Source organism: Lonchura striata, chromosome 1, assembly GCF_046129695.1.
Source record: "Lonchura striata isolate bLonStr1 chromosome 1, bLonStr1.mat, whole genome shotgun sequence".
Classification (NCBI taxonomy): Eukaryota; Metazoa; Chordata; class Aves; order Passeriformes; family Estrildidae; genus Lonchura; species Lonchura striata.
In genome coordinates, this window is record NC_134603.1 from 92,711,595 (window position 1) to 92,783,683 (window position 72,089).

The 72,089-nt window shown below is 37.8% G+C and overlaps 1 protein-coding gene across 2 annotated transcripts; it reads left to right on the forward strand.

Moving 5' to 3' along the window:
- Positions 1-6,355: 6,355 nt before the first annotated feature.
- On the forward strand, positions 6,356-33,616 carry SLC35B3 (solute carrier family 35 member B3). 2 transcript variants are annotated; one of them, XM_021534521.3, is made up of 10 exons: positions 6,356-6,463; positions 9,748-10,026; positions 11,300-11,421; positions 13,207-13,361; positions 14,832-14,939; positions 16,985-17,082; positions 19,766-19,858; positions 20,261-20,372; positions 23,277-23,346; positions 24,401-33,616. In XM_021534521.3, exons 2-10 carry the CDS (start codon positions 9,826-9,828, stop codon positions 24,549-24,551), a joined length of 1,110 nt encoding a protein of 369 aa, XP_021390196.2. In that variant the 5' UTR covers positions 6,356-6,463; positions 9,748-9,825; the 3' UTR covers positions 24,552-33,616. The 2 variants fall into 2 exon arrangements, with proteins under 2 accessions (XP_021390196.2, XP_021390185.2); XM_021534510.3 differs by lacking the exon at positions 6,356-6,463 and adding an exon at positions 6,531-6,581.
- The last annotated feature ends 38,473 nt before the right edge of the window (positions 33,617-72,089 follow it).

A 72,089-nucleotide genomic window follows, 5' to 3' on the forward strand; every position in this document is an offset into this window, starting at 1 on the left:
ACGTGTGACCAGAAGGTCAAGGGAGGTGATTCTGCACCTCTACTCCAGTCTTATATAACCCCACCTGGAATTCTGTGTCCAGGGTCTGGGGTCCACAACATAAGCAGGACATGGATCTGTTGGAGCAACTCCAGAGGAGGATCATGAAAAATATCAGAGGGCTGGAGCACCTCTCCTATGAAGACAGGCTGAGAGTTGGGGTTGTTCAGCCTGGAGAAGAGAAGACTCTGGAGAGGCCTTAGAGCAGCCTTCCAGTACCTAAAAGGGGCCTGCAGGAGAGCTGAAGACAGAGTATTTACAAAGGCATGTAGTGGCAGAACAAGGGGGAATGGCTTTAAACTGAAGGAGGGTAAGTTTACATCAGATATTAGGAAAAAATTGTGATTACCATGAGGTACTGGAACACACTGCCCAGAGAAGTTGTGGACGCCCCATCCCTGGAAGCATTCAAGGCCAAACTGGATGGGGCTTTCAGCAGCCTGGTCAAGTGGAAGGGTGTTTCTGACATGACAGGGTGATTGGAACTAGATAATATTTAAAGTCTTTTCCAACCCAAACCATTAGATGGTAACTTCACTTATCAATTCCATGACCTTCACAGTACTGTTCAGTCCTAGATTCATCCAGACTGATAATCCGTTAAAGCTCCCTAAGTGAGCATTACAGAGGCCAAAATCTTAAATTACTTCAAAGCAATAGACAAAGTGTAGAAGGAAATGTCTACTGGAGACCATCAAACAATCTACATACAACCTCCACAAAAGTAACTAGCACAAGTCAGGGGCCTATGCTAAGAGGGGGACTACCTAACCTATCCTCAAGTCCCTATACTCCATCACAGAGAATGGCTAAACACCTTTGACTTGACCTAACACTTGTTCTCAGGTTACTTCTCACGCTTAGATATGCCTCAGCATTTATCAAAACACACACCACATATCTCCAGGACATATAAACAGATTCATCCTTACTCAGCAAACCTTCCAAACCTTACACTTCAAGAAAAAATACCCATCACACCTTCACTTCTCAGAAGCAGGGCCTGAATTCAAACCTTGCACATCCACAACATACTCTATTAATTACAGTCTTGAAGGACCAAAATTATTTCAAAAATAATGCAATAGGATGGTGAGAATTTTTTTTTACAGAAAACATTCTGTCAATTGACCTGCCTCACTAGTACTTATTCAGCCATTGTCCCCAGCATAACACAAGACCTGCAAGGCACAAGTGAGATCACTTTTACTCCCATGATCTGGAGTGTCATCAGTGTGATGCTGTCAATACCAAGTCATAAGCCTGTTCACAACTGTGTATTAATAAAAAGAAATTATTTCAAAGAAGGCTGCTTGTGACCTAAACTGACCAGTTAAAAAGAAGTGGTGGTTACTTCAACCACCTCCAATCACAAAGTACAAAACTATTTAAGCACAATTTTTCTGATATCAACCAGTTATGACTGCAAAATTCTCTACATTTTTATTCCAAGTAAGTCATAGAATATATATCTGGACATCCACTCTCTCTGAGCAAATTACTTACTGTTTGCATTTCTAAGTACTAGCATTTATATGCACCAGTGACGAGACAGAAATAATGAAGTTGTATCTAGACTGTTATCAACACTTGATAGATTATCTGTCTGGCCCTACATTCCATGTTTTAAGTGCAATTTAAAAATTTAAAAATCAGTATTACAGTACTTTGTAATGTCAGAAGGCAGAACTTTAATTTAACTTTATAATTCTAGATACAATAGCTTTCCCTTGAATATGAAGTGATGTATCACACATTCCAAGCTTTGTATTCTATAATCATAGAGCTTTTTGTTACTGTTAAAGCCACAATTTAGGTTCTGAGACAGTAAAATGCAGTAGTACAAGGAATACATTAGAAACGGTTTTTTAAATTAGGCTAAGAAAAATCACTGCACCTGGAATTTAAGCACTGAAAATTATAGGAAAGTGTTCAGAAAACATTTATTACAGAAGCCTAAACAACATACAGATTTTAATAACATATATATTAAAACATATGGATCTTTAATTAACTAGTCATCCTCTGATGGACACTTATTTCTAATTTTGAAAGTATTCTGAGAAGAAAGTCCATCAAGACTTTCTCATGTGTGTGTGTCTTTTGTTTGTTTGTATTCTACTGCATCTCAGAGTAACAGCAATCAAAACCTGTAGGGGGCTGGCTGAAAAATTTTACTGTATTAAATCACCAGAAATATGATTATGTCTGTCAACAGGAGAGAAGAATTATTGTTTTCCCCCTTTTCCCCATGCTACAGAGGTAAACAGCTGCTCTTTTTTTCTTTCAGTCAAGCTTCTAAGTTTACCTAACTCCCACTAAGTCAGCAGATGACCAGTTATGACAGCCAAAACACATTTTCATCTAACCAAAATACTTACTTTTGTGTAATACTTAATTGTCTCACATGTAAACCCTAAGACAAAATCAACAGAAAAAAATGACCACTTTGCATGTAATTCCCCACCATTTTTGATAAAGATGATAAAGCAGTAAATGATATGAGCTTTAGCTGCATCAAAACTCACAAACTGCATCCTCATTGACTTATGCTCTGATAGACTTATGTCAACATAGAAGATTCTAAAAATATTTACCCAACATACATCTCTGAGAGGTGGATTCAAGCATTTGAAAGTGGTATTAATTTGCCTTTCATACTGAAATATAGCAAGCCACCCTCATTGCTCTGCTTCATTAGCTTGATTTTATGTATAACCCTGGTTAAAATGTTCATGGATACTTGTGTATACTCATGGTATACCTGCACACGTTTCATGGGGAAACATACCCGTATTGGGTAATTTTGCCACACATAGGAAATATTTTTTACTCCTTTAAGTTCTTAATAGCAACACACATAATGCCACAAAGATATTACTGTCCAAAGCCCATTGACAAAATGCAAGATGTGCACCTATTATAAATACTCCATATTTGTGTTCTCTTCACAAATAAGAAGTGCCTAAAACCTTTGTTCTGGTTTATAGGAAGTGGGTACAGGGGTACCATTTCACTGCAGAAAAATTAGAGTTGCTCGTATTGAATGGGTATGAAAACAATCTAGACTTGACAACAAAGGCAACAAAGCCTATTATGGAGCTGACATTTCTAAATTAGACTGTAGTGAACAAAATCTTTTGTTAATAAAACTACAGCCAACAGCATTATTGTGTACCTTCACAGAAGAAAAAAAAATAGGATTAAGTTTGTGCACAGACTAAGCTTTCCTATTGGTACCTTGAGCAGGACAAAAAAGAAGTACAGACAGGGAGTGTGAGAACTTTGAGATCTTTAATACTTCCACTGTCTCTGCTTGTGATGTACAACATCTATTTCCTGGATAATCAGAGAAGTTAGGTCCCCAGAGCCTGAATCCAGTACCTTTCATAAGCCATAACTTCATTTTTACAAATGATAAAAGAAAATGTAATTTGCTTTCCAGCTTTACCAGTAATCCATACGTGTTCATATTGCAGACTGCAAAAGCATCTGTGAGATCAATAATAAACATCCTACTCATCATTTACTCTTCTGATTTATTTAAAGAGAACATTCTCCAGCATACCTGCCACTTTCCAGTTGGAATGATGGAATCCAGATAATAGAAATAGAAAAATACATTGCAAACAACAAAATATATGCTCTTTAACAACAGGCAGGAGACTCCCAGAACCAAGCAGCCTAATTTCTATATTTCTGAATTAAAAAAAAAAAAAATACAGTAGGGTATCAACAAGTCTCAGATGTGAGAAAATACCAGATCACATCTGCCAGTGTGTTTCTCCTCAATACTCTTCCTAATCAAGAGACTCAAATACTCAGGTTCCTTCCACCCAGCTACAGGTTATTTAGTCAGTCCAACTCAGTGGTGCAATTTGATTTTTCCTGCTATCTGCCTGCCTTCACTGAGTCAGTAAGACACACTCAGAGAAACAGAGAACAGGTAAGGTTAGAAGGGACCAAAGGAGGTCATCTAGTCCAACCACTCTGTTCAAGCAGGGTCCCCTTGAGCACATTAGTCAGGATGGTGTCCAGATGGAATATCTGGACACCATCCTGAAAATCTCCAGTGAAGGAGAATCCTGAATATCTCCAGTGAGGGAGAATCCACAGCCTCTCTGGGCAATCTGTTCCAATGCTCAGCCACACAGAGAGAAAATAACTTCTTCCTCATGTTCAGGTGGAACTTCCTGTGTAATCACTCCACTTAACATCTGTAACAGTAAAGTTTATTACAGCTGACATATCCAGAGAATTTATTTACACAAAACTAGAGAATGCCAGCTGATCACACACAAGCATGAATATATTTACTTGAGTTACTGGGGTAGTTACTTCTGTCACGGAGATCCATATTGCTGCAAAAAAAAAGCACAATTGCTTATGAAATGTGAAATCCTTCAATCAGGTAAAGGAAACTTGAACCAAGAAACACTGGAACTTCACAGTGTGGCTGCAAGTATTTTTCTCAACAAACACTAGTCCTGTTTTTCAGAAATAGCTAGTTGCTAAAAGGTTTTAGGGGGTTCAATTTTTTATTTGTTTATTTATTTTTAAGTAACCATTGCACATTTAAGTTTTGGTGTTTGCCACTAAATAAATATCCTCAAAAAATATGATGCTAAATATTGGAGCAGATGTTGCTAGTATCTATAATACACATTGATTTACTATACTAACATTGGATAAGGTAAAAAAAACTTAAAATATTGTAAACATAAAAGCTTGAATTTCCTAAATATAAATCCCTTGTCCTGTAGTGATTATGTATAATGTTAAATACCTCTGCACATAATTACAGAAAACCCCCACTGCCATTATATAGACAGATATGAATAATAACTGGGTTTTATGTATTTTCAAGCTACATCTAATTTGCATATTTTGCTCAAAATGCCTTTAGCTACCTTTCTTCTAAGTTCCTTACCTGATTCCTTTGGCCATTATGCTCTACGCATTCTGCTGTTATTGCTCTCATTTACCTTTTCGCCTGTCATTATTAAATACTTTTATTATTTCCTTTCTGCAGCCTCATGCGGAATGATCACAAGAATACCTCTCTCTAAATGCATTTTTCTCCTTTTTTTTTTTTTTTTTTTTTTTTTTTTTAATGAAAGCAACAGCTTTGTGTGGGTGATTCATTGCTCACATCAGAACAGCAGAGCATCAAACACACCTCGGGAAAAAAAAAAAAAAAAAAAAAACACAACTTTTTCAGGACTCCAAATAATCCTGATGTCACCGTGGTGTGAAATACGATCGCCTGCTGCGGGAGGCAGAGTGTTAAGGTAGTGCTAGTCGCTGCAGACCTACAGCAGCGCCTGACTGCAGCACACCTGGGAGGCGAGGTGACATCCCTGTCCCTCCTCCTGGCAGCTGCAGGGAGCCCGGGCAGGCAGGGAGCTCCGCAGCCCCTCCCGGTGCTCCCTGGGCTCCTTGCCCGCGTCCCGGCTGCTCGCTGGCGGGGCAGGGCGCAGCGGGGCTGTTGCTCTGCCGCAGCACCCTGGGGTGCAGCCGGTGGAGGAGGCGATTGCCCTCCTCCGCTTGGCCCTGCGAGGCCGCATCTGGAGCGCGGTGCCCCGTTCTGGGCTACTCAGTACGAGACAAGCAGCTCCTGGAGAGCTCCAGTGGTGGGACGCAAAGGTGTTTTGGGGTCTGGAGCACCTCTCTTAGGAGGAGAGACTGAGGGAACTGTGGATGTTTAGTCTGGAGGAGACTGAGAGGGAATCTCATTAATGCATGTCAATATCTCAGAGGCAGGTGCCATGAGGACAGTGCCCGGAGAGAGGGTGAGGAGCAATGGCCATAAACTGAATCAGAAGTTCCACCTCAGCACGAGGAAGAACTTCTTCACATTGAGGGTGGCAGAGCACTGCAAAAGGCCGCCCAGGGAGACTGTGGAGTCTCCCTCTCTGGAGACATTCCAAACCCTCCTGGACGTGTTCCTGTGCCACCTACTCTAGGTCACCCTGCCTTGTCAGGGGATTTGGACTGCACCCCCAGAGGTCTCTTCCAACCCTAAGGATTCTGTGATTCTGTGATCTGCCCGGTCTCCCGCAGAGGCACGTGGGGAAGCCCCTGGCAGTCGCCTCCGGGAGCCGGGAATGGTATCCGGGAGCCGGGAATGGTATCCGGGAGCCGGGAATGGTATCCGGGAGCCGGGAATGCTATCCGGGAGCCCGGAACGCTGCCCCGGGCCCGGCCCCGCCCCTCAGGCGCTGGAGGGCGCCGTCCCCGCCCGCCTCAGGCCGGGTAGCGGAGCGCCGAGCGAGCGAGCGAGCGGCGCCGTGCCGATGCGCTCGCTGCTCGCGCCGACCCCGGCGCCTCCCGGCCGGCACTTCCGTCCTGGCCGAGCCCGCGGGGCGGCGGTGCCGGCGGGCGGGCGGAGCCGGCGCCGCGCCGCTCCTCGTCCGCCGCACAGGTACGGGGCGGGCCGCTCCCCGCTCCTCTCCTCCCTCTGGGACGGGGGACGAGCGGGGAGGAGGCGGGGTCGCTTCCTGCCAAGCGTCGCCCGGCAGCGGGGGGCCATGGGCGCGGCGGTGAGGGCGCCGGGGCGGGATGGGGAGCGGGACGGGGCTGCCGCCGTGTCCGGAGGGTCTCGGCCGGCCCGAGCCGGCGGCTGCCGCAGGCTCCTTTGCCGCGGGAAGGGCGGGGAGTGGCGGCCTGTGGCGGCTGGAGAGCCGGTGGCAGCCCTGCCCGGGACAGCTGCCAGGCGCTCGGGAAGGGACGCGCCTGGAGCGGGCGAGTGGGCGGGAGGGAAGCCTCAGGGACCATGCTGGACCCTGTCTCCTTCTCTCTTTTGCCTCTGGAGCGGGACGCAGAGTCAAGCAAAGAATCTGCTCAGGTTTCCCGCAGATAGACTTTGGCTTCTCTGTCACCTGGCGTGTCCCTGCTGTGGTGCCAGCTGCTGTCCTGCCACCAAGCATTTCTGCCACAGTCTCCGGAGCGTCGTGGCCAAAGGCAACCTGGAGCTTGCCTTGTGTGTCTCGGGCGAGCAGTTTGTCTGAGCGGACTAAGACGCTGGTTTCTGCCAAAATGATGGGTTTAACAGATGTTCTTCAGTGTTAAAAAACCTTGGCCAGCCAAAGCTCGAGCTCCTTCCTGATGTTTTTTCCATGCTTAGTACAAGTCGTTAACTTTTTGGAGGCAAAAGAAATTTTGCTTTTCTACTCGTTCATTTGTTTCTCCTTCATGTTTATGTAATAATCACTGTTTTGTGTGCTAGGTTAAAGTACTGATCTGCAAGGAACTTTTTATTTAAAGGGGAAGAAACAGGAAGTCTTTGATCTAAAGAACCTTTTGTTTACACTGTTACAGACAGGAGGAGAAAGAAAAGAGGGAAATTGGAATCTTACACAAATCAGAACAGCTCTTAACTTTTCATAAAACCGATTCTTGCTGTATGTTTGTTCAAGATGAGAATTAGGTGCTTGAGGAATTTTGATGAGTAGGAATAACAGTTTTAATACTTAGAAAACTAGCAGTTTGAGAAGTTATTGTGAATTTCAAAAGAGTTCTGTCACTGTTGCTAATGAAATTACTTGGTGAAGACTGTTTCAAACGCATACATACATTTACAGTTTCCTCAGATGTTCGGTAATTTTCTTTGAAGGGTGTAGAGAAAAACAATTACCATGTATCATAGTTTTATGGATGGTCGTGGGTGTGTCTGGAGTGATCAGCGTTTCTTACCACTTTCATGACAGACTCAGTAATCTGCCAAAAATTAAGTGGAAACACTATGAAATCTGATGGTGTGAAATCTGAGGACATAGTTTTAATAGAAACAGTTAAAAATTGAAGATTATGTTAATTGTGTGATGTAATGCTGGTAGGCAGCTCAGCATTGCACAGCCACTTGCTTACTTTCCTGACTACCCCCAGAGAGATGGGGTGAGAGGAAAGGAAGAGTAAAAAAAAAAAACATTATGGGTTGAGATAAATATTTTTTAAGAAGTGTAGAAAAAAATGGGAAAAGAGAAGCAAACCAAAACAGGTGATGTAAAGATGATCACTCCACACCCAGGTAGATCAATGTCCAGCCAGTTGCTGAGCAAATGCTGGCTAACCAGATAGTCTGGAAAGCGTAAATTTGTTCATGATCACTTCATACCCACTTCTTCTCATTCTTCTGTCCTTCAAATTAATACTGATTTTTCTCCTTAGTGGTACTCCATACTTGTATTGAAAGCAGATCTATTTCCTTTTCATTGGGGTTTTGTTAGGCTAGACAAGTTATGCTTTTATCTTATTTCAGTTCCTAAGATGGGCAGCCTGTTCCTCCATCCTGATAACCCTTGTTTGCCACTTTATGTGAGGGTGATCAGAACTGTATTACATTGTATGTGAAGGCTCACTCATGACTTCTTGTCTGACATTAGTGCTTTTCTGGTTTTACTAAAATTAGTCTAAAACTTTTTTCTCTTTTGTTTTACGGCCACTTCATGTTGGGATTAGCTAAAAATCCACAGGGATAAACTTTCTACCTCTCACTTCTGCTCTTGAGGTGAAGAGCTATGAATTTAAGCACACATAATTATTATGGTCTCTAAACATCTGTTATACTCCTCAAGATGTTCTTTTAAAATTCTAATAGGAGTCTTGTTCCAACGTGATAGTAGCTCGTATGAAAAACATGAGCACAATGCAGGCTTCATAATAATACTTAATTTTTCAACTAACCTTAAAATTTATAGTATTATATAATATATTGTATTTACCAGTGTTCTTGCAGACTACTTTTATTGCATTATCCAGTTTTAATATACTGGGACATTTTCAATTTAAAAACAATAGAGAAAGCATTTTTTATGCATGTCTGATGAGGATAATTACTCTTGAGCTGAAAAAAATCACTAAACAGTTGGGACAAATGGCTGACCAGTGTGTTTTATCTTAAAAAAAACCATCAAATATCATGTTTACTGTCTGCTCAGCTGGAGAACAGAATTATTTGCATCTCAGTCTACTGAGCTGCTACATTCCTTCTATAGGCTTCAGTCATGCAGTTTTGTTTTCTGTTACTTGTGGGAATAGTTGCATGTGATAAATACTAAAGGGATTGCCATATCATAGACCTCATGAGATAAACAGTCTGGTTTTTGAGACTGGCATCTCAATCTGCTTGTTTCAATCTCCATGTTCTTTTCTGGAAAACTGTGCAAGAAATACTAAGTATACGTGAGGATGAGGGGATAACTTCTTTGGCTTCCATGCTTGTAACTGGTCATAGGCTCAAATCTGTAGGTTTTAGCAAATCTGTAGTTTTTAGCTTCCCATATTGTGAGCTAGTCTGGTGTGTTTTGCTGAGAAGATGAAGGTAGGCAGAACCACAGTGCTTAAATAGTAGTTCTTCAATAGCACTGTGAGCTGGTCATGGAGATCACTTCTCTCCCAAGCAGTCAAGAGAGTACATGATAGGACCAGTTAGAGCTGTTCAGAAACTCAAGCTGGATTTCTGTTTTGGGGTTGATTGGTGGGTTTGTTGGCCATGTTGAGTGTAGAAATGAAGCAAAACTGCTTTCATAAAGTCTTGATGGCCTCTGGTGTTAATTTTGGATATCAGAAAAGATAAGTAAAATTTGTGAATAAAAACAATTCAACAAAACTCCAAAACCTTTATTTTTTCCCTATAAATGTCACATTCATTTACTGTTGTTGGAAGGCTGTATGTTATGTCCCACCTGACTTTAGCATTTCTTTCAGCTTTCAGACAGAAAACATACAGAAGGAGAAAAGCAGGCAGAAGACAGCAGTAGCCCCGAATGCAGCGAACCAGGAACCATGGATCTGAAATTCACTTCATCAAGAAAATACATTTCCATCAGCGTACCTTCCAAATCTCAAGCTATGTCTCCCCATATCAAATCAGTAGATGATGTTGTAGTTCTTGGCATGAATCTCAGCAAATTTAGCAAACCTGCTCAATTTTTCATCTGTGTTTCTGGAGTTTTTATGTTTTATCTAATCTATGGATATTTACAGGTAAGTATTATGAACTTGTGTCTTAGGCCAATTCCTCCTACCCCTTGTCTTTTTCAATAGCATAATAATACAGTGTGTATTTTAATATGTATAGATGTTCAAACTAGATATTTATTGCTAGTCAGCCTTTCAGTATTCAAGAGCAGCAAGTAATATATAATCTAAGTTGCCATTATGGTTCGTGTGCCTTTAAAGTTTAGATCACTTGGACTTTCATAACTTGATCTTTTACTTCTGTGTGCAAGATACACCAAAGTCTTCATTAATGCTGAAACCTTTAGATCTCCCTAAGTTCCATGAGTACTGTACACTTACAGTCATCTTATTTTTCTCTCTGCTCTCAGAACAAAGCTGAAACATGTACTATGCTAATTTGTTAAATAGAGCATAATGTTTATGCCATTTTAGTTATACATTCACCATTCTGCTAATCTTTTCTCTCTTATCTTGAGCAGCTACATTTCTGTTCCCTTTTTAAAATTGTTTTTAAATTCATTGAGTATTCTCAATAAAGCAGTGATTAAAAAACTTGATCATTAAAAGTCATGTTTCTAATACAGTTTTCAAAAGCGCTGATAAGTTTGTTAACATTAAGTTACTTCAAAAGAGTTAGGAGAACACGATCAGTAATTAAAAGCAGAATCTCAAAAGGCAGCTACTAGGTAGTCTTTTGTTTCTATAACTGATACACCTACATAAGTCTTTATGCAGTGTATCTGGTTTTGCATAACAAATTGCTTTGGTTTGAAATATTCCAACAGCATGCAAATTTTTATGAATTCATAAGAGCTATTTTATGTCATCACTAAAAATATTAAGTGCACATTCCTAACAGTTGAAAATTATCAGTTAGCATGTTTGTTAGAGAAAAATTGCATTAAATTTATCCTGAGATATTTATAAAATCTGAATAAAAACGGTCTACTGAAGTAAATGAACAGAAGAACAGCAAAAAGGCAGGCAAGAAGCCATCTGTAATATGAGATAATTACTAATGCATCAAATGTATTGCCCTAATGAATTGATTCATTAATTTTAGTGTATTTACAATAACAGTAAATTTTCTTCTTTCATTTTGGAGAACCTAAATTATCTTTTTTTTTCAATATTTTTGCAAGTTACATGTGGCAGATAAATATACTTAATAACCAGCAACTGCAAAGGCTAGATTTGCATGTACATGAAGGAAAAAGGTCTGTTGATTTTTTTTTTTTTTTGTCCATTTAATATTTTGGTGTATGTACATGACTTTGGTGGGTTTTTGTTTTTATAGGAATTGATATTTTCAGTGGAAGGTTTTAAACCTTTTGGTTGGTACCTCACTTTAGTGCAATTTGGATTTTATTCCATTTTTGGACTAATAGAATTGCAGTTGATTCAGGACAAAAGAAGAAGGTATGTGTTTTTCCAAGCATTTTACCCACTGTCCATGAAATTAGAAGTCTTTGATGCTTGCTGTAAATTTAATTTCTGTTTTTTGAGTGTGAATACTATGAGGCATTGCTAGCAGTTCTGTAGATAAAAGGAAGTTAATTTGCTGGATGATGTTAGAGAGTATTTTAGAAGCACCCACTTGGATTTCAGACCTGTAAGTAGTTCTGTTGACTCTGTTGTCACTGTCCCGCTTACAGAACATATTGTATCCTTAAGGTGGCTGATAGAAGCTGACTCACATATGTGTTGTTTGGGATTATCACATCTAAAATAGAGCCAGTGCACTTCACAGAACTTGAAGCCATCTGTCAGTGAATATGTTTTCCTCAAATATTGGCGCCTCCTCAACCACAAGTTCCTCTAACTTGCTGTGCATCTTGGAGAATGTCATAGGTCTGCTCTCTGCTTACTCGGTGGAGCTGAGTGGGTTTGCTTCAAAGGATGTGCTGAAGTGTTGTGGTTGTCATTTAAGACACCACTCATAACACTCTGCCACAAAACTGTTCTGTATTTTCACTGCAGTTGACCAAGGAGATTTTTGTGTTGAATCCCATGGAAATGGGATATTTTCTGACTCAGTGTAGCCATTCTGTGGCCTGTCATGGTGTACATGAATTTTAAAGTTGCCTTATGTTCTAGTTGAACATATGTAGTTTTCCTTACCTGCAGTCAGCCTTGGATGATTACTAGTTTTAGATTATAAAATGATTTTTTAGCCAAACAATATAATTTTGATAAATTATTTCTTTTATTTTAAACACTGACAGCTTATATTTCAAGTTATCTGACTTCTTGAGATGAATCAGGTAATTGCACAGTTACCTTCTGGGTTACTTATATTTATAGGATTTTATTACCAGTTGGTAATGCTTGCAGAGAATTAACCTTCAAGTAAGTTGTGTTGGAAATGTAGATCTGAAATACATTTTATTTTCTATAACCTAGACATCTTCTTGTAGACATGCAGAAATCCATATTTCTTAAATTTAAATTTTTTCTTGCATGCCTCAGTATGTGTACATCACATAATGAGTTACAAATAAGACAGGATTGCAGCAAGGCAGCTCCTTATGTTCTTAGTGTGGTTCTGAGTATGCATGAAAAATAGCTGAACATATGCACAGCAATAACTGTAAAAAAATCACAAAGTGAGCACAAAAGTAACTGTTGGGTCATCTGTTGTTGGGTAGTAATTCCATCAGATTGTGAACATAACGTCTGAAAGTGTTCAACAGGCCTCTCTGTTCATAGTATCTGAATCACTGCTCTCTTAGTTTCATTGAGTTTCATTTAAAAATAGTACTTTTTTCAACTTTCTTAGTTTAAAAAATGTCAAGGTTTACACGAAAATTTCACCAAAGAAGTTGTCACACTGACTTGTGACAGAACTAAGATGCAGGTTATCTCAGTATACCAGTCTTCTGCATTTCCTTTGACCTGAAACCTTTGTCTTGATTCTTGTGTAAGTAACATGCCTTCTCAGAAGGAGGTTAAAGCATTACTTCTCGAATATTTCATGAGCCATGAAGTTTTTATTATCTTGTATTTGTGCTCTTTATTTGCAGTAATTGAAAGAAATTAAATATGAAGTCAGACATTTTTGTGCATTTTTAAGTTTCTATGAAGTGAAATTCAGTGAGAAAGATGTTGTTGCATTACAAAAGTATTTCTTTACCTGAATTTTCCAAGCTAAACCTCCTCTAGATGAGTCTGTAATGCCAAGATTTGTATCTTTATGTTTTGTAGAATTCCTGGCAAAACCTACATGATAATAGCATTTTTGACAGTGGGAACTATGGGTTTGTCTAATACCTCTTTAGGATATCTGAATTACCCTACTCAAGTCATCTTCAAGTGCTGTAAGCTGATTCCAGTTATGATAGGTGGTGTTTTTATACAAGGTAAGTGTTAGTCTTGCTATTAGATGATTTTTTAAAATTGTTTCTTTGGGAGGCAGTCATAGATGGAATCTTGTACTTTTTTTTAATTCTTCTGGTAGAATTTTTCCTATGGAGGAAAATTGAGAATGTCTGAAGCATTTTCTGAGAAAATGTACAAATATAATTAGATCAACAGAAAATATGGGGAAAAACATTCTACGGGTCACTTGCAAAACCTCATTTTTACACAAGCTTTCCTAATTTTTAAGTGTAAGTTTATTTTCTAAACAAAAACACTTCATAAATGAAACAATTTCAATATTGAAATGGACAACTTGAAATAGAAAAAAAAAAATCCAACCATGAGTTGTGAAGAAAATCGCTACTCTTCTTTGAAAAGATTAATTCCTAAATTTTGGTTAAATGTTTAATCAGAAATGCACCTGATTTAGCGTGTATCTGGCTAGTCCTAGAGTCATGGTTCATATTCCAATAAGAGAAAATATAATATGGAGAAAAACAGAAAAAGTTGTGGTTATGTGAATAAATATACTTCAGTGTTTCTGAATTTAGAAGGGTCAAGCATATTATAATAAGTTTTTGTTCAATACACAAAAATTTAATCAGTAAAGCTCCACATGGACAGGTATTATGAAACAAAATGTAGAATGCTGTATTTCTGTTTCTGTAGGTAATTCTGGCCTTCTGGTTGAAAAACAGCTGAATTTTCAGAGTAGATTCCAACTCTACATATGTACATGCCTACACAGTATTTACCTTTTATTAGGAGTAATTTTTTTTCATTTTAATGCAAAGTGACTGGTATTTCCCTAAAGCTTTGTGAAACTTTTTGTGTTGTAGTAGTTTGTAGTCTCAGAAGCTATTTTTTAAATATTATTGTTTAAAAAATTCAGTTCAACCAAGTCTCCTTGGAAGCTTATGTTCAAAGTTCAGCTTTTGAGCAAAGAATACATTAAGGAAGATATACTAAGCCCTGCTTTTTCATGTCCTTACTTTCTTTTTCCATTCCCCTCCACAACCCGTCTCTCCCAAGTTATAAGACAGTGTAGGATTCTTGGAATACCAAAGTTGTCTGTTAGTGTTTGGTATTCACGTCCTTCTCATCAGTAAAGGCAGCCAACATGTCTTGTTTGAGGGTTAAGTATTAAGAAACATCTGGGCTGTCCTGAAGTTGCCAAGGGAATGCTTTGTCAGAGAGAATGTGCTTTGTGTCAGTGCTGTAACTGTGAACTCAAACCAAAGTTGATCACAAGAATCAGGCATTCCCCATTAGGATCCTCCTCCCCTGTAGTAGGAATTTCTGCTCTAGAAGAAACTGAGTCTAGTTGTGAAAGACCAGAGTATTGAGTCTTCTGTTTGAGTAGGAGAATGACATTTAAGCAATGTTTCCTTTGTCTTCTAGTCCGTTAAACAGGATAAACAAAATTCAGAGTGTGCTAATAGCCCATTCTTGCCGTTTGTATTTTGTAGGAAAACGTTACAATATTGTAGATGTGTCTGCTGCCCTATGTATGAGCCTTGGTTTAATATGGTTTACTTTAGCTGACAGCACAGTTGCACCAAACTTCAACTTGACAGGTAAAGACATTATATTTTAGATTTTAAGAAAATGCTTGGGTTTTCCTACAATAAGCATTCCAGAGAAGTTCTGAGTTCTTGCTGGAGTGCCTTCAGGTATTCTACTGAAAATACAAGTTTCATTGTAGCTTTGCTCTAGCAGAACTCTGTGGCAGAAGAGGCGTTTATTCAAAGTGTAAATTCTTAGGTTCCTAAGATTTCCAGAAACCACACCCTCTTGATCGAAATGTCTCATGTATTCTCAAGAAAGACTTACCCCCAGTATATATATATTAAAATAAATATGACAAAATCCATTTGGAACATTTTACAACTTAAAAACATAAGTTGTCTTTTCTAGTTAAATTTTTAAGTATTTTTTCCATTTCAAAACCATTTTCTTTATATTAACAGATGATCACAGTCAGATTTGCTGTAATTTTTAGGTGGAGTTCTCACATTTTAACCTTTTAATATTATCTAAAATCAGAAGCAAAGCAAGGATTTTAACCTGCTTGGAATTAAAAACTTAGTTGGATTTCTTTGTCAAATGACAAATGGTAACTGAATTCCTGAGTTCATTTCAATGATTTGTGTAGAACTGTTTCCATGCAGATTTCTTTCAGAACTAATTTGGGTCCAGTTTTTCCAATTGTTTTTACTCACACTTTACATCCAATAAAACACTGCTGGTCCTATCTGTGGCTTTGCTGCTGCTGCTTCTGCTCAACACTGCCACAATGGTGGAACAATTCTCCTCACACTCCACACTGTGTAATGGGCATAAGATTAACATTTTTCTTGTCCCCACATTACTCCTCTCCATGTGCACTGCTGCTTCAAGTTCCAGGTAACCTTTTCATCTTAGTCCAGTGCTGAACCATGCATTTTTCCAGTGGTGTGCCTGGGCCATTAAGCACATCTGGAACATGAATCATGGTGGAGATTGCCCATAGAGACATGCATCCATCACCTTACAGAGTGAAATTGCTGAGCTGGAGCTGTTACTATATCTTTGGACCAGAGCTGAATCCATGCAGATGAGATATCTATATTTTTAGCATTGCCAGTATTATTCATGTTAGCATGGCTTTTCCATTGAGTTATACCTTTTTCAGTGCCTGATAATCTTGAATGATGAAGAGACCTGGTAAGTCTAGCCTTGGAAAGTAAATTATTCCCAAACTAAAAACACTGGTTTAAAGTTCTTGCCAAGAAAAGACCACCTTAAACTTCATGGGCCTTAAAAATGTTAAATCTTTCACCTCTGACTGTAAGAACATTGGATTATGAAAATAAAACACTCCTTGTTTCTAGTCTTCTAGTTTCTTCCTGCATGATCTTTTAAGGAACCAAGACAAGAGCAGGTTTTGATTTGCATTTTGATGATTAGTATCTGCTGTAATGTTTTATAATTAGGAAAAGTTCATCATTAAATGCAACAGTCATGACAGTTTGTAGGTTGGGAAATGAATTGTGCCTGCCATGACTAGAGTTACCAGTTTTTTGTTTTCAGAAACCTGATTACAGTAGTGACTGCATAATGACTTTGTTGTGAGCATAAATGGTAACCTAAAACTGTGGAGTTTGTACCTGAGAAGTAAGGGTTTTTTTAAACAATGTTTCAGTAATTGAAGATTTCGACTGTCAATCCTCTTGCATTTGTTTTACCATTACATCTAACATTTCTATTTGCCTTCGTCAGGAAAAAAAATAATGTGGGATTACCTATTCAAAAAGAGTATTTTCTCTGGTTATTTATCTTCATTAACTGATTGCAACTGATATTCTGTCACTCTTATTGCTACAAAAACTACAGCTGGCTTCTTTATAGCAATGTCTGGATGTTCCCATCAAGCTTAGAGACACACAGTGCTCAGGGGTTAATTGGTGGAGGGAGAGTGGAGGTAGGCACTTCTTCGTACTGGTGTCATGAAATATTTTTGCTGACATTTAGGATATGTTATAGGGGAGAGGGCTTATTATTTTTCTATTCCTTGGACTTCTTGCCACCATTTTGCTGGTGAATATTCTGAAGAGGTTTTATTTTTTGTTTGTTTTAATAGGTGTGGTCCTAATATCCCTTGCCCTCTGCGCAGATGCAGTTATAGGAAATGTACAGGAAAAAGCTATGAAGTTGCACAATGGTTCTAATTCAGAAATGGTAAATACCACATTTGCAATTTTAAAATAACATGTTTTATCATAGGCAAGGCCTGCCTTGACAAAGCATGGGACTTACTGTGCTTTTCTCTTGCTTATGGAAGGGAAAGCTCTTGGTGTACTGTTCTTGAGGTTTTCTGTTTGTCTCAGGACTTCTGATTTTTCTGTTTCATTTTTAACTTTTCAAGGGTGCTGCTTTCTGTGTGTAACTTCAAATGTATATTGTAGCTACAGAAACACTCATTTCTATCAACAATTCCTTTGTCTACCCTGCAGGCCTGAGATCATTGTAGTGTTTTTTGTATGATCATGTGCTTATCTCTGAAAAATACACCCTGCTCTTCTGGTGTAGTTGCACATGTGCTGCATGGAACGGGTTGCTTTACTTTCTTGCTATACTTTATATTCTGGAGTGTGCTAGCACTTGGGAGGCAGGTTTTTTAAAATCTTTTGAAATCTGTAAAACTCTGGGTGAATATTTTTGTTCCTGATTCAGTGAAATACAATTGTGAAAATGTCTTGCGCAGTTTCTTTAATATACTTACCTGGAATGTGGATTATCTATTCATATGATCTGAAGTTATTTTTCTTTTTAGACAAAACTTGTTTGAATTTGGCATATTTTTCTCTGAAGTTGAGTAAATAAGTAAATCTTTTACTATTAACGGCATGATATGAATATGCCACAGGTAAAAAGTTACTGAAATTTGTTTTCTATATTTGGCATGTATTTGATATTTAACTAGAAAAATCTAATTTCTCACAAGAATATCTTCAAAAATAGAGAAAAAGTTAGGAGGCATCTTCATTTAAGGCTAGAAGTGATTCAGGATGGCTCAAGAAGTTTGAGCTACAAGTTTCTGGGAAGTGGAAGAACATATACCTAAAAGTATTACTGTATCCTTGTTTTTATTCTTGTACTTTTTCTTAGTGTTCAATGTTGCCTGCTACCGGGGGCAGAGGTTTAGCTACATGACCTGGTGCAGCCTTCTTTAGTTGTCATTTCCAAAAATGACAACTAAAATCTGAAACATATCCAAAATCTGAAACTGAAGTACAATCTGTAGCTGTTTTCTTGCCCGCTTTGCATTTGACAGTTGTTGCTGCCTTACCTGCTGTCTCCAGGATTTTGCTTTTTATTCTGCATTAGTCTGACAAATGTTGGTGTTCATACTGTATACTCATGTTACTTGTAGAGAATGAGTGTAATGGTTTAGGATATAAAGATTTTGTTTGTGGTTTAGACATCCCACTTAAGGATTTTGTTCAGAGAATTTGGTGCAGGAAGTTTGGAAGTAAACAAGCAGAATTTTGGAAGTAATTTTCTATACTTGAACTGTGGATAAAAATTGAATTGGAATTGGAGATCATATTTAATGGACAGTGATCTGGAAATAAAACTGAACAATAAAGGAACCTGTCATCCACAGGGTCTCTCTTACTCTTTCAAATTTGGAAATTGCCGTGGATTTAAGCAATTGTGAAAAGAAAAAAGATCTTTTGTGGCTGAAACGATAATCACTGTTCTGAAAGGTTGTACCTGATTTTTGCCGTGTGTAATTTTATGGAAGCGACATATATTACACTGCGTAACAAGGAAATAGCAATGTAGTGCTTATTCCTGGCTGTGAAAAGTGAAGCCTTTGGGTACTTAGGGAGACAAACTGGATGGAAGAACTAGGGTCTGACTTCTGTTTGTATAAACAGTGTAAGTAAAAGCTCTGAGTTAAGTGTTTGAAAGCAGGTCTGCTCTTTAAACATGTGTGCATCCTTCTTTATTATAGAGCAGTGATAAGTGGTCTATTGTCTCATGGAATTGCTAACAATTTTTAATAATTTTTTCTCAATAACTGAGAACAAGACAGAGTTTTGAAAGCACTGTAGATCAGCACATTCTAGCCAGTAATGTGTCAAATATTTCTATTGACAAGAAAAGGCTACTAAATGTTGCCCAAATAGCCGAATGGTGATGGATGGAGAGTTTCAGTTTCTACTTCTGTGGCTCAGTGTGGGAAAGGATAGATGAAGATTGTTTTGTTGCTCAGTGCACCTATGAATTGAATAAGGGTGCAGACAAAATAAAGAGCTTACCTGTTTCTTGAGTGTTCTGAGCACTTGACTAGGCCAAAACTGGTCATATTTGGAAATTCTACATGCTATAACCATGATGCATGTGTGCCATGCATGTGAACTGAAGTGACACAGATGAAACTTACGTGACACTTCTGGTGATTCTGTGCTACCCTTTATACATTTAATGTAATGTGGGTGTTTGCTGGATAAGCAGCAGAAAATGAAATATGTGTAATATGTTCTTCGGACTATTAAATTGCATAGTTGTGGGGAGTTTTATTTAGGCTGTAAAATCCTGAACCTGAAGGATTAGCCACAGTTGACACTGACCTCAGGATATTAACTGACTAGCTTTCCCAACTTCTAATGTTGTTGTGGGTAGGAAGAATATGTCTAACACTTAATGTTGACTTTTCACTGTACATCAACGATTATATAAATGCTAGTAAAAATATCATTAGACCCTTCAAATTCAGCTCTGAGTTGCTGAGCTATTAATAAAAGATGCCAAGCATCTAAAAGTATTTTTAGATGCCAAGCATCTAAAAGCATTTAATTCTGCCTTTTTGTATAGTATCACCTAGTAATTATTTTCTCTTACACTATTCTAGGTTTTGTATTCCTATTCAATAGGTTTTGTGTATATTTTATTTGGATTAACATGCACTAGTGGATTAAGCCCTGCAGTAACATTTTGCTCAAAGGTAGGTGTAAAGATTTCTCTTTTGCTATGAAGAACCTCAGTGGAAAACCTTGCTCTGTGTGATTCATAAAATCGTACCACTTCTCTCTGTAAAGTTCTATTTTCATCATGTAAACTGGTTAATTTATGTAGTTCATACAATAAGCAAGTTTTTCCAGTCTTTGATATGTTAGGGTAATATTTTGAAAAGCAACTAAATCACAGGACTCGATTTATGAGCTTATAATTTCATTATTATTTTTCCATTATTTAACTAAAATTAAATAAGGATTTTTGCATGAATGCATTGTTGAACAGCTTATTATTGCTCAAGCAGTTGATTAAAGTCTGTAGTTTTATGTCATTTTGCAATACCTCAGGGTTTGTTTTACATTTTCCTAACCGGCTTTTTTTATTGTTGCAGCATCCAGTTCAGACTTACGGTTATGCATTCCTTTTCTCCCTGACTGGGTATTTTGGTATATCCTTTGTTCTGGCTTTGATTAAAATCTTTGGTGCCCTTCTTGCTGTAACAGGTATGAACAAACGATATTTTTACTGCCTTTGTATAAAAACAAAGTAATCCTATTCTGTTATTTAGGACAGAGCTTTTGAGAATTGTTCTTACTCTGGCTTTTTTTCTGTTCTTTGTGCTGACTGACTTGTGTAGCATGGATCTTCACATGGTAGAATGTGTTTGAGATCTTGATTCTTTTTGTGCCACAGTTTCAACTGTGAAGAGCCTATTAAGTGAACGTGCATATAGTCCGTGCTGTGTTTTAGTGCAGAAGCAAACACTTCTAAATGGAGGAGTTGAAATTGAATCACAGAATCATTTGGGTTGGAAGGAACTTCAGACCATGTTGTTCCACTTCCCCTGCTGTTGACAAGGACACCTTCCACTAGACCAGTTTGCTCAAAAGCCCCATTCAACTTGGGGCTTCCAGAGATAAGGCAGACACAGCTTCTCCGGACAATCTGTGTCTCACCACTCTGACAGTGAAGAGTTCCTTTGAAATGTCTAATGTAAAGCAACTCTCCTTCAGTTTAAAGCCATTCCCCCTTGTCCTGTAATAACATGCCCTTGTAAAGAGTCCCTTTACAGCTCTCATGCATACCCCCTTTAGTACAGTGAGGTCCTATAGGGTGTCCCTAGAGCCTTCTGGGGAGGCTTTCCAGGTTGAACAATCCCAAGTCTCTCAGCCTCCCTTCATAGGAAAATACAGAAAGGAAAAGATGTGTATTAATTGAAATGTAAAAGGAAAAGTAAGGATGTTCTAGAAGGGCATAGTAGGCAGTGACATTGTTTCTAAGCACATGAAACTACAAACATTAGTCACAAGGGCCTGATGGGGGGAAGGTGTAGCAAGATGTCATGTAGCTCCTTTCCTTTCTTCTTTTAAAAGACACCCCGTTTTCTGTCATGTGAAGCTCTACTTCATTCACAGTAGTGGAAGGGAAAATACATAATTGTTCTCTGACTGACCTGAGAGTTGCATGCTCTGATTTCCTATCAGTTATTTCCTCTGCAGCATATCAGTTTCGTATTTGCTTTTGATCAAGTTCAGTAGCTCTTGACTGGAAATTGACCCAGAGGAGAAGGTTTCATGTATTAAAATACCTCTTTAAAAAAAAAAGTCTCACTGTACCAAAAAAAAGTTTAAAAATGCCGTAGAATAGTAAACCTTTCCCCAGTTTTCTTATGCCTGACCTTGACAATTCTACCATTTGAGCCCTTTCTGTCTTGCCTGTAGCAATATGAAAATGTTTATTGTTCCTTGGAAGAACACCACATTCATTACTGTCCCTCCCAGCTCCCCCATCCACCCTCCTCCTTCTTGAGGGGAGTGGGGTGAAAGAGTTTAATGAAAATTGTATTTCTATTAGCAGAATGAGAAATTATCAGACTTAATTGGGAAAAAGAAGAAAAGGCACTTAATTTAGAAGGAAATGGTTACATAAATATTTTAATTAATAACTGATTTGAAAGAACAGAAATAATTGTAATTAGAAAAACTGAAGTAATTTAACCATTTTTTAAATTATTCATTTGTAAACTATTTTCTAATTAAAACTCAATTTTCTTTTTCATTCTCCTTTAATTTTTCATGTAATAGAAAATAATTTTATTTGATGTGCATAAATTTCTTAAAATGTAAAAAGAAAATTATTACTAAGAAGTTGAAGTTGGGGCAGATGTAGCAGTAGTGAAGGCTGTTTCTTCTACTATAAAACCCTCTTAAGTGAATATTTGTTTGTAGGGTAGAGTTGGGAAGAATGAAACTTGCTTTTCTAGCCAAAGTACTGTGGAAATACATCACTAGTCATTGGTTCCTTCTGCCATTGTGTTGCAGTAAGATTAATTTGGATGTAGTTATACAAATAGGACTTTGCAGTATGGTATAGTTAAAAGAACTTCATGGTAAGCAAAATATTTTCTGATAATAAAAAAATATATTCTCTAGGTGCAGACCTACTGCTCCATGTACTGGGGTCTTTCTCAAGTGAGAACCTGTGGCACCATATAGAATAATACCTTCTCAGGCCCTTAGCGTCCACAGCTAAACTGGTGTGCCTGGCTTCATTCTTTGTTTTTAGACATTTCCTACAACTTTCACTCATTTATTGATTTTCTTTCAGTGATAAACTACATAGGTTTCCTGGTGCACAATTTGCTAGTAATGCTTTATCTTTGTTTATTGCAGATAGCACTGAAATTGCAAATAATTGTTGGAGCTATAGTTTATTTCGGAGCAACCAAAGAGTTTGTCTGTATTTTGGAAACAGGATTGTGTTCTCCACTCTTCTTACTACTTGGTTCTTTTTAGTGAATAGATCACATGTAGAAGAATGTCTCTTAGTGGTTTTGAGGGAAACTTCTTAATGCAGTGATTGAAGTCAAGGCATCCTTGGTCTCTTAGGCTTCTAAGCAAAATTGTAATTCCCTGCTCTGTTAGGGAAATTTTTAGTAACTTCAAAAAAATGGTGAGAGGATAATCCCATTCCACTCAAAAATAGAGCCCACAACACCACGGAGTTGTAATAACATGAGGTGGAAATGGCAAGATATTTGACCTTTGGTCTACATCCAAGCTTAAACAGATGAGTTTATATTATCAGTTACTTGCATGTTGCTCTCAGAGATGGTGGATTGATTAGCATGAAGTTATTGAATAGTAAGTCTTATTCTGGAAATTTCCTTGCTGCAGGTAATGTGACTGGAGGTGGTACTACTGGCAAAGTGTACTTGTTTCCAAAAATTGAATGGTTCAAGTGCTGTTCTGTGTAGCACTGGTGCATCTGCAGTGTGTGTTTGCACCAAGGGTGTGATCATCTTTTTAGTGAGACAATTATTTTATGAGGTTACTTGCTAAGCTTTTGTTATGTTCTTTTGTTGTAACTGAATTCTTAAAGAGGTTAATACTTGTTTTCCTCTGTAGTAACAACAGGAAGAAAAGCAATGTCCATTGTGCTTTCTTTTTTGTTCTTTGCAAAGCCATTCACATTACAGTAAGTATATAGTTTTTTTGTGGTTTACAAAGTATTTTATGAAAAACTATATTATTCATCGTGGAAATATAATGACACTTATTAATCATATTCAGGGTTTAATGCTTGTCTTTTTATATCTTCTAAAAATGTTGGCAATCTATTGTAAATATTGACTGGTTTGTTGATGCTAGTCATACTAGAGCAAAGAGTTTACATTTTTCTAAAGGTCTGAAAGACAACAAAGAAAATTAATCATAATATCTAGTGCTTATGATACATTATAAATTGTTTGGGTACTTTATCTGTGTTGGAAAATTTGTGTAAACAAAGGGATTTTCTCCTTTATGGTATTGTTCCTCCTTTTATAAGCTCAGATTTGAATTCTGAGCTAGCCCTTTTGAATAACTGTATTATCTTGATATATTAAATTGCCAAATGTTTGAGCTTGGGTTTATTGCCTTTTTTTAAATGTTAAGAAAGGGCTTACAATGAAAAATGCAGATAAGTTGCTACTTTGATTTTAATTGCTTCAGGTTTGAAACAACATAAAATTCTATTTTATTTCTATATACAAATTGATTTAAGAAAAAAGCTTGCATGCAAATCCCAAATTAAATTTACCCCAGCTAAAAATATTGAGGCTTAAAAGAATGGAGAGCTGAAACAAAAATGTGCCTACACTTGGAAATATGGCATAAGGCACTTAGTGAGAAAATGTTTTGGACCAGTAACAGGTAGTATAGCTCTCATAACCATAGGAAATAAAAACATACTAAACCCCTCAGGATAACTTTATTCATGTGAGAAAGAACAGATACTGTTTAGTTATTATTTAGTTTATAAATGCATTTCAATAAGCTCTTCAGCCAGGACAGGAAAAAGAAGGGTGGAAGGATAGTAATAATAAAGATTCAGGGAAATTCTGTCTCAGAGCCCATTGATTTTTGGAGGATTTTTCTTCATCTCTTTTCTTCTTAACGTGAGGTTTGTTTAATCCACAAATATTGGTATGTAATTGCTACAGATAAAGTACTAATGGTAACTTTTTTCCTCTCCTCTGTCTCCCCTCTAGGTACGTGTGGTCAGGCTTACTGGTTGTCCTTGGTATATTTCTTAATGTTTACAGTAAGAATATGGACAAAATCAAACTGCCTTCACTGTTTGGTCTTTGGAAAAAAAGTGTGGAAGAAAGAAAATCAAGGACGTTGTCACAAACTGTATAGACAGTGCTTCATGCCTTGTCTAGACTTTGACTTGCTATCTTTATTGGAACAGTCTTCAACAGATTCACTTTCCAAAGGGAATGTTATTAAAACCAAAGGAGCTGAAGGCGTATTGTCTGCTTGCAGACTGCTATAAATGCACACTTTCTTGAGCCCTTTCTTCAGAGCACTTGAATTCATCACAAATGGTGTTGTAGGCCATTATCAGATGGTTTTATCAGCAATGAAGGACAACAGCTCCTGGCAAACTGCTGAGAAGCTGCACTCAAGTGGGACACAGTAAAAGACTAGTTTGGGCATTTTAATAATATTGGCCATGTGGCTGATCTGAAATTAGTGGTTCTTTGTTAATTGTCTAGGTGGGGTAATTTAAATGTAATACTGTACTAATCACCAATTAATTGACCAAATTGTGAATTTAAAGGTGGAAAGTTTAGAATACAGTATGTTGTCACTCTTTTACATTTTAAATAAAAATGTTGGGGTTTAAGTTATTGTTTAGATCATCACAGAACTTGATATTTATTGTAATAATTGAAATTTTTATTGAAATCCTAGTGTTACTCTTTGAGTATTGCTTGCAAGTCACAAATCAGAGATTGAGTTTGTGCAGTCAACACTGATGCTTTAGCTAGGGGGAAATGAGCTTTTAGGCCTGAATGAGGTGAGATGGAAACAGTGGGGTAAGAAACTGTTATTTGCTTAATCTGTGGAGAAATACATAATTTTTAGTGGCCTGTGGCCCTCTCTCATAGTGGTATAAAGAGACATGAAAGTTCATAAATTTATATCATCATATCAAAATTATTCAATTTCAGTATTGGGGTAATGTGATTGGAATATGTATTATGTCAGTCTGTGTGGTCTTCTGATGAAGTTAAGAGGATTAGGGTACAGATTACAGTTTTCTTTCCTCAGTGACAGGAGGAGACAATGTGCTACCAGTCTGTCTTTTTCATTGTGAATTTAGGAAGACTAAGTCCATTTATCGCTCTTTCTTTTATAGTCAACTTGCTTTTGAATCACTTGCCATCTCTTTCATTTTCTATATTTAACAGCAGCACTTTAAAACTACTAATCACCTTACAAATCATTGTTCTTACATGGTCATGGCTTTTTTGTTATTTTGTCCCTTAGATGCATCTTGGTGTGTATTCTTTCAATTTAGACAAAAATTAATTAGATAATAGAAATATATAGTCAGAAAAAACATACAAAGAATTTAAAAATCTCACAGGATGGCCTTTTGTCGAAAATACTAGTTGATGAAAATACTCGAGATATAAAAAATGTATTTCAGACACATTGGAAGAATTGCTGTTCAAAGGAACTTGTAATCAAAGCACAGACACAAAATGTGCCTTAAATTTTTCTAATTAATTTGGTAGCTTGCATCTGCCATGTTAAATATGTTATGGAATAGAGCTTGGAATAACAGCCAGCTGAGCATGATGGCATGAACAAGAGAAGAGCTGTGCTGACATAACTGCACTGTTCCCAGCACTGATACTTCTCTGGGGCGTAGGAAAAGCCTCTCAACACATACAAACCGGCTATTGCCAAATTGGGAGAACTTATTGCATGGAACTGTTTTGGGTTTTAAATTCCCAGTGGCTGCATGATTGATTGTGTCCTGGATGAGGTGGAGAAGTGAGAGTTTGATGAACAGATACACCTTGAAAGAGACCGATGGCCATGGCTGTCCATATTCATGTTGCAGCCAAAGTTTTATGGTAAGGTATGATAAAGCATTCCAATTTCAAATTTGGTGTAAGAGTGCATTTGACCAAGTCAAGGGAATTGATACACTTCTTTCCCTGTAATATTTATCAACTCTTACATTCCTTTGCATTCTTTTCACTAAATGAAGTTGGTCTTTCCAGAGAGGTCAGGATAATTTTACAGTCCTTGTTCTGCCATCTGTAAACTCTACCTGTTGCTAAATTTTATTAACCTTCAAGAAAACAAATTTGTGAAAATTACAAATATATTCAGAAAGTCATAGTAAATGTAATTCATTTGGCATCTGTTTTATTTAAATAGATGAGAAGTCAATCACTAAGTTTCTGACTAGAATTCAAATGTAGTATATATGTTTCTGGATGGTTAATATAATCCAGTTTTGTCTTTAGAGAGAATAGTAATCACAATAATTCACCTTTTAATTTATTTTCTATTGTATACAGGACTGAGATAATGAGCTATCATTAGGGAAAGTTTTGATTTATTTTCTTAATAATTTTCTTAACTGTAGAAGTCTATGTTTTGTTTTACTGGTGTACTTCAAAATTATTTTTATATGTAAATGGATGTTGTAGGTTTACTGTTAATAGCATAGAACTATTAATAGCATAGATTTAAGAGTTAGCCCTTTATTTTCATATGTGTGAGTCTAGTACTTGCCAATCAACAATATGTATGTTAAAAAAAATGCACACACAAGTTAGACTAGTTCATAATTTTCCACACATCATGGTCTGTGCAGTTTCATGCTTTCTTTAAGAAAACCTTCATTTTGGTGAATTGTTGTTTGTGGGGTTGTGGGTTTTTTTTAATAAGCTTCATAGTGCATGCAAGTTAGAAAACCTTACAAACCTGCAAGTGTTCTTACTACAAAATTTTGGGGTTGAGTCTTCTGTACTGTATATGTATGTTGGTTTTGTGTTGTCTATGAAATATGAATAAGGGCTTGTCCACAAAGTAACTGTAAATTATTTATTTTTTGTGTAAGAGCACTTATATTGGGATGTTAGTTAACCCTTCCCAGTGTTGAAGGCTGGTCACAGTAACTATTGCAATTTATACTTACTGTTTCCTGGGCTCTGCAGTAGGCATGGTGAAACAATAAGAAAAAAAAACAATCAATTCTCTCACCAGGAAATTTATTATCTAAATATAATGTGAATTAATTGCTTCTTATTCTTGTGCTATATAACTTTTTCCTCTCTCTAAAAAAATCTATGATGTAGGAATCAGTTATAACAGCATTGAAATTCTGAGTAAAATTTTAAGTCTGACCAGCGTCTCCATTGAAGTCAGCAATCTACCTCTGTGATGCTTTCTTCTGCCTCCTTTGGATAGCTGAGGGAGCTTGGTTGCTTTCATATTACACTTTTGCATTTGTGTGGCAGACAATGAAGTGCAGTGAATTTCTTGCAGTGGATTTAGTTCTTCAGTATCAGCAGAACTGCTGATTATGCAGATACCTTTGTGGGAATGCAAGCATGGAAGAACTAATGTCCTGCCCTCCAAACCTGCAGTGTTTCCTCATCCTACATTAAACTGGTTCTCTTCATCTTGTTTTACCCTTCCTGTACTTCAAACATACCAAACATTTTAAGCTAAAGCTTGGGCTTTATATAATTCCTACTTGTCTTCTGTACTTCCTTACTTGTCTTTCTTCCTTTTGGATGTGAAGTCCCTTTTCAACATGCTCTTTTTATGCACTATGGATTGTTTCAGGTTTTTTTCCTGCATTTAAGGGCTTACATCACATTGTTGCAGGTTGGTCATATTCCAGATTTTCTGTTTTATATCATTTATAACCATCTGGGTGATTATTTTAAATCCTTTTTTCTCCATGAAAAAATCTTTCATACTTCTCCTTATTTTTGGAAAGGTCTTGATGAGTGCACATATGAGTTAACTCCTTGACCTCATTCCATCTTCCCAGAAAATCTCTCTTCTCTCTTGCCTGCCTGTGAGAACTAGAGGAAGAGGAAATAAATTATTTCAAGTGCTCTTTTTTCCCTTTAATAAGTGCCTTCCTCACTAACCTGGTGTGTCTTAATTGTTTCTTTTATTTCTGCCTCCCATGCTCCCAGGCACAAACAAGCCCCTCTCTCACGTTTGACTGCTGCTTGTTCAATCATGGAAACTTTTTGAGTTGTTTACTGTTCTGAAAAGTGGTATAAAATTGCGTGTATACTCTGGAGGGCAGGAAATAATAAGTAAACTTCACAAGTTAAGGAAGTAATTAAATGGATTAATACTTTTTTTTTCTGGAGGGATTTTATATATGGTTTAGTTAATAGCTCAGAATTTGTTAGTGGAAGGGGTTTTCTTTTACATTTTACCTGATTAGAAGTCTTTATATTAATATTAATATGTAACATAAAACTCCTGACGTTTCAGCTCATAGAGATTAATTTCAGTTTTATCTATGAGACAGAAAAGCCCTATCTCCATTTCAGAGATGTGGCATAAATGGTATCTTCCCAAAGTTGCCTTGGTAAGTCTGATGAGCAAAGAATAGATGCTAATACCCTAAGTTCCCCAAGTCCAACAGAGCCCATTTGTACTTTAAATTAAATGGTACCAATGTAAGGTCAGTTTTCTTTTACCCCCAGCATTAGAGATATTAAATTGTTTCTGTTCCTTGTTCTGTACAAGTATAATTTAAAAGGAAAATAAGACAGCTATAAAATTGCTTTTTTCCATTTTATTTGAAGCTTTTTTGCATTGTCTTTTTCTTGTTGATTTGTTGTTTTCTGTGAGCACTGCTGTGGAAGCAAGCCAGACACAGTGGCAGTTTTAGGAGAAGCATCCTTCACTTTAAGGTGACTGGTTCATCTTGCTACTAGTCGAAAGCTGCTGCCATGGGAAAACTATGAGGAATTGTCATCACATGAGGAATTAAGCATTATGATGCATTGTGGGGTCTGTATCACTTTGCCATTCACTTGTAGAGAAGTAAAGACTATTGCAATGAAGAATATACTTGCACAAATAGTCGGCTTAGAATACAATGCTGTCTTAACCCTTCTCTACCTGGATTGTGCTGTTATGCTGGTTTTTTGAGATGTGTTAGTAATGTATTGCTTGTCTCTACTTTTGGTTATTTAGATGTTTTCTTTGTTAGATTTCTCAGTTTTATGCTTTCTCTTATTTTATTTTCTTTTTTAATTTATTATTTATGTTTTAAGTGTAAAGTTCTACTTTGTAATTTTCATTGTACCTGTAGTGCTGTGTCCAGTTCTGGGCTCTCCAGCACAAGAGGGAAATGGGGCTAGACAGGAGAGTTCAGCAAAGTGACAAGATGGTGGACTTGACCATCTCACCTGTGAGGAAAGGCTGAGAGAGCTGTGATTTTTCATCCTGGAGAAGAGAAGGCTGGGAGGAATTCCATCAATGTGTAGAAACACTGAAAAGAGGGCACCAAGAAAAGGGAGTCGGGAGTGACAGCACTGGGGCAACAGGAGGTTCCCTTGAATAGAGGAAATACTTTATTACTGTGAAGGTGATTGAGCACTGGCATGGATTGCCCAGAGAGGTTGAGAAGTCTCCATCACTGGATATATTCAAAAACTGTTTGGATATGGTCCTGGGCAGCTGGCTGTGTGTGGCTTTGCTTTGAGCAGGGGAAGTCAGGCCATATGACCTCCAAAGGCACCTTCTAATCTTGGTCACTCTGTGATCTTCAATCTTACTGTCTTTGTCTATCTTACACTTTTTCTCCTGTTTACAAATTGTTAATAAATATGCTTAAAACAAGTATCTGAGTTGGCTACAGTAACTGCTGAAGCTGGCAAAGCCATGCTGAAAAAAACTGATACTGTGGTTTTGGCTGCACAGGGAGTACTTCAGAGCACAAGCCCATGGAGGGGGAGAGGCACCTTCATTTGGTAACTGCTGCTCAGTACAAAACAAGGTATGTAACTCTGAGCAAATGTAAGACACTTGTAGATGAAATTGATACTGTCAGTACAGAAGGAGTTCAAAGTTGCTTTTTATTTTCTACATTTAGATCTTGCAAAGCTCTCTGCTGCTCTGGTGTGGCACCTGAGTGCTGGGAGTGTTGCTGTGCTGGTTGCTGCCTTCTCATCAGCATTCTGCATGAATGTGGACAGCTGTGGTAGATGCCCTCTCACTTGTTCAGAACCTGAGTATAAACTCATTGCAGAGGGTTAGACAAAGTGACCTTTAAAGTTCTCTCCTAAACCAAACTGTTATATGTTCTCAAAGATGATTTGAGGCTGCTGGAAGGCTTTAATGCATAAAGAAGAGTTTGTATAGGCTTCAGGCAGCAACAAGCAGAATTTAAGCTCTTTAGGCTTTAATATGCCTTTAATCTTTTGTTGATTTAGCCTTAAGTTAGGATTATTTATTTTATGTACTATCCAAATTTTGGTACTGGAAAATCTTGTTAGTGAGAAATATACTAGAAGTTGCCCTTAATAAGCAGTTCAAGCTAACAGCTGGCAGTGCTGCATACCTAGTTTACACTATCCTGTGCAGTGCAGCTTATAGACAAAAAACTGTGAGTACTTGGCCTCTTCAAATGAACACCGTATTCTTGGTGTTAGGAAATATATAAAAGGAAACAAATTCTGTGTAACTTTGTAGATAAGAACTGGTTTAAAGGTAGCTAATCCTTACTTGGAGTCACACCTGATTTCCCTGGACTCCTTATTCTTAATAAATGGCTTATGACTGGTTGTACAAGCTTGGCTTGCAGACTTCATCTTTCCTGGGATTAAAACAGCCTGAGATTAAGCTATCATGCTTGCATGCTTGCCAGCTCTGAGACCACTTATTGCCTGAAGCTTTTGGATCCCCTGGCACATAGGTAAAGGCTGCTTGAATCGACCATCTTAGATTTGGTACATTTTGCATTGAAAAACAGCTTCAGTAGAATCCTTTCTTTGATACATGAGAGTTTGGGGTTTTTTCCAGGAAGTTGAAGCATAGACTATGTATAAATGATACATAGTTTGGCTTCTCAGTAAAAGTGTCGCTAATGAAGAGCTTTCTTCCTACTGAGAGCTAAATTTGTATGGATAACAGGTGTAGCTGTGTATCAGAAATGTGCAATGTGATATCTTTTACCAGATTATACTTCTGCACTCCTGGGCTGTGGTAGGATAAAGAAAGGAATGAAAAGTAAAATGTGTTGGAGAGCAATAGTACTAATTCTTGGCCATCCTACTTTTTATTTTGCATAATATTGAATGCAACAGATACAAAGCAATTTTCAGTAATCAAACTAAGGCTTGGGACAGGGATTTTTCTAAGGAATTGAAGACAAATACTGTTGAGCCTTTACTACTTTACTGTTCGGAAAATATCAAATTCAACCATCACAGAAGAGCATCAAGCTGCCCCTCTCTATGGAACACTTATCTTCCTGATTATGGAGATCCACTGTGAAGACAGATTAATCTCAAATGTGTGTCTTGCTTGATGAGGGTATGCTGAGACTTTGTGGTTGGAAAAAGAATGGCTTCTGTTGGTCATCTTCAGTGCAGGTCCTCCAAATTTGAGAATATCTGTGCAAAACTGAAAATGGCTGAGCCATGTTCAGTAGGTACACAGGTGGCCAAAGGGAGCTGTTTAGGATTTAATGTGCAATTTCTTCTATATGCTAGGTTTATTCTTCTGAAGCTGTGATTGTTTGATCAGAATAACTGTTCACTTTCTGCTGATGACTTAGAGTGTTAAAATGTGTTTTTTGGAAAATGCAGAGACTTGTGTTTTGCACAGTTTAGGAAGTTCAGATTGATTCTTTTTAATATGTTTTATTTTTCCTAATTAGGATTTTATGGTGCAGGGGATTATTTATAAGTAGTTTTCAATATTATACTTTTGTCCTCTGTTTAGTTTATTTATTGAGACTCACAGTAAAAACTGCATCTCTTCTTGTCCATGTCCATTTCTATTATTGTAATCTGTCTTCAAGAGAATTGGTAACCTGCATTATTTTCTCAGCATCATGTAGTAAATAATGGTACATGTCTGAAACTCATCACAACAGCAAATAAGATGGTGCATAGTGCATCATCCTTTCCAAACTGCCACAGCAGGGAGGCCTGGCAGTACATCCATTACCTCCGTTATTTCTTGCAAATGGCTTGATTTTTCTGTTCTTTGATGTTCTAAGGCAGCAACAGAAAAAGAGCTGAGGTAGCTGCATGGGGACAGGAGCCTTTGGGAGAATGTTGTTTTATTTTAGTCAGAGGTGCAACCCACACTGGATTGCTTGTGGCTTTATCTCCATGTTTGCTCCTCTGCCCTTACTCTTTTCATTTTTTCATAACTGGAGAATACATTTAAAAACCTGGCATCCTAGTTACTAATTTTGTACTGTGCAAGACTTTTTTTTATCATTTTGTATTCATTTCACCATAAAAACTATGCCATTATTGAACATTCATTTTGTTCTCATCAAAAGATATATGGACTATTTCTTTGCACAAAGGTCTTGAATTATTAAAAATAAGGACTAGATCCTCAAATATATGTAAATGTTTTGCTCCTTAAAATGGATGATGGAGAGCAAAGTGTTTGTGTCCACTAATTCCTGTGATGTGAGACTCAGAAAAATTCCACGCAGTAGGAGCTGCCCATGTGTGCACACTTGTCACTGGAAAAAACCCATAAATTATTTCATATGTATTGAGCACATAGGATGGTACTATGGAATAGCTGACAGTATAAAATCACATTCTTCCATACCTTGCCGCAGCTTTGATGTGTCTGACCTGCACTCAGTTACATTTTGGAAAAAGCTGGAGAATATTTGGGAGTGAACAGAGGGATGCTGATTATACTTCCTTGAATATATATGTAGCCTCATAACTTCAGCAGTCTCTTTAGCAGAAAAAATGGTGAAAAATCACAGCAAAGCCCCACTGCTTGCATTCTTTTAATGTCCAGCTATCAAAACAGCAGTACCAGTAGCCTGTGAGTTGCCTCCTGCTGTAGGGATGAACATTTTCCCTCTCTCTTAAACCAGATAATATTAAATCCAAATTTATACCTGTTATATTATCCTACCAATAAATAAAACCAACACATTTTTCTAACAGGTGTAATTTCATTTCTATTAAAGTGTGAGCTACATCCTGACTCTCTTAACTACCATATAGTCAATTGCAGATTTGTTTTGACAGTGAAATAACTGACACTTATGAGTCTAACTTAATTTCATCTCTTTGCACTGGAATTTCTGTATCCAAAAGCAAACCAAGTGATTTACTTGTATTTGTTGCTCAGAAGTCTGTGTCTGGCACTACTGCATCTTATTTTTTTGAACAATGTATTAATAAAGTTCTGTTCAGACACAACTCCCTATTTCTCCACAGCTATCCGTGAAAATCTGTATTGTTAGTTTGCAAGAAGTGTATTAACTACAAATTTGTCCAAATTCTATTGAATGTAGTGCATTGCACAGTGTCCCATGAAGCCTGTTGGCACATATGAGCCGCATGGACTGCAGATCTATTGTTATTTCACTGCAAGAAGACTGTAACTGCTACTTACATTTCAGAAGAGAACAGAATCTCATATCTTTGGGATGTCCTGTTGAAGATGAGTTAATGCTTCTGTTCTGCCAAAAAATAACATCTTTCCTGAAGAAAAAGAAAGTATTTGAAACCTTACCTTGTAAATGGCAAGGAGGACAGCACACATGTATGAGCTCATATGTTTAATATGCATGAAATTAGTGGCGTTTTGCAGAATAATGAACAACAAGTAATGATTTTTAAAGAAACAGTGAATACAAATTGAAACTTGAAGAAAATCTTGAAGAAAAGCAAAAATGTACATATTTCCAAAAATGAGATCAACCAGCTCCTCCCTGGGGCTGAGTTTTAGCAATTTAAACTCCTTCAAACTCAGCAGCCACACTGGAGTATGATTTGGCTTGGGCTGAGGACAATTTTCATCAAGTGTAGGGAATATTTTGGTGGTAGAAAGGAATAACAAAAGCCAAGTAAGTTCAGACTTACTGGAAATAATGTTTGACCTAAGACAAGATGCTGCATTTTTAGTTAAGTGCTGGAATAGATCTTCTTGCAGTGATTGAGTTATCACACCAGTCATCCTGGCTCCTGGAGTCTCTTTCAGTCCCTTTTACTTGAGAAGGCTGTAATGTTACAAGTTCACAGAGGAGGTTTAAATAAGGGGATGAAAAGATGGGCACTTTCCCACCACATTGTGGAACATAATTTACTTGAGCAGTTTTGTAGCTAGAAGAGAACTGAAATAAAAGAATTAGGTCTTCTATGTAGGTCTTATATTAAAGATGCATTGTATCTTACCAGTTTTACAGGACAAAATAGAATCAGCACAAAATATTCTTTCCAATTTTATACTTTATATTTTACTAGCATCATAGTTGGAGCATCAGCATCTGGGAATCTGATCTTCACATTTCTGTTACTCCCCCAAAATAAGGCTGACATGGCAGTTTAGCAGGGGATCCAGAGTGCATTCTCAATGTGGAGAAATACCAGGGTTTTGTTTTACCTATCCTTTCAAGATCTTGCCACTCTGAAAGTCCTCTAAAGCAGCAAGTAAATGGGAGAAAAAATCGTCAAAATGTATACTTCTTTTCCTTTGATTTTGCTCTAGCCTTTTTTTTTTTTGAGTAAAGATCTGCATGAGGGTTCAGTATTTTTTAAATTTAATGGTGCCTTCATTAGCAATATTAAGGGCTAGTACTTAGTAGAGTTTCTTAATTGGCATTAATGTAACAGGTTTTTAATAGTTTATCCTAAGGAATCTTGAGCTAAATTAAATTTGAGTTCACATTTTGATAATGTAAATGCACAGAATATAAATTTTGTGGGGAGGTTATAACTATGCCCAACCAGAACAGTCCAGTTTATCACTTTACCCACCTACCTATCCTTTAATCCCAAACACCCCACACCTTTTCCCTGCTTTGCATCTAGGCACGCAAAGGCTAAAACACTGAAGAGAAAATGTATACTGTTGTTTTAAAAGTCTTTAATTTGAAGATTTAAAATTCCTGTCAGTCACTGAATGCCTGTCTGTCAGCTTCATGTCTCTGCAGGCTGAGGAGAGGCTGAGGGCTTTAGTTACATTCTCTGCTTTGTTCTCCATAGTTTCATAAGTGTAACTTTAATTGAATTTTCTGGATTTACGGTACTTGTCTTAGGGAGAGTATTTGAACCATGTAGCTTTCGTTGTTTCTGTTGGGGTAACGCATACCCAGCTCTGCCTTGCAAACAGCCCTGTGGTGCAAAGTCATCTCTGTCATGGGAAGCAAGCCAAACCAACAGCCAGTCAGCCACATGTGAAAAAAATTACAATATATTTCTCCCCACTTCAGAGGAAAAGAGGGTGACTCTAATGTGGACCTACTGGATCCCAGCCCAGTGCCTTTGTACCATAACCTCTGTATTGCTCTTCCTTTGTCTTATTAATTATTTTATTAATTTCATTAGCTTGATAACTGCTCTCATTCTGACTGATATAACATGAAAAAATGTAGTTTGAAAATACCTTCCAGGGCTGTTGTGGTGGCCCAGATAGGGCTGTGTCAGAGACCCCAATTCATTTCACAGCCTTTCAGTCCTCTGGATGCCACGTTTACTAACTAGACTCCCACAGGTTTCTCCACAGCAGGCAGAAGGGCAGATGAGCAAGAAGTGTAGTCAGTACTTCAGCAAGTGTTTAGATGCTTGCTGGAGTTTCATCAGGAAATGCTTCTGGTGCAGTAACTTCCTAAGGCTACCTTAAATTAGCACCTAGGCTTGCAACTTCACTATGCAAGGATGCTCTCTCAGCAGCAGGATTAAAAACAGGTCTCCCTCTCACCTTACTACAAAGGAAGCTGTGAGTCTCTTGGGCAATGTGACCTCAGAGCAAAGAGCTCCCATTGTCATCTGTGAGTTTTGGATTAAAAGGTTCATGTAGTCAACTTAATTTAGGGGAAAAAATACTTGAATCTTGAAAGCATGAGTTTTCAGCAAGTAAAATTCAAAATGCCTTGACTAGCTACCATCAAGCACCCAACTCTTCTTGGATAAACACTGGACTACAAATACATCACAAAAAAAATGAAAAAAAAATGTTGAATTATAAATATATTTGAGAAAACTGTACTGCACTAACTAGCAATTCATTTTAAAAGAGGAGTTGAAATTGATAAAATGAATTGTTTGTCACTAATTGTTTGCCTAGTGCTAGCTGTGATGTGAGACCTTGAGGGTGGGAATAAATTATCTTAATGAGGGATTAGGTTAAGGCATGTTATAAATTCTCATTTCAAGAGCTAACCCCACTATTAATATATTTGCCTATAACTGTGAATCTTCTTTAATAGCTGTCTGTCTTTTTTTTTGCACTGCATAAAATGTTCCTCTGTTTTTAAGTTCATGTTCTCAAGCAGTATTGGCCTCTCTGATTTTATCTTCAATAAAAACAACTCAGAAATATCAGCAAGGAAAGAACTGTAATGTAAACTGTAAGTTATATTTCATTATGGAGAGAGAAGTGTTCACATCCCAAGGATGAAGTACCAGATTCCTTTTACCATAAGCTGAACACATCACTACTTTTGGAAGTCCTGTTGTGTTGAGCATGAAACCTTAAAGTTTTCCAAGTGAAATGAGGATGGAGAAATGCAAATAAACTCTTTATACAGCCTTGAAGGGAAAAGAGGAACAAGGAGGCATGTACTGCTTCCTGGTGAGAGCCAATAGCTGCCTCTTATAATCCAAATGCTGTACAGGATCATCATGGTTTGCCTCAGACAATCTAAGTAGCATGGATTTTAAATCCTATCTTCCTCCACCTAGCCTCTGTCATCACATTATTAGCATACTTAATTATTGTAACTGCCATTAATAATTCATAGCAAATTCTGAGGTAAAATCATAGGCAGATTGAAATAGGGACCATTTCTCTTTATGTATTTGGGCAATGTTTGGTGAGTCTAGATGTTAATACGATCTAACAACCATGTAATAATAAAACATGTTTTTCTCTCCCTGTGCCTTTCCCATTTGTCTTAGTTGTCCTCAAAATGCTTTAAAAAAGAAAAGGCATGTTAGTATCCATATTCCTACAGGCAGGTCAGAACCTACAGCCACTCAGCAGGTCAGTGTGGCAATCAACACCCACACACCTCCCTGTGCCTCCTGTGTGTGCTCTTTTCCTTAGATACTGCTTTGTCATAAGGCCATCAGTGCTGGCTGTTTCTAATGTGGGAGTGGAGAAGCAGAGGATGTGTTAGAAAGTCTATTCTTTCCATGAACTTGGTTTGTTTCAGAGTTAATTTCATTGGATTTCCTCTGTATTTTTAAGGCATGATATAATGCCTCAGTTTACCAAGAACTTTAGAAGACTTTTTAAAGAGGTATTTTATTTCCCTTCTTTTTGGCTTTTTAAATATACACTGCTGGTTTTGACTCATTACCTGTGTCCCCCTCTCTGCAGCACTTGGTATATAATTGTTTCAACTCTGGGAACGCACAGGAGATGATACACTATCCATACTTACTGTCAGAGCTTTTGGGGGATGCTGTGCATGTCTCTGGAATCAGAGTTGGGCCCTCTCTACTTTCAGAAAGATTTTTTTCCAAGCACCGCCTAGCCCCTTGCTATTGAAATTCAGAACAGTAGCAAACTCCCCAGTATTCATTGTTATATTCAGTCTCAATTCAGAAGCAGCACTTGTGTGTTTGGTTTGTGGAGGAAAGATTCATCATATTCTTGGGTCAGCTACCTTGTCAGTTCCACAAACACACGCACATGGACACAGAGTGAGGGAAGAAAAAATGAGCTTCATATGCTTCATTCATGTCAGAACTCAACAACTTTAAGAGTGCAAATATTCTGCAGTCACTCATGAAAAGAAATTTTTAATAATAAATATCTAACAATTAATGGGCTGGTAGCTGCAGTTGTCTTCAGGGCATAATATCTAATTTCCTTGCAATGTTTCATATCCTTACTTTTCATGCTGCAACAGTCTATCATTAAAACCAAATGCAGGTTTCTATCACTTTTATTTATTTTTCAAATCAACTTATAAATCAGTGCCAGACCTTGTTACAGATGAGTTCCAATAAATTATCAGCTGTGGACAAATTCTGAATGTTAAACATTCTCTGTTTATTCCTTTTTTTTTTCCATCCCCAGATACTGTGCTCATATGTCACCCTTTGAGACGAGCTCATGCAGGCGCTTTTGGAGGGGTTTTGCCCTCTTAAACAAGGTGGAAACCTGGCTACATAATTATATGCTCTTTAAATAGTGTAAAAATGTAAAAATGTTTGTTTCTCAAGTTAAAAAATACCTAGGGAAACCATTTCACGCAACGTGCAAAAAAATTTGCAGTTCTGGACTTCAGTAAAATAGACATCATTTCTTCTACTTCTAGCTGACAGGTAATTCTCAGAGCAATTTGTAACCCTAATCTAACTCACATTAATTCTTTTACCAAAATGCTGTGTCGTTGCCCTTTGAAAGAAGGTCAAAAATGCTATCATGTGCTGATGCTAGCTTTTCCTTAGCTGGTTTGTCACTTCTAAATTAGATTGTTACAATTAGCAGTATGTTGCTGGTTTTGATATGACTCTATCAGTTAACTAAATTTTATTGCTAGTTTACTGGTTTTATCGCTGCCAGTAGGCTGAGATATATCAAATGGCCTAAAGTGGCATCACATTGCATGGCTGATGGGAAGCTCTGAATATAGTAATTAGCAAAATAATCTTTAAAAACATTCTAGGTTCAATTAGCCTGAATGAACTCTGTAAGATGTGAATATGTATGGAAGTAAAGATGCACCAAAAAAAATTTGTTTACATAAAGCCCTCTCCAAAATGTTGTGTTCTCTCACTTTTTCCCTATTTTAGGTCTCCTTCATTCTGCTATTTTTTGTTGGGTTTTTTTTGTTTTCTTTTGGTTTGGTTTTTTTTTAATCATTATGCTTCTTCTTTCTTTCACATCTCTTGGGTTTTCAGAACTTTCCCTTTATTGTTAGACATCATGGATTTCAATTTCCACAGAGTATGATTTAGTTGAATTTATCTCTTTGAATTCAATTAAATTTGAATTCAACCCATTCCAGCTATAAAGGGAATCAAGTGGAAATTACCCAATGTTCCTTTTTTGTTTTTTTCTTTTCATAAAGGCCCCTGTAATTAGACTCTACTGTTACTTTATCAAATGGTATTTCTGGTCATTGTCTAATATTTACCTTGCTGGGTAAATTAGGTCATTTGATATATTGTTGAGTGACAGACAACATTAATCCTTAGCATAAAATAGGAAATTTTTGAAGAAAAGCAGGAAGAATTTCTACACAATGTGGCTAGACCATGGCATGGATGAGAGCCAAAAGTGCCTATTATGCAGCAGTTTTAGACACTTTCCATCTGAATTTAAAAAAAACCAAAAACTTGTAATTATTCAGTGCCAACTTTTGGTTTCATCTGAATGCAGCGAGAAAATCCTTGGTGTGCGAGGTCTCTTCTGATTCCTGCCTAATGAATTATTTTTAGTCTATTTTATGCATCTCTTCCCAGGTACCTGCCAGTATTTCAGTAAAGCAATTACTTTCTTCCCCTGAATTCTTCATTTAAATACATATCCTTGTAATCAGCCAGATGAAACTGCCTTATTCCAATGGTGAAGTAATTATATGTATGACTTCTTGATTCTCCTTGTCCCTCAGATGAAATGCTCTTCAGGGCAAGGATCCTGTTGGTTTCATGGTCTGCTCTGCATCCACTGTCAGCACAACAGCAAATGCACAAATGAGCACAGGTACAGATCTGAGCCACATAATCTCCTTCTGATTAAAGATGTAACTTTTGTTGCTACACAGAAGAACCTGCTTTGTTCTGTTTATCAGTCCCCATGAATGACAGGCAAGAAAAATCAAGGATATCTTGAGTTGCAAAACATGCAAATCTGGAGACAGAGCAAAACTTGAACTTTGCTGCTCTGCCCTACTGAATTTCAGTCAGCCTATTTACACTGCTTGTGTGATACCAAAAACTGTCTAGAGCAAGTACTGAGCTAGGAATTTGCAATTCACAGCTTTCCTGGGGAGGCACATTTTTAAATTTGTACCCAGCGAGGAAGATTTGATTTCAATTGATTTGATCCATCCCCTTAATTCTATCTATGTGACAAAGAAATTGGGGTAAGAAGCAGTGACAACCTTTTCCATTCTCTGAAGTGAGTCTTCTGAGTTTATTTCAGAAGTATTTAATATTGCTGGTAGGAGTGCACTTATATATCCATTTAAACTCTACAGGGGTTAAGCTACAGGAGGGATGTAACCACACGAAATGGGGATGAATTTGTGCTTATAGAAGGATTTGGGTTCCTGGGTCAGTGTGAGGAAAAGTTCCCCAGACTTTTGTCACTCCTGCAGTCAGGTGATGCCACTGAAGCTACACAGGACTTGGAGCTCTCAGCAGTGGTTCTGCCTGTCAGCCAAATGTCTTTGAAGCATAAGCTGGTCCTATGTGTAAAAAAGAAGACCTATTATAGACCTATGGTTCTATTACTCTAAAACATACATGTTGCACCTTAACCACAACACAGACAGGTCAGTTGTACATCAAGAAAATAATGAGATTCCATTAGCTGTGATGCTGAATTGCCACCAGTTTGAATCCCAGATCCTTTCAACAAGAAGTTTAAATTCATACTGAGATGCCTAGACTTAAACTGAGATCTAGCTGTGTATGCTCAGTGTCACTGAAAAGCGTGGTAGTTTTATTTATGTGTTTATACAGAAGCTGGTTTCAGGAACCCAAACTGAAAATGAATAGCTGATAAGGGTCTTTTATTTCTGAGAAATTTCTCCATCTTCTAAACTCCCTGCATTCTTTGCACTGTATAGATGAAGTTGCCTTATAGTCTGACTTCAGGGAAGTAAGAATTGGGACTACATCTTCTATCCACAGCTCTCCCAACAGATTGTTGGGAATGCGATGTACCAGAATGGCTGTCAGGCCCAATTAATTTTCAGGGTGCTTGGAGTTGTTTGAATGAAAGGTGCTATAGTAGGGGAAAGGTACCAACTTTATTATTATTGCTGTTATTATTTCATTATTTCATTATGTCCATTGTTCTCAGGAGCAGGCTATGCCTGGTGGAAGACTGCCTTCCAATCTTTCTAGACATGAGTTCTATTAACATACAAACGAACAGGTCACACTATTCTGGAAGCAGAACTCTTTAGCATGTTAATGACATTCACACTGGTGGCCCCTTAGTGCTCTGGAGAAATACAGGTTTTGCTCAGTACGTAATAAAAAAAGGCCATCATAAAATGTGCCACATGGGGCGGATGAATATTGTCGCAAGAGATAAAATGGAAGAGGAAAATGACATAGATTTATCTTTTCCTGGGTGCCAAGTGTGGCTTCCACTTGTGCTGGAGCCTGTTACTGCAGCATTTATTCACGGCTACCTGGCAGAGGCATATATGAGGCTAAATTGTGAAGACTCAAAAAAAAAAAAGGTCTTAACTTCTAATTCTGGGGACCTGAAATGACAACCTTTATCTGTGGCTTAGAAAAGAGACCATAGTAAATATGGACTAATGTGGTGATGGATGCTAGAAGCCATGGGATGGATCCACAGCCATCATATTCTTCCCTAAGGCCACTACAGGACTGCTACAACCAGTCATCCAAGAACTGGTCCCACAGCTCTGGCTACTTAATTTGGTCCTCCTGCGCAAGATGAGCATTTTGGAACATCTGGTCCTGCATATAAATAAGTGAGATATTTTTATGTTTATGGCCACAGTAATATGCAGTACTTCACAGGTTCAGGTATATTTTAGATGTGACGAGACATGGGAAAAACTTCTGCTCCTTATTTCTTACAAAGTACAATTTATGGAATACTTTTTTGGATCAGGGATTCTACATGTCATTTGCATGAGTTGTGGATGAGAGTAAAAAAATATTTGCTTGAAGAGCTTCATCCATAGCCTAAAGAAGTAAGCAGAAATCACTGTCCTTGATTCTCTTGGGCTTTGTACCAAACCCTCAGTTAGGAATGACCTTTTCTTGGTGAAAAAGAAGTTGTTTTGTGGCAAGATATGTAGGCATGCCTTTAAAAACAGTCTTCTGTTAAAACATACTAGATTAATTTTCCTCTGTCATTTTCAGTTGAGAAGCAAATAGCTTCAACAGGGTGCAGGAGTGCACAGCAGCATTACCCATATCCAGTGCTACATTGTCCATTACAGCAAAGGTGAGTTGTTCCATAAGGGGAAGAAAACACTTTAGGGCTTCCAGCAGCCAAGCAGAGAGATCAAGCGGAGCTCTGCATCAGCCAGAGGCTGTCCACATGCTGCTCCAGCCAGAAATGCTCTGTACACACACTGAAAATCATGGCAGGGGTTTCAAGATGTCATGCTGACGCTGATGTTGCCATTTTAAATTCAATCAATTAATATTCTAAAGAGGCAAAAACATTGTGGTAGTAGGTATACCGCTGCTGCCCTCATGGAGCTAAACATTATAACAAGTGCTGGTACTAAGTGGTTTTCTGAGTCCCATAAAGGTTAGATCATATCTTTGAGAATTTCATGCATTTCTTTTTTTCTTTTTCTGATTAGTTCATTTTTATTATTATTAGCTATAGTAAGGGACTTTACCCAGAAGTGAATGAGAAAATGAAACTGAAAAAGCAGTTAATTGGTACTTTAATTGCACAGATACAGGCTTTGAAATTCCAGCAGCAAACCAAAGTTACAATATTTACAGGGAAATGAGCAACAGAGATATTTCTTTGCAGGCTTTTAATTGGAATCCTAATGAAATCACCTTGTTAAGGTGTGGGATGCCTGAAGCATGTACGTGATGGTGAAGGAGGTGATTCTGTGCATTAGCATTCACAAAGAGAACAGCCTTTGACATGGTTTAGGAACAGTCTACTCAAAGCTTCCCAGCTGTGGGGAAAGCAAACTTTGCCACTTCAAGAGCAGGAAGCTGAGCTTTCCAGTGTAACTTTCTAGGCTTTCTCAGCAGTAGATGGGAAAAGAGAGATTCCTCCAAGAGGCAGCAGTGGCTACAGGTAAGGACCCCTGTGAGATGCAATGGAACTCTTTGGCTTTCATTCATGTGTTTACCCTTAGGAAAGCTGGAGCACCAAGAGATGTACACGGCTGATTTTCAAATGGAATGAAAATCTGACACAGAACGTGGCCTGTACCCAGCTCAGCACACAGGAGTTTTCCCAGGCTCTACAGCAATAACCGAGACCCAGATCAGACTTCTCCTCCAAATCACCTTCCTGTCACTTTCCATCAACCAAAGAGGAATAAGGGCCCAAACAGATAACACTAAATCAGTGTGGCTTGGGTACTCCTGCAAGTGTAGAATAATAACCACCATTTTACATTCCCTAAGGATAGGTAAGTTTAGGGTATGTCTGTACTTTTAGTCCACTACAACTTTGGAAATGGCAGAAAAAGATTAGACTTTTTATTTTTCTGCCAGTGGTTTTATGCAGGAAGATCTATCCTGACTCATATGAAATCGCTATTTCCATTACTGTGTTAGTACCAATGAGAGTACTAGTGTACTTACCAGAATAAACCAGAACGAACCAGATATCTACTGCACTGCTAGATTAATAACATGAAATTTGAAGCAGGGCAAGAATTTTGTTTCATATGAAGGGTTAGATTCACTTTCAGAGAAAAGCACCAATTTTTATATGAACATCTCAAGTTCTGTTTCTCATCCCTCATATCTTCTTTCCTTTTAAAAATATCTTTTTTTAAAATGCAACTTTCAACCAAAGATGCATGTGAGTTTTAGCTTGCATGACAAATGATCCAGCATACATTTAAGTAGAATTTATGCCTCAATTGCATTGTGCCCATCTCTACTCTCCCTGAACTCAGTAGGAGGCTGGTGAGACCAGACCACTGAGTCGTTTGACATCAGCAAGTGTTGTAAAGTCTTTCAGAAATTATGGGAGTACAAGAGGCCGTGCCTGTGTAAGATCCTATCCCAGTGTGAAGAGTAGGAGAATGGAAAAATAGTAGGAATATTTATACACACTAGCAAGTGACATTTTGTAGCAAATTTTACTCAAGAGATCATTCTCTTCCATTCTGGTCTTAATACATAGACTAGACTAGACTAGACTAGACTAGACTAGACTAGACCAGAACAGAACAGAATAGAATAGAATAGAATAGAATAGAATAGAATAGAATAGAATAGAATAGAATAGAATAGAATAGAATATTTAAGGGACTCACAACAATCATCAAGTCCAACTGCCTGCTATAATAACACTCCATTCTTCTCTCTCTTCCTCCATATATACATATGGGTCATTTATATGGTGTCTGCATTCTCCAAGTAAACAAAAAATGTGCAAAATTTGGGACTATAGAATTTAATTATAAATGTAATTATACTAACTTTCAGACATAGATGGATTATCCATTTTATCAAGTAAGTAACCTTTTGATGCACCTTTGATCTATTCATTTGCAAATACTCTTTCACATTAAACTTACAGCCTCTCTTTCATTTGGACAAATTCAATTGTGCAACTTCAGGGCATTTATTCATGAATATCTTAGAAAATCTTTCTGATATCCAGTAAAGAAAACACAAAACCTTGTCTCTGAGAATAAAGCAGTATGTATCTGGTTAGAGTATTCTGGATGTTCCACAATCAACATGATTCTGTATTTAGGGGGAAAAAAGACTAATTTTTGCTTATTGGGACAGATCCAAAACACACCAATGTAAGGTCCTTTAACTTCACTGAGCTCTGGGTGAAGCTTCCAGTCTAGGAGGAAGGATGCTGCTGTGCACTCCAACAGCAGTAGTAGCCCTGGCAGTTATATTCGCCCTAAACCTATCCAAAAAGCAATTTAACGCACCAGCAGCAGTTGCCTATTAATCGGGCTAGAAAAAAAGGTAGCCTGGGAGGGTGGGTTTAAAAAGAGGAATGTGGCACTATTATGTATTGCTTGCAAAGTAAACAAGCAACATCAGTATAGTCATTTCCTAATTATGAGCTGTTTCATAAACTGTAAATGCTAACATGGGAGAGGTAAATCATAGCAATTTAATTAATAAAACACTTTAGACAATTAAATCCATATGTGCATGTCCTGGGGCACAACATCAATAATAGAAGCTTGCAGGCATATTTTGGAAATTTTATGCAATCATTTGCAGATCTTGTAGTCAATAATTGGTACAAACTGTTTTAACCCTTCCTTGCCCAGTCTGGAACACTGAAAGGAATTGCTAATTACTATTATTATTATTGATTTCATTACTGTTATATTGTTGTCCATTTTTCCATTCTATGTGTATATTTGAAAATTATTTCTGGACCAGCTACAAAATGAATCTGATTTCTTTCTTACATGTGTGTTAGCTTTCTATATAGTATAATGAAATAACTGAATGAATCCTGGGAAAGTAATAGACTTCTTTTTCTGGTCCACAGAGCTAAACTTAAATTTGCACATACAGTACAACTTTGGGCTCTGAGTCTGAGTACAATTTTGGAACAATGGGACTTGAACTCTGGAGTTTAAGGATCTATCTGTGATCCAAGATATCTCTAAAGCTTTTGGAGATTAAGCACAGAGTTGAAAGGTGATTTACAGCTAAAAGATGTTCAGAGAGACTGCCTCATGTGTGCAATAAGGCAGACTCATGCACAGGCTGTTATCCTGAGACTTCACAAAACAGGCTGACAGCAATCCAGAAAATAATCTAAACTCCTGTGCACCAAGAAAGTGCTGGGGTCTTCCAAGGCTCATTAAGCCTGGAGAAGGAAATAGCATGGTTCCCATCCTTGCACTGGCTCCCAGCTAATTTCCAGTGTCCATGTAAAGCTTTGTTCTTACAATTTCAGGCAATAATGAATCCAGTCCTGGCAACATCAAAGCATGGTATGATCTTTGAATTACTATAACTGCATGTCCTCTGGGACAATGCAAATCACAAAGACTTTTAAAGCAATTAATGGATTCAGCCCCATTTACATCAAAGTTCCAGTTCTGATTTATGCACTGCCATGATAGCAGTGCTTCCTGGGGACAAGACAGTTCACAGAGCCCCAGAAGCAGCATATAAATGGTGGGGACATCTTCAGTTAAGGGGATCTCACAGTGCCTGGTCTTCCAGTAGAGATCAAACAGATGCTCAATCTCCAGGGAAAAAAGCCAAGCCTTCTGGGAAACTCTACTTTGAGCCATACATGTAGTTTAAGCCCCTGAAGCTTAACTGTCTACTCACTGTAAAGCTTAAATGTTCATCCACTTCCCAAAAAGAGACAAAGAAGAGATTTAATCCCAAAAAGGGAAGATTTGCCAAAGACTTAATAAAATCCACCAGGGGTTTCCCCATATCTATTGCTGTCATATAAAAAATGGTGGCTCATGATTTTAAATTGTTGAACAGATAAGTAGAGAGATGAGTTAGTTGGTAAAGTGTCTTTGCTCTTTACTTATGAAGATACTATAGGGAAAAAAATCCATTATTTGAGAACACACTACCAATTACCATGAATTCCATCTTCCCTTGAATATGTGTTGTCTCAAGTTATGCTAAGTATTGCTACAACCTTCCTCTCTGCAGAAAATCAAGAGATTAAACATATGTCCCTCTTCCTGGTCTTTAACAGATGTTGTTTCCACTGCCTGGTGTTATATGCAGGGTCAGAATTTCATACCATTCAATCTGCAGAGCATTTGAGGATTTCTGAAAGAGTAAAGTAAGTATGAATCATTGGTGCTGTTACTGATAATGATGCAAAAATGTTTGTCTGTTTGTAGGGAGAAAAAAAATTAGGAACCTTCTGGAAATATGGATTAAAGAGCCTGAGAGATTTAAAAATTTCAGTGTTCAATTGCGAATCATTGTAAATTGAAACTTAGTTTTTTTCAAATTCCTTTTAAATTATTATAATTAAATTATTTGGTAATTCAACAGAGCATACCAGAGCAGTTCTATTTTAAACTGTGAGGGCACTTGTGGCATGAAATTCTGACATGAGGCATGTTGGTTGTAACTCTGTGGGTCATTATCAAGTAAATTGCCAATATATAATAATGACTATTTGCTTTTTGGGGTTATTTATAATTGTTTTTTCTACCCTGTAGAACACAGTAAAGCTCTTCTGGCTTACACAAGTTTTCACAGCATGGAATGATATCAAAATGAATAATGTTGAGGTGGTTACTGGCAAAGCATTACAGAGAATATGTTTGTTTGACATCATTTATATGTAAATCCTGCTCCAGTTTATCAAGATATTAGGCAATTTCAGAGCTATTCTGCACTGCCTTGCTGCCCTCTCTCAGGAATTTCTTCTGTTACACTGCTTTGATTCCTGATACAGGGTGTCCTCCTTCCTCAGATGAGAAGTGAGCAAATGCCCCCACCATACTTCAAGTCCCATCACCACTCAGCTGGGCTGGTACATGTTGCCTCTGATAACACTGCTGCTCACTTCTGCTGCCCCAGCTCTAAGACTGTCTTGGCATCTGAGAATGATTTTCCCATAATTTTCTTGGTGACTCGGTACTCCTTTACTGCAGAAAATCTTGATTGAAAGGGGAGAACAGGCATTCAGTGTTCTGAACTGGCACCCCTGTTGGTTGTCTCCTTTCTCCACATTGGAGCTGTGAGAGAGCTGAGACATCACCTTGTGTAGAACGGTCCTTAGTGGGGTTCTGCAGGGCTCCATCCTCAGCCCTGTGCTCTTCAAAATCTTCATAAACAACTTAGATGCAGGGCTTGAAGAAATACAAAGTCTGCAGATAACACAAAATTGGAGAAGCTGTCAACTTCCTCAAGGGCAGAGAGGTCCTGCAAAGACACCTCGACAAAATAGAGGACTGGGTATCACCAGTTGTATGAAATTCCACAAGGGAAGGTGACAAAATCTGCATCTGGGACAGAACAGCCCTGGATGTACAGACAGACTGGGGAATGAGAGGCTGGAAAGGAGCCCCATGGAAAGGGACCTGGGGGTCCTGGTCAGTGGCGAGTTGAACATGAGCCAGCAGTGCCCTGGCAACCAGGAGGGCCAACCCTGTCCTGGGGGCACCAGGCACAGCATGGCCAGGCAGGCAAGGGAGGGGATTGTCCTGATCTGCTCTGAGCTGGGGCGGCCTCACCTCCAGTGCTGGGGGCAGTTTTGGGTGCCACAATATAAAAGGATATCAAGCTGTTAGAGAGAGGGAGCTAACCAAAGGAGGGCTACAAAAATAGTGAAGGATCTGGAGGGGAAGCCTTACAAGGAGCAACTGAGGTCACTTCAATTGGCTTCAATTTTTATTGAGTCTGAGGTGCAGCAGCAAACCATCCCGTGAGATTTAATTCCTGATAGGCAGACTGTGAGAAACACAGGCCTTACTGTGAGATGTGGTCTACAGAATGCTGCCGCCACCAAGGTGGCACCTTTTATGTGCCTAAAAAAAGGAGCAAAATTCCCAAACAGGGATGATGTTGGTCTTTTTATACTACATGAGCCTGCTTTCATCTTCTCTAGAAAAGATATTCATAAAACAGTAGTTGTTACTGGCAGCTAGATATGCTCACATGTAAAGACTAAAAGCATCATGACCCAGGGTGAATTTGGGAGGAAGCACTGTTTGTGTTATACAGCCTTCCCTTGGGCCCTGGGTGGCTGAAGGGAGGCCATTGCAAGGGAGGTGGCCAGAGGTTACCTCAGCAATGGAATATTGTCCTTCTAGACTGGATTCCCTCCTGTCATCACTAGACTGAGGTAGAATCTTGGGTTCCAGACACCGAGTATTTCTGTGGGCTTTCTCAGGGAATGGAGACACCAATTGGTGGGATATAATCATCAGCAGCATCATCTTCATCATCTTCATCATTATTATCATCATAAAATATTGCTGTTATTATACTAATAGTTATTATAACAATATTATAATATTAAAACTAGCAACCACAAAAAAAAAGAAAAAAATAGTCCTCACTGATGCTTTAAAACAAAGTTTTCTGGCCAGATCATTGATATTTAGAGAACATTGGAAGTGTTTAACACATATGCTCAATTTTGAGAGACACATTTGTTTATTAAAAAAAGGAATCATACTGTCATTACTAGAGAAGGAAAGTGGTGTGAATCCCAACAGCTCCCTGATATATCTAAAAGTGATTGCAGTCAAAAACTAAACATGGTCTATAACTTCACTGTAATAACAGGGGAGTTATTAAAAATATTATTCCAATCCATGAGATTGCAATAATCTACTGTCAAATCGACCATCAAAATTCAATGCTTTTTCTCTCTTCACTTTGTTTGGTAATAATAAAAATATATTTTTAGGATATTGTATGACATCATGGGGTTTTTTTTTGTAATAATAGCTGCATGGGTTTAGATATCTCCCCAGTAAATTATAATTTAATTTTCAGCTATTTAAAGGTCAGTCCAAATAATATATATGTTGCTTAATAATCAGTTAAAATAAAGGCACCTTTCAGGGGTGTAGACTAATAGCAGTATTGCCTTTGCACAGGCCTTTGCTGTTTTCATTTGTTCTATGATCAATGAAGCAAGAGAGAAGTTCCCTTCATACACCCAAGCCAGATCTTCAGTTTTTCTTTCTTTCTCTTTTTAATGGGAGGAACAAAAACCTTTTTGCAATCAGCAGTAATCTCTCCAAAGGTCTTTTAATTTAAAAAGTCATAAGTGTTAATTAGCTATTATTAAGTGCCCCCTGTATAAATTAACGTGATTGATGAAAAAATTAAGGGTAATGAAAAATGTAGCAATGCATGTATTTTTAAGAGACTATATTAAAGATGAAAGTCCCCAAAGACAGAAACTAAGGCCTGCTGCACCCGTGCCCTGCCTTTATTAGTATTAGTAATAAAAAATATATAGATATATATCTCAGGAATACACATGGATATGTTGGATATACCAGTTTTAATATACTTCTCACTTCACTGAGCTTTGAATACCTCTTTGTCACAAAGGGTTATTCCAGTATGATATAATGTCCAAATTCTATTTGGTTTGTGGATCCAAATAAGCTCCTTTGAAATTGAAAACTGGGATCCAGAGTTAAAAGGAAAAGAGGACTGAATAAACTGAATGACTGGTTTTCCCTTAATTTTTCATATACCTCAGTAGGGCACTACAATATTTTACAAAACAAGTTCTTGTTTTATCTGTTATCAGAACTTTTAAAAAAATCAAAAAATAAAAAAAATATAAATTTTTTCTCCTCCACACACCTGATTTTCTTTTCTGTTATAAACAGTTTATAACTGCACTGGGCTCTGCCACCTGTTTGCCTACATGAAGCTGATTGAACCATCATTTGTTTAAACAGCATTTCACAAAAAACAGGTTAGATTAGGCCACAGTGACTGCACATCAAGAGATATTTTCCCATGAAAAACATTTGAATAGATGATATCAGGTCTGGATATTTTATTTGTCTTCTTCTCAACTACCCATAAAATATTACTAGCATCATGTAGTCACTAGTTCATTTGTATTTCTGGCCTCACATGAAATCATAACCATAATGGGACCTACACTACATTAATATCCATTAAGAAATAGTTCCCACCAAAACCTAGGCTGGCTCTACAAAGAGAAGGACTGTGAGGAATTTATTACTAGCCTTTTTACATGCTATAAACTCAGAATCTCTCTCAAAGAGACTGGGACAACCCAAGACTACAAGGCTCCACTGAGGTGTGTGAGCAGTCCGAAGTTGCACGGTCTGCAGCTGTGAAAAGGCCTGGCTTTCTATGGCACCGTGTCCTGTAGTGTGGCTGTCATACCTGCATCACAACCTCCTGTTGCCTGGTCAGCAGGCTGGGGGCTGTGAACCTGTGACCTGGCTGGCCAGACCAGGGATTCTGCATGGCAAAATTGGTTTGTGTTTGCTGGCTCTGGGTAGCCTGCAAAGTGTCCAACCTCTCATGAGTACACAGTCCCCAAAAATGGCTTCAGAGGCATGAAGTCTCTTTTTCTTCCCTCAACCCATCCCCACAGAAATTATTATGTAGAACTAACATGAGAATGCCACTCTGTAACCCTACCTGATGAATCTGAAGTGGAATGTTTTTCAAGGTATTAGAGGGTCATGAACAGCACAAGCTTAAAAGGCTTGTTCTCCTTATTTTATTTTGCTTTCAGTCTGTAGCTTCTTCACCCCAGTTCTGCATCTTGTTAACTAAACTAAATGGGATTTAAACAGCACTGTTCTACAGACTGTGAGCCCTGGGAGTCCAGATTAACTTGTATGGTTTAGAAACCAGCATAACTCAAAGTATTGGTATATGTGACATATGATATTAAACCTGTCCAATACGTTCCAGTATGAAACCATATTTTGTATTTGCTCATCACCTTTTTTCATTTAATTAATTAAGTAATTGTAGTGAAATCATTTTTCAGGGCAAGAATCTGTCTCACTAATAGTTCTAAAGCAAAAAAGGCAAAATATTTTTGAGAGAAAATGTGGTTTTCTGGTTCTAATAAAAGAATCTTGCAGTTATTCCTTGATTATATGCCCCACATTTTATGCTCTAGTGCAAAAGTTGGAAAGTGGGAAGAACACACTAGATATATGCCTTTAGCACAAATTTGATCAAATCTCAAATCTCTATAAACCCTCTGTGAAGTCTGCTGTCAAGAATTGGAAAGATTTTGACAGCTGAAGTCTCTGAAGAGCCTGACTGCATTAAGCAGTCCCACAGAATGAGCAAGGTGCACGCGCACTACTCCCAGAGGGCTGGGCATTCTTTAGCCAAGAGCTCCAGGGGAGAAGAAAAAAATTATCTCAACATACCAGAAAAAGAGAAAAGACCAAAAGAACAGCTATATTAAGTCAGATCAAAAGATCATCTAATCCAATACCTTTTTTCTGAAGGCGATAAATAGTAGATGCATAAGGAAAAATATAAGAATAAAGTAAGTATGAAACAACAGTAGCTTTGAATATACTTCAGTTTTCTGAAAATTTGCAACTCTGGGATTTCTGAAGTTTCTGTTTATAAAACCATCACCAGATTTCTCCTCAATGAGCCTGTCCAGTCCTGGACTCCATGTGAACCTCAAGCTTTCATAATACAGAAAGAATTGCTATGAAAAACCCTTTCCTTTGCTTTGAATTTGTTCCTATTCCTTTAATCCCAATAGCTATTGTATTGGAAGATGAACAAACCTGTCTATGGTTTTAAATTTCATTTTGCAGAAACAGAATTTGAGTTTAGTGAAAACCCAGAGATGAAGATATGATGTTCTTCTGATGCATGATAATATATGGAAGTGGTATTTCACTTGTAACAAATCTCTGCTTGTGAGATTAAAAAAGACTTACACAGAGCCACAGAATAATTTAGACTAGAAAGGACCTTTGTGGTGGAATGGTTTAACCCTAGCACAAAGCAGGTCCAACTAGGTGCTCAGAGACTTGGCTGGCAAGTTTGGAATATGACCAAATATGAAGGATGTGACCCTGCACTGAACTCGTGTCAGTATGACAATGTCCTTTTATAGGGGGAAGACCAAAACTGAACACAGTGCTCAAGATGCAGTCTCATGAGTAATTACAGGGACATTATTTTTACTTCCAAGTAGTGTCCCAGGGCACCCAGACTACTAGACAAAGGTTTTATATTTGTTGTTAGTGAACAGGCATGGAATGAGAACACTGGGAAAATGTTATTGGCTCACTGGAAGAAGTAACTGGGGGCCAGTTTCCAAGAATACAGCAGCCCCTGAGCCTCATCTGGTATTATTATCACAGCTATATTCAAGGCTATGGAAGCATGCAAATTTATATTAGCTGAGAAGGCAATGTGCTGCCCAAGCCATGGGAGCATTCTAAAGCCAGTCACAGAAACTCTATTTCTTTTTCTCAGTGACCCCATAACAGAGTAAATCCTTATTAATTTGCATTTAAATGTAGAAGAAAATACTCTCAGAAGATCTAGTAGATCTGCTGACTTGGAGAAAAGTCCATCGCACCAGCAGGAAGATTCCCAGAGATTTAAGTGGACTACATTTGACTTTAATGAAATTTACACTCAATTATCAGGTACTATTATTCCTCATAATCTACAGCACAAGAAGTCACTCTGGAACAGATCTTATGCCACCTATCTGCACGGAGTCTCAATTATTCAAGAGCAAAGTCCTTTTGAACTTTCTGTAATGTGGAAAATAAATCGATCAAACCACCAACACAACATTTACAAGCTAGAAAAGTATTTTTTTACAACAAACCTGTAGAAATTTCTACCCACTTCAGTAAAATCAAAGAATACTTTCAATTGCACAAAGCCTTACTTTGTAAAAAAAAGAATACACTTGGATTGTGTTTAAATATGTACAAAAAAATTCTGCAAATTTTGTGCCTCTCTATATTATAAATCATTCCTCCGTAATAATGCCTTCCTGTCCAAGTACACTAATCAAATCTCTTCCCTGTCACTGGAATTATTACATTTTAACAAGCACAGGATTTAATCATCAGTGCAGGCTTTTCATGCATTTGCTTCATTCAGGTCTTGACAGCAAACCTTTACTCATGAGTTGTCCTTACAGTGGTGGTTTGATTACCATTTTGACTACTCATGTGAGTAATACTTTCATGTGCCAGGCCTTTAATTAGCTGAATGCTTTCAGAGGTATTTCTATAAACTGCATTTTCTCTGTGAACCATGGTATCCTTTCTCCCTCCCTAATGTTAATGACTTGGGCAGATATGTATTTGCCTGATGTATCAATCACTTTCTCCTCACTTTCTACACATATAAAGTCTTTCTGATTGCTTCTCATGAATTTTAAGGAGCTCCTTTTATAGAAAAGACCTTGACATCTGTATTTCATGTCATGTAGGATTTAATGTTTTGTGACTGAAATACAGGGCACTGCCCAGCTAAAACATTAGCACACATTGTTCTCAAACTTGCCAGGTGCTTTGCTTCTTTGTGTTTCTGATGCCCTCTCATGGCTTCTGTAGCTTGGAGGTCATCTGTGTGTGTTCACAGGTCTCCATCAGCATCCAGGAGTGACTACAGATGTTGCTAAGATGATTTCTTTAATTAGGTAAGTAGCTGTTCATTGGCAGAATATGCTGCACCTAGGATTAACAATGGCTTTCTATAATATATTAATCTATTGCTGTTAAAGACTTGAGGTGAGAAAGAAGAAGGAACTTATAAATCTTGATGAACTGTCCAAATTGACTTGTTTTTCAAAATGCTCTGAACTGATGGATAATTGAAAGTTAAAACTCATCTCCAATACCAGGGATGTTTCTGCCACCAAATGTTTGTTTACAAACATTTTTGTTCTGTGTCACATAAGGAAAACCAATCATACAAGATTTTACAAGTTGTATAAGGATTACAAATCCCATATCAGAGCCTGAGGAGTGGTCACCCTACAGCTGCTTTTCCAGAAACTCAGATGAGAACTCAGTTCAGTGCACTTTGCAGGAAAGCAGCTGAGTGACACACATGGAAATTAAATCCTGCTAACTCATTGTGATAACAGTAATATCTATAGAAGGCTGAAATGGAAGCTGGGGAGGTAACTTGTAAGGCTCTGCTAGATTAGTCAGGGCTTACCTGTCATCATGTTTGAGTTAGAGGCTGGAATGCCAACTAAAAGAAAGTAAGATCGACAAGGAAATTCCCATTGTGCTCTGCTCTATTTCTCATTGACCCCTTGTGATTCATCATGTTGCAACAAATTCTGACAAGTGATGAAGAATCTGAGTTCTCATGCTCATCCAGGGATTATTCTCCCTTCTTCACCTTCAGGGAAAATTAATTTGTTTGCTTATAAAATATTCATTTTATATTCAAGTGTTATTCACAGTTTCAAATGCAAAACATTCAAACCCTATTTGGTTTGGAAGAAGGGGGAAGTGGATCCAGTTTTTACATCCAGATAATGTTGCTGTTTTTTCTCTATTGCATCAAGTTTCAAAATAGGGCTGGTTTTCCACATCCTTCAAATATTTTTTTTCAATGAGATTGTGAGCAAAAAGGCAGAAACTTAAAAGCAAACAAACAGAACACTTTGGATCACATAACTCGGCTCATTTCTGTAATGTCTGCCAAGACTGAGAAAAGGCTACACAATTTCTGTAAGATCTCACAAATACCAAGGGGAATACAGACTTTTTTTGTCGCATGGAAAAGGCCTAAGCAAAAAAGGGGAAAAGGGATTGCAAATGAGGATTTTCAGGATTGTACCCAAGCTCTAGACAATGCAAAGTATCTAAGTAATGAAATTAATTTCCCAACGCAACTATTTCTATTTTACTACTACCGCTGTTCCTAGTGAGGATTTGAGGTCATCTCAAGCAGACTGGTCAGTCCATACCCTCAGATCAGAAACAACTTCATCATATTCCAAATCCACCCTTGGGTATTGCAGATCATATGGGAAACGAGATAATTGAATATTCTGGGAACCCTCGAAGCCGATTGAAGCAACTGCCCTAGATAAGCCTGATAGGTGAAACGAGCAGAGAATTTTAGCCTTAACTCTGAATATCCCTGCATTCACCATTCATACAGGCAATACTTCACTAGGCTACTACAGCATTGGGAATGCAGGGGGCAGTCTCCACTAATGTTATGAGTCCTGTGATATTAAGAAATCTCCACTGGCTCAATGAATCAAGTTCTGTCACTTCATAAGCCACCTCAGTAGCACCAGGGGGTGATTCTACCTCAATAATACCAGCCACTACAAGACAGCAAAAAATTCAATGTTTTTCTCTTCTTTTTACTCCTGTTTCACATATGCATGTCTTTCTACTACTAACTGCAATTGTACCACCTTAAGACACAGATTTACGCATCTCCAACACAAAACATATAAGTGGGATCTCTATACGTAAAATGAAGGGGTCTTAGACCTGTGACTTCCACTCTTGTCAAGTTCAATTTCAAATAGCTTCCAGAAGTTCTTGAGACACAGGTATGTTTTCCCACTCTAGGTCTTCTTAAAAAGCATTGGAAAGCTCAGCTGTATGAGGGAAAAACATCACAACTGTCTTGCTAAAGGATAAAAACAGAGCAAACCACACTGCCACTGAAAGCCCCTCCCTGTCAATAAAGCAGTTTTACAGCAAAAACATTTAATTTTATTTTGTTTTTCATTCATTGCCATCAAGTCCTAGCTGTCTTCAGGAAAAGAATGAATTTGACAGTTTCATGTTGACTCTTACATTTCCCATTACTGACTCTTTTCATCTCTGTCCTAGAGCAAAAATACATTTCCCTTTTTAAGCTTTTGATGATAAAAATCTCATCTGTAACCTCATAAATGATCCTTTATTATCTATATTAATAATGAATAAATGTCTGTTGAATACCCCTGATCCTTTGCATTAATAGTGCCAGATGTATTATAGATAACCTTTTGATTTAACAGCACAAACTGTGAAACAATATTAAACCAGCAAAGGACTGATCTTACTGGAGTTGCTGAGGTCAAAATTATAAACATTTCTTTCATTTCTATTTGTAAATTATTCCATTATGCAGCACCAGTCTCCATCATTTATTTTTGAGAGAGGTACCACACTAACAGCAGTCCTTGAAATAGAGCTCATAAATAATAACTTGAATAATTTTTTTAAACATTTCCGTCTCTTCTACTTCTCCTTCCTCATGCCTCCTGATGATCTTAATTAATAGAGCATTACTACACGAGCAGATCCACTTCCGTTTATTGTACTATCATTTAAAAATATGTTGCTTGCCTCTTTTCCCATTAGCCCTGTCAGAATCAGGCACAAACTTCACTCAATCATTTTTTGAGATAACACTGTGAGAACTGTAGTTATTCCTGAACAAAGGGATGAAGCTCCCATTAGTTTAGCACAACTGCATCTCATAAATTTGACTGCTTTCCTCTTGCATACCTGTTGTGATCATTCCTTTATGATCATTTTCAAGTGGATTGCTGCTTTACACTGATGGCCATAACATCTGAAAAGCCATTTGCCTGTAACTCTGGATAGCCCCGCTCCTAAATATTCTCTTCCACCTGCTGTCCTGTGACTCCTGTTCTAACTTCCAATGCCTATAACTGAAGAGAAGAACCTTTTTCAATATTAGGTAACAAAATACAGTGTGTTTTTTTTTTTTTTTTTCAAGGAAAGAATAAAAAGATTCCCACTGAAGTCAAGTGGGAAATATCCTAGTTTTGTGCTTATTCTTGACTGAAGCTTTTGAAATAGATTACTTTATGCTGCTGAGGATGAAGCACAGCAATTCCACACACCCACTTACCTGAAGCAATAAGTGTAGCTATACTGTTATCAGGCCAATTAAAAAAAAGTATTAAAAGTTCCTTTATTTCTAGGATGGGTGCCCTAACAGGGTCACCTGAAAAATGTTGGTTGAGATACACAGTGGAAGATGGAACTATTTAGCCTCAGTGCTGCCCAGCTTTTATTCCCAGCTCCACGCTATCAAGTTTGCCTAAGAACCATCTTTAGAAATACTCATGTACCTCAATAGCTGGGATACAGTTTATCCCCAAATAATTCTGCCTTTTTTAGAAGCATTTAGAATGCATTTTAGAAGCATTAAAATAACATTCTGCAGTGATAAAATTGTTATCAGTACAATTCAATAACTAGTAGTTTAATGTCTAAGCCTAGTTAGTAGTGCAGTGACCCCTTAGGTTCTGTTCAGGACTCTGCAGTGGCTGCAGTTACTGCCAATTTAACTATCAAGAAAGTATTTCAAGACTTGGACATGAAAAATGTAAAATTATGCTTTGGAGTCAATATTAAAGTGAGTTGCAACTGTTCTCTTGGAACTTAAGAAAGAAAACTCAATAGGTTTTGATACAGCAAAAGTGTACCGGGTATCAATTATAAAGTAGGATGATAAACACCAGTGGAAAAAATAAGCTTCACAAATATTGAATTATTCCATTGGTCAATTTCTGATGACCCGTCACAAAAACAGCTCTTAAGGCTTTGATTTTCAATTACATATATTGTAATAAACACTGTCTACAAGGACTATTCTCCAGTTCTATCACTGCTGGAATTACCCAGGCACAACAAACCTTCTCAAAATGTTTATATAGACATATACATAAGAAAGTAGCACGCTTCAGGCACTTTAGCAATATGTAGGCTGAAAAAATCCTACTTCTGTCATCTTATAGCTGAATTTGGATTTGCATGTCAGTTCAAAACATGCTGGAAGCTGTGAGTGAAAGCCTGATACCATTTAAGTCAACAGCAGTTTTGCCATGGCCTCACACAAGATAGCTGACAGCTTACCAGATTCGGCTATTCAAAAAAAAAGTCAAAGGTAGCTTTTGACAAATAACCAACCAAAAAAAAAAAAAATTAAACAATTCAAATAAAATTAAATTGCTGAGATAATAATAGCTAAAGTTGACATTAAAATTTATGCTGTTTGTTATCGCTTCAAAGGCAAAAATAAGTACCTCTCTTCTGCCAGTGTTGTAACATTATCATACATCAACTAATTCCATTTGATTCATGAGTTACATCCATAACAGTTACGGCTGTTAGGCAAGATCTGCTTTAAAAGCCTAATCCAACAAACACCTGCATACTTAATCACTTCAGTCACGAGCACAAGTGTTCCCTGTCTTGCAGACTCCTTTTCAATACTACATGCATGCATCTGTCAGGAAAGGCATGTAAGACACATTTGGCCAAATTCCTGGCTAATCTGTTCTGGAAAGTGGCATGGCAATATTCTCATTCTGTGTATCATCCTGTCACATCACTGGGTGGGTTCTGTTTTGGTTGTTTCAGAGAACACCCAAGAGCAGCAGCATTAGATGGGCACATTGACAAATGCCAAAATGAATCTGCCTATGAAATCTTGGCTCAGTGGGTCCAGGAGCTGTTTTGTTGCTGGCTTGGAGAAGACTTGGAGGGCTTCACTCTAACTTCAGCTACCTGTATTGGTTATACATAATGTATGCATCTTAGCATACCTACCTTAAACTGCCCTGTAATCTCAAACCGGAGAAACAGATTTTCCAAACTACACAGGTAATTAAAGTGTTCAAAATATATATAATTTACTTAGGCTAAGCCATACAGGGGGATTTGTAACAAAATATATATTTTTGCTACATTCTTTCTTAACTGCATAACAAAACACTGCAGACTTCATGGTTTATTTTCTTGTTGAATGATAAATAGTGCCTCAAATTAAACATGATTGTTCTCTGTGAAACTAAACTACAGCTTTCTAAAGACAGTAATGGCATTTCCTTTTTGTGCAGCTTTTCTCTCCATTTCCTCTTGATGAAAGCCACTGTCTGCATTGCCGGTTTTAGTATTTCAGCTGGACTGATAGCATCAAAGATATTTCACTTGAACCTTCCCTTTGTCTCGACTCTTCTACATAAGAAATACTCCCCCATCTGGCTCTTTTGATTTTTTCTGTGATTCTTTGCATCTCTTACTTTTTTCTATTTCTCTAAATTAACATGCCATAATGGCCCAGACATCTAGGTGGTTAGCATACCTTCAAATCTTCTACCCTTTTCTATTTGCTACACTTACACTGTTACAAATATTAGCAAATGCTGATCTTAGTCTTCTCATGTTCATTATTACCAGCTCTTCAAGGACTCTTGATCAACTCATTTGGTGATATTCTCCAGATATTTCATGCTGTGAGCCACAGTAGAAATGTTACTGACAGATGACAGAGTCCTCATCACACCCCGTGACTCTAGAAAATTGAAGAAAAGCCATAGTCTGAAACCTTTTATCTTTCTTTCTTTTTCATGTACAACTTTGGATTCTGATTTCAGTTAGAAGAAATAAGTTGTGAAAAATGTATTTCTGCTTCCAGAATCTGGACTACCTGTGATAGGTATGTTGAAGAGACAATACTTCCTGCAGAGATACAGCCACAGTGTGAGATACTGTAATAAAATAATAAAAATGGAATAGCAGCTGATGAGAGAAGTAGAGCTCTAGTTCAGCTGCTCTGAATGTTGGACAAACTTTAATTCTCAGTGTGGAACCCAACACAATAATTTTACAGGGGAGATACACAAGAGATATTCAGCATGAAACACCAAATATAACCACTACGAAAATTTACAAGCTTGCAGCTGATCTTTGAGAACAATAACTTTCTTCAATCAAAGATCTAAGCAGTTAAGTCCAGAATTCCCAGACTTATTTTCTATCCCTAAACTTCTTCCCTATGTTGCAACTCTGCAAATGAAGCTACAGCAAACTGGCCTTAACACATCCTTCCTCTTCCATCCTACCCGTAAGAACAGGACTCTTTTGATATTTAGCATATTTTCCATCTTTGATCAGGTGAAGATTTCTGAACACAGAAAAATCAACCTCTAAAATCTATATATGTTAGCCATCAGAATTTGATAGGTTTTTTTTATTCTTATGCATTTTTTGAAGTTATATCTAAACAAAATTACCCCAGCCTATCCTCAGTGGCACTGTATATTAGAATAAAATTCCATAACTGGCAATAAATAAATCAGAAAAGCAGGATTTTCCTGTTCCCGATGTTAATGCTGTCACACAAAGAGTAACAGTCAATCCTTTTACCAGAGTAAGTGGAAGCAAGATGACATTCTCTTTCAGTTCTGGGACAATTTAAGACAACATGTCATTAGTGGTGAATGATAACAGTGTTCTAGGTCCTTTTTCTTCTTGTTTTGAAGGAATCTAATTCGGTTTTTTTCTTCATTAAACAAGCACATTTTGTGTCCACAGTCCAATAAACACAAGGGGTATCTTTTTTAGCCTCATTCACAGTCATCCTTTCTGGTTCTTCTGTGAGCCTGGAATATTATTTTAGCCATCTTCAAAGAGGTCATCAGGGGAGAAGTAGTCAGAGGGAAAATGTAGGGGAGGGGGAAGAAGCAGTGAAATAAGTGCAATAATTGTTCTTCTATGAAGAAAAAGGTAGAAAAAAAATATCCAGCTTCATCAGTAATGCAGGCCCTGCCATCCCCAGATGTTACAGAAGCATTAGAATTGCTCCCTGCAAGAAAAATTGGATTAGTCACAATCTTGTCGACTAATGGGCACACTCTGTGATCTTTAGAGCTTCATTTACTGGGTTAATAGTGCTTTGCCTGAGTTCCTTTGCAATAGGGGAAAAAAAAAAAACCTGTAAGAAAAAATATTCTGGGTGCAGTCCACAGCCACTGACACGAGTAATATCATATTCATCACAGACAGACCTCGTATCTCATTACTACTGAAGAGTTTGCCCCCAAGGCATTTGAGCTCAGTCAGGCCAGGCCCCTCATGTGGAACCGTTCAGGTATATTGTGAAATGATTTAATGCGATAATAATGTCCACTTTGTGAGATAGATTATGTTTTTTATAGTGGCTGATGGTTAATGAATGATACATTAGCAAACATCACTAAAACATTATTGAGAAAATGCAGATATGAGATAGTAACTCCCTCATTCCCTACCCCCACTCTCTCCCAGATGCATAAAAATGGAAAGCAGAACTTACAGAAAACAGAAAACTTGACATTATTGTGATGCTACCATAGTCTTGTGATGCTTGCATAGTCTCTCTCTTGTTTGCTTGTTCTCTAGAGAAGGGGAAAAAGAGATATTTTAAAATGTTGTAAACACAAACTGATATATCTCTTCTTAAATCAAATGAGAATCAATGAAAGTGCAAACCTGAAAAATACATTATATGTTGACCCAGTTTATTAGATGAAACCATTTACCCTGATTTGATTTATCTGGCAATACACTGCTCAGCTGTGAAATGAGATAAGAAGAGCCTATTCACCTTATTTACAATATTATAGTGACTCCCTAGCACCACTATGGTTAAGGATCTGTCAGCAATTCTATAGCAAACACTATTTTTTTATGGTTTGTAACATGACTGTAGACTCATGCTTAGTTTGAGCGTGGCAATCCAAACCGATAAATTAAATTAAAATATCCTATTGAGTTCCATGAATTTTGGATTTATGAAGCACAATATTAAAAATGTGAATAACTCTAGGTAATTTTCTACATTTTTAGTTATTATTGTTGTGCCTTGAGAACTACCAAGAGGGTCATATCCCCTGACAGAGCAACTTTACTGAGGTCAGCAGTGACAATGGTTTACACCACTTGAAAAACTGCCCCTTCTGTCAGGGTTATACTTGGCAAAGGTGAATTACACCAAGCAATCCTTTTTATCTTTTTGTATTACTTTGATTTTCTGTGTTCTTTGACTTACATACATTTCTTAAACTTCTTTGTCTTCTCAACAAGGGAGGAATTTGTCCCACATCCATTCAATGGGAGTTAAAATACTTCTGAACCCACCGTCTAGACTTGCTGTGTTTTTCCATAAACCTTCTGGAATGGCTGCTGACCTTGAGTTTTCTCTGCAAAAAAATAAAGATATTTTCTGTTCCAGGCCTTTTTCTCTTTTGTTCTGCTTTAAAGCTGAATCCTCCAAAGAAGTGCTATTCTGGTTTTCTTCATTTTAATTTGTGAATGCCTTAAAAGAATTGAGAAGAAAAATAAGTATGGAATGCTATGGAAGGACTGTCTCCTGAGGTCAAGCAGTACCTGATGAATGTAGTTATACAGACACAAAATGGATTTTGTTCCTTTCACAGGCAGTGTAGATGACCACTTACCAGCAGCATTGCCCAGTAATAGCCAGACAAAGTAAAGGCCTTTGCTGCTCTGGACTTCCTTCGATCTGCACCGGTGCGACTGAGGAGGTTGGATCACACCAGTTAGGACACTGCCTCCTTACTTTATAAAACAAAGCAAAGTGCATATTAAAAAATCAGTATAGTTCTTTAACAATGATCCTTCTACCTTGTGGGCTTTGGAGAGAAAGAAGCTCCCTTCCTCACAGAGCTGCAGCCTGCCCAGGCGCTAATACCTATTTGTGAGGGGCAGAGCACGGTGGTGGCTGTGAGGAAGAGCCCTGTCCCACCAGCTAAGCCAGCCCAAATCCTGGCTGCTGCCATGGACGGGATCCAGGATCCACAACAGGATCCCGGATCCTGTCAGTACCAGTGGTGGAGGCCGGCAGGGGAACCAGCAGCAGCAAGAGGTGGCTCTGAGGAGTACAGACAGGGTGAGAGGTCAAAGTGTCTGGGGGCTCAGGGATTAAACCTAAATTGTTTCTTAACAAGAAAAGGCAAAAAAAAAAAAAAAATTATGACAAGAAGGTTGTGCAGTCCTATGATTCTCTGCTTTTGTCATCAGTGCAGGCAGGACTCAGTCCCATCACAGCTCCCTCAGAACTGTGGTGGCAAGGGCACTGCCACGGGAGCTGAGGCTGCCCTGGGGAAATGAACCTGCAAGGGGAAATATCCCAGGGGCAGTCACATCTCCCTGAGCCACACTCCTGCCCCCACAGGTGCCCGAGGGTTGGTGGCTCCCGGGGCCTGAGAAGAACAAGCAGCCCCCTTGGGTGAGTGTCCATCCTGGGAGTGTCCCTGGGAGTCACAGCAGGGGCACAGCCCCAGGCCTGGTGGTCAGTGGGACACACGGGTGCTGAGCCTTCTCTCCCCTCCAAGCAGCATCTGGATTCAGACTCCCAAGATGAGATAGCAAAAGGGCATAGGGCAGAGTTTCTTATTTAAAGTAGGTTCTGGCAGGCAAAAGCTCAGGATCTGCCAGGACGTGGCCTGTGCCGAGATGCACCTTGATGTTCTCAGCGGGACCTGCCTCGGTGGGAACTGTGGCAGGAATCAGCCCCAGCTCTGGGCATGATCTGCAGTCAGCGATCAAGCTCCAGTTTTCTTGTGCTGGTAAGGTTTTTACTTCGCTTGCTTGCCTAATTGACATTTTAGTAGCATCTCTTCTTAGATTGTCTACATTTATAATGTTCAGGATTTCAGTGTGTGGATTATCTGTGCTACTTAAATGCATCTCTTCTGCTCTGTAGGCTCCAGCATATGTGCACTACTGAAAATATTTGCAGAATGTTCTGATTCTATGCTTAGGCAGAAAATACTTTTTTCTACTTACACTTAGTATCTCATTAATCATTGCTGCAGTCACAATGTCTTATTTGTGATGGGTTGGTTGCCTCAGTCTTTTATAAAATAACACGTACAATGCTTTTATATGTTCTGTTCTTTTCTCACACTGCTTGCTATGGTCAGAATCAGAGGAAAACACAATGCTTGTACAGAAAACCCTCCTTTGGTTGTATCAGTAAAACCAAAGTCATACTCAGTCTTTATGAATTGAAAATTAAACCTCCAAAGCAAATAGAAATTTGAGGCAAATGTAACCCTTCTATGTTACCTTATTTTGATGGATGTAGATGGCTTAACAAATTAAGAAAAAACAAAATTACTTGCCCTTCTTGCATTTTACTAGAGTGATGGAATTCATGTCAGACTGGGGTTTAGGGTTATATGTTTTTACATTTGGAAAAGATGCCACATTAAAACTCATAAATGTGTTGGCTTTTCTACCATGGCATGCAGATAAAACCCTTCAAAGGAAGGCAATGATGCCTTGAAAAATAATCAGAATATCTGGAAAACAGACAGAATATATCTGAAATTAATCTTTTGGAATTATAGATAGTCAGAAAATACAGGAAATTATTGATTTATTCTCCCACTGTATGGCATTACTAGAAGTAAGGATCAATTTCTTTTTCATTCCTGGAGACATCATGGGGTGATCTTTGAAATGAGACGAGGATCTTTGTTTAGTGACAGGAAATAGCAGGCAGAGTAGAGGCCAGAAACTCACTAAGAGAAACTAGCTGTCCATTTCATCAAGATGGAATTGTTCCTTGTCAAATACTGGCACTGATTTTTGTCAACCTGCATATCACTAACCATTTGAATCAAGCATTTCCTTATTTTTATGTACAGTTACAGATCTTAGTTAATTATGTAGGAAACTATTTTAAAGTCTTTTAATAATATTTACCTCATTCTTCAAGCGAAGCTATATAATAGATGAATTGTATACCTACATATTGAATCTAAATCCTTTCATAAACATTCCAGGTTATTTCTGGCATTTGCTTTTCTGTGACTGTTATTCTGGTAAATATTTTTTGTGAACCATGACTATTCTATTCCTTTATTTCCCCAAAGACATTGATATGTATGTGCCGAGAAGTGGAGATCAACTGGGGCCACCAGTAGAAATAGGAACACATTTAAAACCAGTCTGAGTACTTAAAGAACTTCTCCCTGCTCAAGAATTTGGAGTTACTGTGGAAATCTCAGTGCTATGCCTGTTTGCTGTAAAACCTAGAAGCCCTACTCATGGATTGATGCCATTAATCCATAAGTATTAGAACCTAAACACATGGAAAAGGGAAAACCTCTCTGTAAAATTAACATAAAGCAAGAAGTAAAACTGGGAAACAGGCAGGTTAGGGGACACAAGAAAATACTGGATAGCATAATGTTTCATCTGAGGAACATTTCTTTTTATTCATAGTATGGGCATGAGAATAACATTCTGATATCTAGAAATTCAGGATCAGTCAACAGGAAGCAGCACAGCCAGGAGGAACATTCAGGATAAATTTGCACCTAGACACACATTATGTTTGCATTGTAGAGAAGCTATGTGAAGCGATTTAGTTTGCCCAGTTTTCAAATTTTATTATTACATAATTTATTCTTAGAAATCCTCTGCCTATTTAGAATAAATAAGGAGAAATGGGAGAATGTTTTATTCTCCAATTTCTAAGTAATGATCAATGCAGGTCAGTGAAAAATTATCCCTTTGATAAAGTTATAAAAGTTCAGGTTCTTTCCCTGTCTTTTGTTTGTTTGTTTGCCTGTTTCAGTTGTCTCCAGGTGTTTGGTGTTATCCTGTGCTTTTCAAGACGACAGGAAGGGGAGGATGCTTCTAAATAACATGTTGCCCTGACTTCATAAGGCTTGTTTTGTCTGGCAAATGAATTATGTAAACCTTCTCCACCTGAAACTGTTTCAAGTCAATTAATTGTTGTAATTACTTAAGATTTCTTTTTAATGAATATGACTCTCAGGGGATTTGATGATATCCTGTCATCTGTAGGCCTGATAAATGAAATGTGATTTGTGGCTTGCTGCAAACTGAACCCTTGTACTTGAACAATGCCTCTCTTTCCTATGTGCTCATTAAACGGAAGAAATGCCCTTGATGGAATTAGGAACACTTGCTCTAGTTGGTCCTTAGTAAGAATGGATAGTATAGGCAGATAAATGTTGGCAATTTACCCCTTTTGTTCTCTGTTCCTTTAAATTCAGGTCTTGTTAACACGCAGAAAATTACTCAGACCAAACACATGACCCCAGTGAGGTCACCCATTGTAACTGAGAGCAGTTTAGCTGTTCTATCTCTCATCTCCATCAGGTGCACTGAAATGGGAAATATTAGCAGTCAGTCAGTGCTGAAAAAGACCAGTGCAGTATGATAGTTTTTTATCCCATCTTTTGTACAGCCTTCTTCATGCCCACCAACACTTAGCATTCAGAACAGCCAAATTTGACTAGCAAAGCACTTTCCCTTTGTTTTTGTGCAGCACTAGTTTCCAATGTGCACTGCCTAGTTTCCAGTGCCTCTCGAGAAAATCAGAGCTGCCCAGTGCCACAAAGACAAGCACCCCAAAACATCATGACAAGGAGCCACAAAGTCTGCACTGGGTTCCTACAAACAGTGAAACTGCTTATATATAAGTTTCAGCAAACCTATTCTCCTCTACACTGCTATTAACATAAATCTAATCACCAGTGCTAGGGAAGTACAAAGCAGGTGGGTTTTCCTAATTGAATTTCCATTGGTAAAAGGGGGATTACTGCTTTTATTGCAAGACCTTTCCTGAATATCATGTGAGTGCATTACACATCATAAAAGTCATACCAAAACATAGTGTCTTGGTCATAGTTTGGAATGTAAGGACAATGAATTACTGTGTATGAGAAGAAAAGATCACTTTGACATTTTGGCAATCAGGAGAGGGTGCCTCAGATATGTGTAGCTGTCTAAATGCAGCAGTCATGGGTAGGGTAGGTGTGCAAAAGAGACAGCATCCCTGATAATAGAAGAAAATCAACAAACAGAAGAAACTGGAATAAACTCCATATATTAGTAACTTAGGAAAAACAAGTGAACACAAAGATAGGAAGGTAAAAAATGTGAGAAAAAAGTGACAAGTAAGCACTGGACCAGTGTCTGGGACAAAGATGCCATGGGAGACAAGAAAACATGGAATTTTCACAGAAAAGGATTATGTATTTTGTTCAAAATCCAGGAATGATTGTAGCGGTTTAAACAAAATGAGATCAGATTCTGAATCTTTCCTAAACTCCTAACCCCACTTCTTTGTTCTGGCATAACAGAGACTGTTCCACTGTTCTCCTTCCCCGCATTGTGCCCTTTTTTCCTCTGGGTTGTCAAGAGCTACAGGCAAGGATACAGGTGTACAGTAAAGTGCAAGGAACTGGTTTTCCTGGCTTGATGGGCCCAGCTGAAAGAGCAGTATCTGGAAGTACTATGAAACTGACTGTCTTTGGTGCAGTAATTGGATGGAAGACATTCAGATCACCTTTGATTAGATGAACTTTTGAAACTACTGAGATTTATCAGTGCACAGATCTTATTCTCAGAGGACCCAAGAGAAAGTGTCCCATTAACTTAATGAATCAGGCCGCCAGAGAACAACTGCTCTTGAAGTCAGAATGAGAGATTTCCCATCAGTGGCACAAATTCTGCCAATAAAGGCAACAGAATTTCTCAAGTGAAATGAGATTAGAATATGTCTCCCCTGATTTTCAGTAGTTAAATGATTGACTACCCTGTAATAGGCTAATTATTAGATTTCCCTTCAATTTTTGTGTTGCAGGAAGGAATGAAAGCTTTCTTTCCCTACCTGGATTGTGTGGCAGCTGTGGCAGTGTTTCATCAATGCCGTTGCAGTCTTGACCTTTGAAAGGTGGCATGGTGCATTCATCTTTCCCAACCTCCTCTGCCTTCAGCAAGGTGTCACAGCTCTGGAACTTCTGGCAATTTGACAAAGGCATCTTCCCACATGTCAGTTCTTGTTATCCACTCTGTCTTCTTCACATATGACATACATGTCAGCTCTCATTTTTCCATTACTTGCTTTGTTTGTCCCTTCACAGGTGGGAGATTCCACATTCTCCTTTCTGAACCATTTCCAGGATGGCTCTTATTTCATTGCAATATCTTTCTGGCCTTACTTGACAACTTAAAATATCCTTTTTGTCACTGATGATTTGAGGTTCTTCACAATGTAAAACAGCATTTTTGAGTCTCTCTTATTTAGCTGTAGTATTTCCATACTTTTTTTTATGAATTATATTCTTCCAGCTCCCATAGAGATGTTGCTAAATGTTTTTGAAATAATACCGATGGAAGTTGCTCACCTCAGAGTGCTTGTTTAGTAACAGCAATGAATATTTTTATAGCCTCTTTATTCCCTTTAAAAACATTTCAAGAACTTCTTGTTTCATCATTATATAACGAGGTTATTGTGAAATATTAACATCCTAATTTTACAGATGGCAAAACTAACACTGAACTCCTGCACACTCCTGATTAGACTGCAAAACTCCAAGTAGGGTTATTTGTGATGGGGCATGGACAAAAAGGCTATTCAAATCACTGATCACCACCTCTCCTCTCATCTGGAAGTGAAACAGCAGGAAACAGAAATTATGGAAACATTCTTGCCAGTCTGTCATTCATAACTGCAGGGAACATCTGGCTGTGTCCCTTGTAGCTGCTCAGTGGTCTTTGAAGTTGGTGGTTCCAGGGAAGACAACCAAAACTTATAAGGAATACCTGTTGCCTTCCAAGTGGTCATGAAGGTTGAAATAACCCATATTCCTGGCCCTGTTACTCACGTGCTTGGACATCTGCAGTAAGGAATTCAATAAGAGCTGAGGCAAAGTACAGGTAGTGTTCAAATAGAATGTGATAGCTGCATTTTATCTGAATGATGAAATTGAGAGAAACATGGTCATTTAAATAACTCCCAAGCCCTGTTTCTCCTTCCTTATGTGATTTTTTGCAGTCCTTCACTTTTTATAATATGGCTTATATTAATTTTATAGCAAAATGACATCACAAATTAGAAGCAGATAAAAAAGGCATCCCATTGCTGAGGTGTCCTCCTGTATAAGACTAGACTACCTTGTACTGCATACTAAAAAAATTGTCTTTTCTAGACAGTTGGGATTTTTATCACACTATTTTATTTTTTTAGTCTTTTTCTTTTGTTTGTTCTGGGCCTACTTGAGAAGCTGCCAGGACAAAGCAGTTTGAATAGTCATGTTTGTCTCCTCTTTCAGAGTTCTTCTTTAAGTGTAGGCATTGAGATTGCTCAATGACCTCTGTCAAATCAAATCCATTACCTTGTTTTTATGTAAATTTTATAGGGACAATGTATGTTCTTAAAGTTAAAAATGTTTTTTCAGTAACTGGCTAAATGACAAACAAGTGATAGATGAAACTGTAGTGTTAATTTATATCACAACATTATTGCAGCTTTTACATAAAATGGAGTTGCCAAACAAATCTGTCTTGCCCAATTCAAACATGATTCAAATGAAAGATTCAAAAGAATGCACAATCTAAACTTCGAAAGTTAACTGACATTATCAAATAAGAGGTATTAGAAATCTTTAAAATGCTCTTCTCCATATCAGGCCATTTCTAGTAACAAAATAAAAGATGTAATATTTTATTATTGTAGATATGCTTTCAGAAATTGCCTATAGGCACACACTTTTATGCTGCACAGTAAACACTTTAAATTGTGTGTCTCAATAATAAAAACATTAAGAACCACCCATTTACATTTGATAAGCTCTTTTATGTTATTTATGTGAGTGAAATAACAATGTCTGCTTCAGAGATATGATGTGGACATTTATTAATTGATGTTTTATCCAAGTTTTCACAGTTCTGAAATGCAAAGCATTTATGTTGTATGTGTCTGCATGTATATATTACATATATATTCAAATAATTCTGTGAATGTATTATTCTTTGTGTTCTAAATCTTTCTTCAGTTTTTGCTCCCTGCATCAAAATCTTATTTTAAAAATCATTGGTACTGTAAGTGTGAAAAACAGTCAGCAGTCAGCTATTTGAATGTCTATAAATCAGCCATCTGTGATACACACTGTAACAACAAAAAAAGGAATCAAGTTTACCACTAAATGCTACTCTGATAGATCTAATTTCAAGTGTAAGTTATGACTAAGGATGTATTATAACACATTTCATGACTCTAAACAGACAAATAAGTTATCTCTTTACTAATTGCACTTTATGTGGTGATTAAGAGTAGCTGGAATTTAGATTTTTACTTCAATGGTAATTACATTCATCTCAAGGAAGTTCTGTGCTTTTGGAGATGTTAATTGCATTGTATACCACTGTAATCAAGAAACCAAAAAAGCCATGCAAATTGATATATTTTAGACAACCAGAGCACTTTAGGGGACAAAGGACAATGTGTTCTTTTAGCTAGTGTTGTAACCTTCACGTCAGTTTATGTGGAAATAGGTTTTAAGGAAAAGCATGGCAGAGATCTTTAGGAGCATGTGGGTTTTGCTCACTCTTTTGATCTCTCTGGTTTTGGTTTTTTTTTTTGGTTTGGTGGTTTTTTTGGGTTTTTTTTTGGTTTTTTTAAGATTATCTTTGACCTTTGCAAAATCTCAGGATTTTTTAAAGGACAGCCAAGTACAAGTTTTGTGATTATTACATATACCACCCTAATAACCTCTACACTCCAGAGGTTAGATTAATAAAGACACATTTCCATAATGACCCACCCAACTCACTGCACTGAGGGCAGTTGTTCAAATGATGTGACAGTAAATCAGAAGAGAGTCAATGGCAACAGAGAAATAATGTCAGGCATGGCCATAAAAGTACAAGTAAAGCAAGTGTAGAGCCAGGATGGACTCTAAGACACACATAATCCCCCCATGCACACATACACCACATCCCCCAGTTCAGACACCATGAAGCAGCAGCGAAGTCGAACTCTTCAGTGAAGCATTCTACACACCTTCCTGTCCAAAGGCTCTCTCAAAATATAAGAATGGCACTGTCATGGTGCCTCTCTAGTATAGTGGATGTATGCAGCAGACGCAAAATAGAGCACCTACATGAGCTTCATTTAGTGAAATACAGTCTCCAAGTGATTAGAAAGTATATTATGAGAGATCCGCCCACAAACAAGATAAGAGGATGTTGAATACTATAATGGCTTTCTGTGACTAAATCTTTCTGCATATCTAATATACCAGTTAACAATTCCTGTCTGGATGTTCGGAGACTCCAAGTCATAGACTTATTCTAAGTAGGGGCACAGCTACTACACAGCACCAAGCAGTTGAGCATGTAGATGTGCCTTTAGCTAGCTCAAATTAGAGCACACACTCCTGTTAGGTTTTGGGGGTTGTATGTTTGTTTTTTTTTTTACTAAATCCAATTTCTTCAGGAACTTCTTTTAATTGACTTCATTTTTTAATGAAGCTTACTTTCATATGCACCCAGCTGAAGAGTAAGAAGCACGAAGTCAATCAGAGCAAAAGTAAATAAAATTATGTCACATAGTTTCAAATACAATGAAAAAGTGTTTCCCTTGGTTTTGTTTTCAATCAATCTGAACACATTGTCTCTGTACAGTATTTGCTTGCCTACACTTCAATCATTTCCAAAGGTAGAACAAAAAGGTAGGATACACAAAAGAAAATAATTTTATGCCACTGGATTTTTTCCTAAAC

What these genes read in the sequence shown, in the direction of transcription:
- SLC35B3 (XM_021534510.3), top strand. An exon ending in ACCAAACTTCAACTTGACAG is followed by an intron (nt 14,940 to 16,984) that starts GTAAAGACATTA and finishes TTGTTTTAATAG; the next exon opens with GTGTGGTCCTAATATCCCTT. An exon ending in GCAAAGCCATTCACATTACA is followed by an intron (nt 23,347 to 24,400) that starts GTAAGTATATAG and finishes TCTCCCCTCTAG; the next exon opens with GTACGTGTGGTCAGGCTTAC.